Below are 72,089 nucleotides of genomic sequence, written 5' to 3'. Positions count from 1 at the left end.
TAAATAGTTAATGTAAATAAGTAATGCAAAAGACAGAAATAAAAAAGGTAGTATGTAAACACGAGGAATTCTTCAGATGCTGGAAATTCAAGCAACACACATCAAATTTGCTGATGAATGCAGCAGGCCAGGAAGCATCTCTAGGAAGAGGTACAGTCGACGTTTCGGGCCAAGACCCTTCGTCAGGACTCATAAGAAGGTAGGTAGTGTCCATTTAGAAATTGGATGGCAGAGGGGAAGAAGCTGTTCCTGAATCGCTGAGTGTGTGCCTTCAGACTTCTGTATCTCCGACCTGATGGTAACAGTGAGAAGATGGCATGTCCTGGGTAGTGGGCATCCTTAATGATGGAGACTACCTTCCTAAGGCACCTCTCCTTGAAGTATTTTATTGCTTGTTAATTTGTGAGTAATATTACTTTATGTGTTGTGTGTGAGTTACATGTACTGTATTGTGCACCGTGGTCTGGAGGAAGGTGTTTCATTTGGTGATATACAGTGAAATAACAATAAACTTGAAATTGGACTATTTGAAATGTTGAATGTAGAAGGAAGAAGATATTTTTCACAATGGTATCACACTCAGAATAGTGGGGAAGTGTCTATGGAAGTTGGGTGTTAGTGGGTTTCAGACAAAAGGGGACCTACCATACCTTTTATCTGCCCTTCATGTCTTAAACTCCTTTAAAAAGTGTTCTCCTGGGAGGATGAGGCAATCATGGCTGACAAGGGAAGTCAATGACAGTGTAAAAGGAAAATAGAGGGCATTGACTAGAGAGATCAAGTCAACCAGCAGGGCTGTAGCTGAGGCAGCAGAGAAAGGATCAGCATGGGTGTAGACCAAGTATGTCCAGAGGGGCAGATAGTCGGACAGTGTATACATCTTTTGCAAACCCTTCAGTAGTTGCTTAGACACCTGAAGAGCAGACTGTCTGTTGGATGGAAGTGACCAACAACTCTGATAGTGTCATGGTCCGGATCAGGGTCCTTTTAAATTTAGCATGTTTATGTTACGATCTGGACCGTTGATTCCCTGCTTTCCCGTGTCCCGTGACTTTGGTGATTAGAGGCAATTAACACTCAGCTGAACCAGTAGTTTATAGTCTCCAGCTTTCAGCCGTTCGGGGCGGGAGCAGCTGCAAAGACATGGCATGCCAATGTCATCTGACCGGAGCAAGCCTTGTCTCTGCCCGAAGCGAGTGCCGGCAATTCACCTTCCCTCACTGGAGCAACCCTGTCCAGTTACCTCGCCAAAGCGAGCCTGCAAAGTTTCCTCACCGAGGTGGTCCGTCAGTTAACCCGCCAGAGGGAATCAAGAACCGCTGTCTACTGTTCCCGAGCCGAGTCGAGAGGTCGCCACTACCCGGAGGCTCCAAGTTAAGTCCTGGCTCCGGGAGCATTCAAGCAGCAAGTCAAGTCCTGTCCCTGGCGGCATTCAAGCTCCAAGCCAAGTCCTGGCTCCAGTGGCATTCAAGCACCAAGTCAAGTCCTGGCCCTGGCGGCTTCCCAGTTCTGAGTCAAGTCCTGGCCCTGGCGGTCTGTGATTCCCGTCCTACCCCCTTGTCTGAATCCCTTCTCTGCCCCTCTCGTCTCTAGCCCTTGTCTGCAGCCTCCGCCTACACTTCGGTCTAGTTCCATCATCGGAGCTAGATGGGTACTGTCTGGTGTTCATTCGTGTTGGTCTTGTCTTGTTTTGTCCTCGCCTCCGTGGGGTAAGTCAGGCCGTTTTGCCGTTGCTCCACGGGGGGGGGGGCGGGGGTCTTGTCTTGTCTGGTCCTCGCCTCCCTGGGGGTAAGTCTGGCCATCTTGCTGTTGCCCCACAGGGGGTCATGTTCTGTCTTGTCTTGTCCTCGCCTCCGTGGGGTAAGTCAGGCCATCTGGCCGTTGCCCCGCGGAGGGTCATGAGTCCCGGCCCTATGTCCTGTACCCAAGAAGGGGTCCCGCCTCTATGTTCTGTGTATGTGTTCATGGTTCCATGTACCTGCTCTCCCGAGACCGAGGCTCTGTTTTCCATGTTCCTCCTCTCCCTAGCCCATGTCATGTCCATGCCTGGTTCTGGGGTCCAAGCCAGAGGCAAGACCCAGGTACTGGGTCCTTGCCCAGTCTCTGGCTCGGAGTCCATACCCTAGCCTCTTCATGTCTCCTCTAGTTCTGGGATCCAATTCTGAGTCCTAGCCCAGACCCCTAGTCCCAGCCTAGTCGTAATCCTGAGTCCTTGTCCAGATCGCTACTCCTGCTCCTGCCTTGCTCTCCTGGTATCGAACAATAAACTAAATCTAAGTAACCTCACAGGATGTGTCTTGCATTTGGGTCCACCCTTGCTCCCAATGCCCCTGCCATTGTGACAGATAGAGGCAGATGCCAAGTTTTGAAGCTCACCAGTGTGAGGTGGTGCTTTAGCGCCGGTGGCCCACCACCTTGAGGGAGTCTTGATCATAACCGGGCCGAAACTCCCGAAGACAGGTGGCAGATCAACTGATGATCCCACTGGTGATAGCACAGGACAGTTACCATCTTAGTCCACATGTTTTTTCAATTCATAATTCTTGCAAAAAATAGTGGGAATTAAGAGGATTTGGAAGCTTTAAAAAACCAACAGAAGGCAATAAAAAAAGTCATATGGAGAAAAAAGATGAAATATGAAGGTAAGCTAACCAATAATATAAAAAAGGATACCTAAAATATGCAAAGATAGGTGAGAGTCGATAGCAGGCCACTGGAAAACGATGCTGGAGAGGTAGTAATAGGAGGACAAAGGAATGAGAGATGAACTTATCTGCACCTTCTGAAATCAGAGGTGCAAAGGGACTTGGGAGTCCTTGTGCAGGATTCCCGAAAGGTTAACTTGAGTCAATGATAAGGAATGCAAGGGCGTTATTAGCATTCACATTTCAAGAGGATTAGAATATTAGCAAGGATGTAATGCTGAGGCTTTATAAGGCATTGGTCAGACCGCACTTGAGGAATTGTAGACAGTTTTGGTCTCCTTATCTAAAAATGATGTGCTGGTATTAGGGAGGCTCGGAGGAGGCTCACAAGAATGATTCCAGGAATGAAAAGTTAAGGCACGAAGAGTGTTTGGTGGCTCTGGGCCTGCAGTCGCTGGAATTTAAAAGTAGTGAGTGGGTGGGGTGGGAAGAATCTCACTGAAACTTTAAAAAGTGGATGTAGAGAGGATGTTTCTTGTAGTGGGAGAGTCTAGGACCAGAGGGCACAGCCTCAGAATAGAGAAAAGCTGAGGAAGAATTTCTTTAGCCATTTGGTGGTGAATCAGTGGAATTAATTGCCATGTTTGGCTGTGGAGGCCAAGTCATTGGGTATATTTAACGTTGAGATTAGTCAGGGCATCAAAGGTCACGGGGAGAAGGCAGGAGAATGGGGTTGAGAGGGATAATAATTCAGCCATGATAGAACGGTGGAACAGACTTGAATAGTCTAATTCTGTTCTTATGTATTATGGTCTTAAGGTTTTATGTTCTCTCCTTGATGGTGAGTGTTTCCTCCAGGTGAACCGGTTCCCTCCCACAGTCCAAAGATGTGACAGTTAGTAGGTTAATTCCTCAGTGTAAATTGTTCTGTGATTAGGCTGGCGTTAAATACATGGGTTAGTGGGTGGCACAGCTCACTGGACCGGAAGGGCTGGTTCCGTGCTGTATCTCTAAATAAAATAAATAAAGAAAAGTACTTGAGTGAAAAACTAATTTTGGAATAGGGTGTGAGAAGATTGTGCATAGATCATAAAAGCAGACTAGCTGAGGAAAGATATGCACAATTATGCTACAAATTCTGTTTACATTTGTGTAGACTACACAAATCATCAGAATAATGCTGTGGGTTTCAACAATTATGATAGTAAACCCGATAAACAAACGCTCATTTATCCATTATGAATTATTTAAGCACAGTTCAATTGGTCCTGCAAGTGAATTTAATTCACCATCTGCTGAAATCATGAAAGTCAGTCTATTTACTACATTCTTCAGTAAAAAAGACACAATCATGTCTCCATAGAGAGAGTAACTACCTGCAGATGGCAGAAGCATCTTAGTGGTTATTATCCTTGGGTGACCTCTCTTTATGAAGATCCTGCCTGAATCATTTGTATTAGTATTTGGAGGGGAGGGTCAGTATGGGAAGAACAAGAAAATTTCTACCTAGCTTTCATAATCTAGCTCTGTGATTGGTTGAGCTTGCTCTAATCTTACTCTGCTGCTGACGGTACCATAAAACAATAAGAGGTAGGAGCAGAATTAGGCCATTCATCCCATCAAGTCTGTTCCGCCATTCCATCATGGTTGCTTTATTACCCCTCTCATTCCCATTCTCCCAGAAATGTCAGTTCTATCACCTGACTAGTCTGAATAGCATGTACTCAAACTAATCATAACCTGCTAAATTTGCGGGTAATATCGGAGATGAAATTGGGCTCAAAAGGAATGAAGGGAGCTTTCAAGTTCCAAAACGTACAACCACATTGGCTGGATGGATTCCTCATATGCCATATGGCTGGTGACAGGTAACTTGTCGCATTAGAAGGACATTAGGACGTCCCATTTCGATCAGGGGACAGGAAGGAATTGAAACGTGCGGAGGGGGCTAAAGGAGAAAATCAAGGTGGCTAAAGGGGACCACAGGAGAGAGCTGGAGACCAAGTTTGTGCAGGGTGGTGCATGGGAGGTGTGGAAAGATAAGAAAAGCAACACTGTCTTCAATCAGACTAGCTGTAGAGCCTCAGAATGCAGCTGTGAATGGGCTAATGAGTTAAACCATTCCTTCAATAGGTTTAACAATTGACCTCCTGTTCACACCCCCTCAGCACACCAGTATAGATGCAGAGGCACCTAATACTCCCTCAACACCAATGCCTCCCCCCTCCAATTCAACAGGTAGATGAACAACACAGGCTACCACTGTCTACATCCTTTCCTTGCCCTGCACCTACCATCCTCACCTCCACATGCCAACTGCTATCATCCCAATCTTCACCTCCCCCAGCCCCACCTTCCACTAACTCCCCAGTCACCATGGACTCATCTTCACTGCTGAGCAGGTGAGAAGGGCTCTTGGGAAATTCAGACATGGCAAAGCATTGGGATCGGATGGTGTGAACCCCAAGGTCCTGATGGAGTGTACTGAGCAGTTGTGTGAAGGTCTCCAGCACATTTTCCATCTGAGTCTCAGCCTGGAAAGGGTCCCGACTGTGTGGAAAACATCATGTGTTGTCCCAGTACCAAGAAGGGCCAACCCAAAGTCTTGAATGACTACCGTCCAGTGACCCTAACCTCACACATTATGAAGACCCTAGAGAAGCTGATCCTGGCTCACTTCCGACCCGTGGTCAGATCAGCCCTCGATCCCGTGCAGTTTGCCTACCGGGGCACATTGGAGTTGACAATGCTGTCATCTACCTGCTGAACAGAGCCTACTCCCATTTGGATAAGCAAGGCAGCATAGTGAGGATCATGGTTTTTGATTTCTCAAGTGCTTTCAATACCATACAGTCCTCATTGCTGGGGGGAGAAGCTCCATTCAATACAAATTAGCACTTCCATTGTATCCTGGATAATGGACTACCTGACTGGCAGACCGCAGTATGTGCGGCTTCAGAGCTGTGTGTTAGACATGGCTATAAGCAGCACTGGGGCCCCACAGAGGATTGTATTGGCTAATTTCCTGTTTACCCTGTATACCTTGGACTTTAGATACAACACTGAGCCATGTCATCTGCAGAAATTCTCTGATGACTCAGTGATAGTTGGGTGTATAAAGAGAGGATGGGAGGATGAATACAGGGCCCTGGTGGAGGACTTTATTAAATGGTGCAAGCTAAATCATCTGCGGCTCAACATCAGTAAGACAAAGGAGATGGTGATGGACTTTAGGAAAACTAAGCCTGCATAGCACCCGGTTACTATTGATGGTGAGGACTTGGATGTGGTGAGGACATACAAGTACCTGGGGTTGCACCTTCATGACAAACTTCAGTGCAGCACCAACACTGAGGATGTGTACAAGAAGGGCCAGAGTCGCCTCTACTTCCTGAGGAAACTGAGGTCCTTTGGAGTATGTAGGCCTCTCCTTCACATGTTCTACCAGTCTGTTGTCAATGAAGTATCTACCTTTCTATATAATCTGTCTATCTATCTATTCCTTTGGTACAATCTTCTATAAGGTGGTGTGCTGGGGCAATGGCATCAACACAGGAGATGACAATAAACTGATTAGAAAGGCTGGCTCTGTTATAGGAGTCAAACAGGACCCACTGGAGGCTATGGTTGCACCAAGGACCCTACGGAAAATCCTGGCAATTCTAGACAATGTTCCTCTCCCTCTGTATGCCACCTTGGCTGAACAGAGGAGCACTTTTAGTAATAGACAAAGACAACTGTGCTGCTCCAAAGAGCAGTAGATGAGGTCATTCTTACCCTCCACCATTAGGCTCCATAATGAGAAAACCGAGAGCCAGGGAAGTGATGGCCCCCTCCAGTTAGACTCTTTGAGATAACTTATTTGTTATTCTTTCTGCTTCTCTTCTAATATTTATATCTGTGCACTTGTAATACTACCGTGACACTGTAATTTCCTTTGGGATCAATGAAGTATCTACCTATCTATATAATCTGTCTATCTATCTATTCCTTTAGAACAGAGATGAGGAGATTCCTTCATTCTGAGGTGGTGAATCTGTGGAATTCCTTGCACACAGATAGTTGTGGAGGTCAAATCATTAAGTACATTTAAAGTGTAGGTTCAGTGTTCTTGATGAGCAAGGGTGTCAAAGGGTAAGGAGAAAAGGCAGGAGAATGGGCTTGAGAGAGATAATAAACCAGCCATGATGGAATGGCACAGTACATGTGATGGGCTGAATGGCCTGCTTCTGCTCCTATGCCTTAAGGTCTTATTGTCTTGCCCATGCTCAATAAATGACTGCCGAAGGATGCAACCAGATTGATCACAAGGTCATCAACATCGAATGTGCTTCCATGACAGAAATACCTCAATATTTTAGCTAAAGTTTACCTCATTATCTTGCATACTGAAGGCAACGTTGGTCTGCATTTCACACACTTGATGTAAATCCATTTAGTACAAATGTGTTCTTACTTTCATTGAGAAAGCATTCCTACAAATATGTATAGGGACAAACTAGAGCAGGGGAAAATAGTTACTCGAATCTCATCAGATCAGAAAGAGATTAAGTATATCAGGAAAGATTAAAATCACTGCAGCTTGTTTCCCTAAGTAGAAACTAAAAAGTGTACTGATGCAAGAGTTGAGATCAATGTTCCCTCTAATTTTTTTTTACAGCTGTGTGGACCAAACATTTCCATGAAATTTTTACATGGCCTGAAAACAGTGAGACATTTTAAATATTTTCTTTTGTAATATGCACATCAAGCTAACACAAGCCACAACTCTCAAAACAAGGAAATGATGTCAGGCAGTCAAAACAACTGATTGGCAAAAGTAAAATGTTTTGACTAGACGGCATCTGTGTTTATTAACAATGAGCTCATCATCATCATTATTATGTGCCGTGTCATATGGTGTGGGTGATCATGGTGATGACCATGATTGTTCTTGGCAAATTTTCTACAGAAGTGGTGAGATAATAAATGTATTTTGAAACTTTGAAACCAGAGCACCCAGGGGTAACCCACATGGTCAATGTACAAACTTCTTACAGACAGTGACAGGATTGGAACCCAGGTTATTGGCACTGTAAGGGCATTACATTCACCGCTATGCTATCTTAGGTTTATAGATAGCAGTTAAACCAGACAAATGTTTCTCATACATTGAGTTTTGGGTAAGAGTTTGGTGATGGGCCAAAGCGGTCAGTTACAGGTATAGACAGAATCATAAACATTTGCAGCACAATAACACACACAAAATGCTGGAGGAACTCTGCAGACCAGGCAGCATCAATGGAAAAGAGTACAGTTGACATTTTGGCCCAAGACCAGTCCTCAGCCCACAATGTTGACTGTACTCTTTTGCACTGAGGCTGACTGACCTGCTGACCTCCTGCAGCATTTGTGTGCATCACCTAGATTTCCAGCATCTGCAGGTTTTGTCTTGTTGACAACACAATAAAATGCCTTTTGGTTCATTGTCTCCATGCTGGATCAAAAAAGGAACTAACAAAGTTAATTCTACTTCTCAGACCACTTCATAACTATGTGCCATGTTGTATGACGTGGGCGATTATGGTCTTGACCATGATTGTTCTTGGCAAATTTTTCTAAAGAAATGGTTTGCCATTGCCTTCCTCTGGGCAATGTCTTTACAAGATGGGTGACCCCAGCCACTACCGGTACTCTTCAAGAGATCGTCTGTCTGGTGTCAGTGGTCACATAACCAGGACTTGTGATATGCACCAGCTGCTTATCCGACCATCCACCACCTGCTCCTATGGCTTCATGTGAACCTGATCTGGGGGCTAAGCAAGTTATACACCTTGCCCAAGGGTGGCCTGCAGGCTAGAGGAGGGACGGAACCCCTTACACCACCTTTGGTAGAGACGTATCTCCACCCCGCCACCCATAACAGTGAGCTGCCTACTTCCATTCTGTATTTATTGTTACAATTTGTAACAGTGTAGCAGCTTGAAACACTGACAATGTAAATTCATTGAAGCTCTGAAGTGTTTCAGAGTAAAGATTGTGGTATGTTTATATTTAGAAAATCTATGGATTATATTCATTTCACAATTATATTAACATAGATGTCATAATTATATTAGAATAATTTCAAAATTATATTAGCACTATATAAAAGGAAATTCCAGCTGTGTGGCAACAAAGGCTATGTGCATAGGAGTATTTCAGTTATTCAGTGGTCATACATGCGCACAGCTTAGAGGAACAGTGGTTGAAATTATGAAGGGGTCTGACAAGCCAGGTATGGAGAAGGTGTTTCCAAGTATAAGGGAGGTCAAAATTAATGCTACACATGCAAAATATTCACCAAGAATTTAAAGAGAACATTTTTGCCCAGAATAATTGAGTTACTATATCGGTTTCATTCAAGGGGAACAGATCCATTTCAGGAGGAGTTAAATAAGCACAACGTAGAAAAAGTAGGATTTGTTGATGGGATGAAAAGAAGATATGTGCAGAATAGTTCTGGACTAGAATAAAATCCAGCACTGAATATTAGACGGAATAGTCCTTTAGTCAAAGACAGTGGGTGGCAGGGGGCACAGGAGTTGGTGCTGATCTTGACCTTGACCTCGGATGCTGTCTGTATGGAGTTTGTGCATTCTGTCTGGGATGGTGTGGGGTTTCTCTGATGCTCCAGTTTGTTTCACATTCAAAAACATTCTGGTAGCTAATTGGCTACTAATGAAGGGCCTCAGCCCAGAATGTCAACTGCTTATTCCCCTCCATGGATGCCACCTGACCCACTGAGCTCCCCCAGCATTTTGTGTGTGTTGCTCAAGATTTCCAGCATCTCTTGTGTCTATGCTCTCCAATCCTTATTTGTCTTGTACGAGAAGGCTTTTGGAATCAATAATCAAAAACAAATAGGATACCCATAGGGAACTATACTAAATGACAGGCAACAAAATATCGGAGCAGGAAAGTTCTGTCCAACGCTGCAATAACAGCATCTGCAGACTCTCTTTTGTTTATGGTCAGCTTTGTAATTTTGGCTGCTCCAAATATTACATCCATAGCAAATGATTTGATATGTGCTAATGCCTTTCACCTCTCCAGGATACTATGAAACCTATTCAGCTTTATCTGTTATTCTCATAAAATTCTGTTTTTAAGACCCCCAGTTATCTCCCCTGATTACAACTTTTGAATAAAATCACTTGTTATTGCTGCACCTTCCTGTCTAATTTTACAATGTCTCCAGTGTTTACCATTCCTCAACCCAGAATCTAAAGAAAATCACAAATTACTTATTTCAGCTATAAACTCATAAGACCATAAGACATAGGAGCAGAATTAGGCCATTCAGCCCATTGAATTTGCTCAGCCATTCCATCATGGCAGAGTTATTATCCCTCTCAACCTAACTCTCTTACCTTCTCCCTTTCACTCCATCATGATTACTAATCAAGAACGTATCAACCATTGTTTTAAAAATACACAATGTCTTGACATCCACAGTTGTCTGTGGCACTGAATCCCACAGATTTATCACCCTCTGGCTAAAGAAATTCCTCTTCATCTCTATTCTAAGGGGATGTCCTTGTATTCTGAGGCTGTGCTCACTAGTGCTAGACTATCCCCCTCACTATAAGAAACGTTCCCTCCACCTCCACTGTATCTAGGCCTTTCAATATTCAATAGGTTTCCATGAGATTGTTCCCCGCCCCCCCCTCCCCCGCCATCGTTCTAAACTCCAATGAATACTGGCTCATATTAATCAAACGCTCCTCATACATTAGCCCTTTCGTTCCTAGCATCATTCTCGTGAACCTCCTCCTGTCCCTCTCCAATGCCAGCACAACCTGTCTTAGGAATGGAGCCCGTATCCAATGCCTCATTAAGCCTCAGCATTACATTCTTGTTTTGACTATGCAAATTACTTAAATATGACAAGTGGGTAGAAGGGGCCTTTAAGCAATAATAAGCAAACGGAGAGAAAAAGCTAATTACCAGAATATTTTAAAATACTCTTGACCCCAACACTTAATTACTCTGGGATGTGTCTTAAAATAAACTTCCCAGCACATGCACACAAACTCAGTAAAATCATTGCTCTCTCAGGTTTACAATTTCGTGTTTGGAATCTTGATGTACTTTTGCATGTAATCTATGTCTCTCTGTAGGGCCTAGGGTTTGAACTCTGCTATATTCTTGCACTTTGCATCATCTCCCCTTCTCAGCAATGTAATTGAACCAAGTAAGATCATAAAAGCAGGATTATGCCATTCAGCCCTTCGAGAAGCTCAACTATATAACGGAAACCAAATAGCAGTGTCCCTCTATTAATTCTCCTCCCCATTCCCACACAGTCTCCTCTACTGTCAGACCGAGGCAAGCTAGAGGACCAACTCCTTGTATTCCACCTGGGTGGTCTGCAAATGAGTCTGCTCCACCATTTGATCATGGCTGATTTATTATCAATCTCAACCCCATTCTTCTGCCTTCACCCCATAACCGTTGATGCACTTACCAATCAAAAACCTATCAACATCCTCCTTAAATATACCCAATGGCTTGGCCTCCACAACCGTCTGTGTCAATGACTTCCACAGATCCATCGCCCTCTGGCTGAAGAAATTCCTTCACATTTCTGTTTTCAAGGAATGACTTTCTATTCTGATGCTGTGCTCTCTAACCATTGGAAATATCTTGTCCATGTCCACTCCAAACAGGCCTTTCAATATTCAGTAGGTTTCAATGATATTGCCCCCTCATTCTTCTATGCTCCATCAAGTACAGGCCCAGAGCCATCAAACATTCTTCATATGTTAACCCTTTCATTCCTGTGATCATTCTCATAAATCTCTTTCAATGCCAACACATTCTTTCTTTGATAAAGAGTCCAAAATTGCTCAAAATTCTCCAAATGCAGTCTGACCACTGTCTTATAAAGCCTCAGCATTAAATCCTTGCTTTTATACTCTAGTCCTCTCGAAATGAACGCTAAGTGAAATGTCTCTTTTTCTCTCTCTGCTCCTGACCTCCCAGTTCTTTTTACATTCACCCTGCCCTATCACCCCGTCTCCTTCCACTCTTTCACTCACTCCATCTGCTCATCATCTGCACACTCCCCCCACCAGTGAATCTTCTCCCTCATTATTCACTCTGCCTTGCCTACTTCTCTCTCTCTCTCTCTCTCTCTCTTCTATCCACGCTACAATTTCATCCTATCATCTTCAACCCCTTTGTCACTTCCACCTATCACCTACCAGCTCCTGTCCCTGTTTCTATTGTCGCCTTCTTCATCTGACTATCACCTCTACTCACCGGGATCCACCTGTCTCCTTCAGACCTTGGTCCACCTCCTTCCCTCCACATTTTTGTACTGACTATCTCCCTCTCTTTCAGATGAAGGTTCATAACATGAAATGTCCACTGTACTTTTCACTCCTTAGATGCTGGCTGAGGTGTTGAGTTTCTCCAGCATTACTCCAATTCCCAGTGTAAAACCATAAGACCATAGGATATAGGAGCAGAATTAGACTGTTAGGCCCATTGAGTCTGCTCCACCATTCCACCATGTCTGATTTATTATTCCCCTCAGCCCCAATCTCCTGTCCTCTATCTGTAACCCAGACTAATGAAGAACCTATCAACTTCCGCTTTAAATATACTCAATGACTTGGCCTCCAATGCTATCTGTGGCAATGAATTCCACAGATTCACCATCACCTGGTTAAAGAAATTCCTCCTTATCTCTGTTCTAAAGGGACATCCTTCTATTCTGACACTCTGCCCTTGAATCTACTATAGGAAGCATCCACTGCTTAAGGTTGTTATTGTCGGGGGTGGTAATGGGGTCAAGCTCCCACAACCTATTGAATGCTCCCAATGGCGTGCGTCTCAACTAGCCTCTGACAACCAAGTCCAGCTCCAGGCCTTCACATGCGGTTTAGCTATTACGCCTTGTGGAACCATTCCTACTGACAGGAGATGGGGCAAAAGTGGGTTACTGGCACCTTAAAACCAGTCGCTTTGGGCAGCTGGGGCTCATCAGCTGTGGTTGGCAGCTCATCTGGAAGAAGGAAAGCTCTGATCTCGAACCTCCGCTGGCTTGCGGCTATATCCACTCATAGGGAAGGTTTTGAGAGTAAACCCCAAGGGACAAATCCAGAGCTGGACTCCGTAAGGCAGTCCAACATTGAGGTCAACACTGACTGGCAACTCCTGCAATGCCGCTGGTGCCAAACTGTATCGGTCTCTGCCATTCCTTTGGGTTCATTAGTTGTGTGGAGAGGGGGAGTTTGCTACACAGGCAACAGCTTGCTCTCCATATTGTATTGCCCAGGCTTGCATATCCAGACAGCTAGGATGCAACATCCATGATCCTGACCTACGAAGGCCAACTTACATCCATTCCATCTAGCCCTTTCAATATTTGATAGATTTCAATGAGATCCCATTCACATTTTTCTAAACTCTAGCTTGTGTAGGCCCAACAAACACTCCTCATAGGTTAACTCTTTCATTCCCAAAAAAATTGTTGTGGACCTCCTCTGGACCCTCTCCAACACCAGCACATCCTTTCTTAGATAAGATGACCACAATACTCCAGGTGCATTCAGACCAATGCCTTACTATGCCTCAGCATTACATCCTTGCTTTTATATTCTAGTCCTCTTCAAATGAATGCTCACATTTCATTTGCCTTCTTTACCACCCACTCAATCTGCAAGTTAACCTTTTGGAAATCTTGCACAAGGACTTACAAGTCCTTTTGCTCCTCTGATTTTCAAATTTTCTCCCCATTTCATAAATAGTGAAGCCTTTATTCCTTATACCAAAGTGTATGACATGTACTTTTGTGCAGGAGAACAAACCTAGCTATGGACTACAGCCTCAGAATAGAGGGACATCAATTTAGAACAGAGATGAAGAGGAATTTCTTTAGCCAGAGAGTGGTGAATCTGTTCAATTTGTTGCCATAGGCAGCTGTAGAGGCCAAGTCATTGGGTTTATTTAACGTAGAGGCCGATAGCTTCTTGATTAGTCAGGGCATGGAAGATTTTGGGGAGAGGACAGTAGATTGGGGCTGAGAAGGAAACGGGTCAGCCATTGATGAAATGGTGGCGCAACTCGGTGGGCCAAATGGTGTAATTCTGCTCCTATATCTTATGGTCTTATATATAAGCTCCACCATGGATGGTCCCAAGCCCAGCTGCAAAAAGAGACGCACTGGGCATGGGGCTAGCATCCCCATACAGAAATGCCAACAGCAGCTCTAGAGACCTCATCTCCTGGAGTGGAAGAATACACCAAGAAAATATGCTCAGCTGGGAAAGCATGAAAGAGTATTCTGGTGAGCTGCTGTTGACAGCCTATGCCCCAGTAGGGGAGATGGGCTTAAGAAGAGTAGACTAAATATAGCCCATAGCTTAGGAAATGTTTGTGGAGAGAAATTCAGAGGAGAATCAATATTTCATATGGCTGACATTTAATTAAAGCACTAATGAAACTTTTTTGCCTCCTGACCGTTTATAGAAGAATCTGTGTTTCTTGCCTTGATATTATTGTCACCTTAGAGCCTACAAAGCTGGAGGAGGTGGAGTTATCCTCATCCACGGGGACTGCCAAAACAAAGAGAGAAAACATCAAGCGGTAATGTTTAAGGTGTGATAACCAGAGACTTTTTCTCAGGGCTGAAAAAGGCTAGCAGAAGGAGACATAATGATTGAGGATAGTATTTGGGGACGTCATGGGTAAGCAGTAGAGGTAGATACATTCGAAGCATTTAAGACTCTCTTAAATGGGCACGTGAATGGTGGATAAATGGAAGGTTATGTAGGAGGGAAGGGCTGGATTGACCTTAGAGTGGGTTAAAAGGTCGGTATTACATCATGGGCCGAAAAACATTACTGTGTTGTAATGTTCTATGTTCAATGTTTTTACGTTCTATGAAATGTCAACATTTCAGGAATAATCTTTATTTCCCATAACTAAGTTAATTCGGGGAGACCATAAAAATCGGTCTCAGAGACGGGATAGAAAGTAACCTCATCATCTTCCTACGTCGAATATAGAACACACGATTTTAACGGCGATCCCACAATACGCGTGAGTAACACCCTGCTGTTGATTAATTATTGCAATCAGTTTAAAACGACATATCTGCCTTGTATATTCATCTATCACTTTAGTACAGCACATCTTAGATACGTGCAATCAGGTGAAGAAGGGCGATCGTCCCCCATATTTCAGTTTAAGGAAATGTGGTTTAAATGAACAGAACTATCTGGCATAAGGGGTGTTGACTGGATTGGATTAGAAAAAAAAAGTAGTGAGATGAATTTAGACAGGTATGCCTCTTTTCCAGAGCGTACTATGCGATAGAGGAAATTGCGGATCGGCGGGGGACTTCTGGCCGTTGCATTCGGGTTATTGCCGGGATGACCATGGAATGCTGCAGTCTGGCGCTTCTGATTAGAAGCCTTTTCACAAGGAGCACCACATGAGGGTTCATACCATCACCCTTCCCGTGGTATACAATCCCAGTCACACCGTGCCTTGAGGGGGGCTTTCTTCTGCAGTTGGTTGCACGACGTTCAGTCCCGGAGACTACAATGGAAAACAAGGTAGACTCATTAATCTCCTCCACGAGTGCCTCTTTTGAACAAATCTACCTTGGCTTCTTTGAAAAGTTTTTTTTAAATTTCAGCCGACTTTTTAAAAATTGCGGTTCCCCGAACTCCCACCCCTCGCCCATCCAATTGAGTTGAAAGTAACGTGTTTTCGTCTAGCTTTGAAACTTCCCAATTCATTTACATTTGTGATCACTCTTATCTCTTTAATACCGCACTTTTCGTGGTTAAGTAGCGACTATGGCTAGAAAATAGCCCATTTATGAGAGCCACCTTTGTGTTTTTGATAAAGTTTTAGAAGTGATGCTAGAGTCGACGTTACAGTGAAATGTTGACGTTGGCAACACGCTGTTACGGTATTATATCCAGACACAAATTGTATTGATTTTTAAAATCTGTTACAAACATCTTTAATGTCATTGTATTAAAGCTAGCTGCCCTTCCTGGTAGTGTTTGTGTGAATATATCACTGGCCGCCGATTTACTCAGTCTAAAAGTAATTGCTCCAGTCAAAGTTATCGATTATATTTATTACCTCGCTGCACATGGTCATTAATTTTTTTTAAAAAACCGCCTCCTAGCTTACATGTGAACATTAGTGTTCTGTTGCCCAGCACCAATTTGTCCCATTCACATTTACTAGAATGAAACGCAAGTAAGCATTATTTGCTGAAAACTCTGAATCAGAAACGCGTTTAATATCACTGGGCTATATAGTGAAATTTATTGTTTTGCGGCAGCAGCACAATGCAATACAATAAAAATAAATTACTGTAAGATATATATATATTCCCAGTAATTGGTGCGAAAAGAGAGCAAAACTTTCATCTGCTTTACGACTTCGGACTGGAAAGACGCAATTACCGATAGGAATTAGAATTTTCCTTCACTATGAAGCCATTTAGACAGTAGCATAAACTTTCGGCATCAGCTATAACGCATTGTCTATTAAGACTTTGATTCAACCGATGATCAAGTGTTTCATTCCCGCTGCATTCCTGTTAACGGATAGCTTAAGTTGCCAGTCAACCGCTTGATCTTACTGTAACTATCAAAATTGTAGACAAAATAATGGCAGGACACTTAGAATCAATATTCTAAAACGAACTTCATCTTTGCTCCAAAGTCATGCCTCGTGAATTGGTTCATTAAATATGGTAAACGTTCTTTTTTATTTCCATCCACAGAAATGTGGGGCGGAGGGACGGGCAGTCAAGCAGTATCTGTGAAAACAGAAACTGGTCTGTGTTTAGTGTCAGCGACTTTTTCTCGGAACTCGGGGAGGAGTGAAGGGTTTCCAGTTGTCAACGCAAACGCGGGAGCGGTGACCACAAATCACCATATGGAGATAGGTTCAGATAGATCAGAAGATAAGGTGCAGGAGCACTAATCACCAGAGAGGCATTTAAAATAAACGAGAAGAGAATTCAATGTTCTCCAAACCCAGCTTCTCTAAATTCAAGTAAACAATCTCATCGTTTCTCATCATCAGGCTCATGTTGTTTTCTCGCCCTTCTCCGAGGCTCGTCACCTTGGATCCCTGAGATCCCGAGAGAGATGCCGTCTGCAGCTTAGCTCCTGGTAGGTCACTCAGGGCGGTAAGGTCGATGAAGAGGTTCCAGACGAAGAGTGATCCAATCCAGACCTCAACGGTGGAGCTGGCGGAAAAAGACGATACATCACACCGGCAGTGAAGGTGGAAGAAGGTTGCAGCAGTGAGGTTCGTCGGTCGTCTTACACTCCAAGCCAGTGGTTCCTAACCCCGACCTGTCAATGCCGATCTGTGGGGTGACTGCCCGTACATCAGCCTCCCCACGGTAAACACCGTCTCACTGGTGTTCCCTATTCAGGGAATAACACCTGACGACTGGAGCAAACGCAAGGCTACGCTTTCTCGCCACATTACAAGTGGTCATGGCTAGTTTGCTCCGGTAATAACAGTCTGTAATCCAAAGAAACACTACATATGATGAAAAAAATGAACTAGTCTTAAATGGACGCCAGTAAAAATTGTTACTCTTCTAAACTGGACATTTTGATTCTACGTTGAATTTTTCTAAAGCTATCTCCCTGTAACCAAATTTTTACGTTCTGATTTATTATCGTTTTCCAAAGCCAAGAGATTGGGAAATAGAGTGTTCAGTAGCAGAGACGGCATTAGATATTTTTTTTTAAATTGGACCTTGAGGTCACAAGGAAAAGTTCTACACATTTGGTGAACGATTATGAATCGTTTGCATTCATGAACTCAGGAGGCGGAACCATTAAGTATATTCATAAATTAGGCAGATTTTTGGTCGTATTGAAATCGTCGTTATGGGGGCCACACTGGAAAGTGGAGCGAACATCAAGGTCAGATCGGCCAATACTTTCATGGATAGAAGCGCAGGCTTGACGGGCCCTTGTGCCCCAATCCCGTTCTTGGATACTAGAATTGAAGCGAACTCAAATCAGCGAGATTGCGGTGCTACTCCTGTCCGTGCAAAACAACGCATAATTATATATATATTTTTAAAATCTCAAATTTACGTGTAATAGGTGACTTCGACAGTCCGTAACAATCAAAGGCCCATATTCACTTATTTCCATTTAGCAAGTCCCGCAACCCGAACCGGTACATCAAGATATTATCCACAATTCAGAACCAAACGCCCCCGTTCAGCAAGGAACGAAACGTTCTCTCCCAGCTTCTCATTTCATCCCACTGCTCCACCCGTCTACCTTGCTGCTCATCTGGTTTCGCCTATCACCTTCCAGCTTGTACCCCTTTCCATCCCTTCCCGCCTTCTTATTCTGGCTTCTTCCCCCTTCGCCCTCCCCGGCGTGCACGGCTTCATTCGCCTCAGCGCTGAACTGACTCCCCAACCTGTGGACTCAGCAACACACATCAAAGTTGCTGGTGAACGCAGCAGGCCAGGCAGCATCTGTAGGAAGAGGTGCAGTCGACGTTTCAGGCCGAGACCCTTCGTCAGGACCGTGTGGACTCAGCAACTCGTGTTCCATGCACTATCTACTTTGTATTATCTGGACGATTTGTCCTCCTCTGCATCTTGGATATTTGCCGGTCATTGTTGTGGGTTCTCCCCCCCCCCCCCGATTCTACTCTATTTTTTGTTTTCGTGTGGATGCCTGCAAGAAAACGGATCTCAAGGTTATATAAGGTATAATACTCGGAATTTTGACATTTCCAGTACTGTACTGATAAAGGATCTCGGTTCGAAACGGCGACTCTTTATTCCTTTCCATAGATGCTGCCCGACCTACTGAGTTCCTCCAGCATTTTGTGTGTGTTGATCATGAATAAAACTTAGACTAACATTGCTCCGCTATTAGCGATACTACGCCCCTTCATCAACCACACGAATCATCAATCAGAAATATCTACACTGGCTGTTGTTTCCAGTTGCTCTGTATGTGTAACTATAACGCTGTTATAGATTGGATTTGTGTTTTGTCTGCAATACCTGTGTAGTTCCATGCAGTGCAAACGGAAAACATTGAACAGCTAAGGACCAGGGTTCAGTATGTTTTCCGCTGAGCACAGCTTCCCCAAGGGGCGCCGACGCTGGAAAGCGGTATTCACCATCAAGCGCCCCCACCACCAAGGCACTACTCTCTAGTCGCTGCTACCATCAGGAAGGAGGGACAGAAGCCTCACATCACAAACCCCCAGGTTCAGGATCAGCTATTGCCTCTCAACCATTAGGCTCCTGAACCGAAGTGGATAATCTCACTCAAGCCAAAGCAGAGCTGATTTTGCAACCTCTGGACCCACTTTCAAGGACTCTACAACTGATGTTCTCAGTATTATTTGTAATTTATCTATCTATTATTGTTACTTCGTCTTTTCCCCCTTTTTTTTGCATTTGCACCATTTGTTATCTGTTGCACATTGGTTCTTTGTCCGCCTTTGCGTGTAATATTTTCGTTGATTCTATTGTGTTTTTGTGTATTTGTATTAAATGTGACTGCCCGCAAGAAAATGAATCTCGGGGTTATTGATGACATATATATACTTTGAACTTGATGGGAAGCTGCATTTGAACTTCACAGATTGTCCTTCTATTGTTAGAACAAGTCAGAATAATGAACTAAGAATGCCCATTCGCCAGATATATATATAAAAAACTACGGTCAGCTGAGATGGGACATGGTTGGATTCTGGAACCGCATTGACGCATTAGAAAAACCAAATATTTTATCGAAAACAACATTTCATAATTTACTGGCATAATTTACATATTACTATTTAACTATTTATTATTTATGGTGCAACTGTAACGAAAACCAATTTCCCCCGGGATCAATAAAGTATGACTATGACTATGAAATGGACCACTTAATTTGCAACCATCTTGCTATGAAAATATTATAGAAACGCATTTCTTCTTTTCCTAACTTTAAAAACGAATGTCCTTTACAACTCCGGAAAGCCCAGATGATAAGGTTTTTAGATTAGATGTTTGGCGATCGGAGAAAAGCAGTCTGTACTCATGATTTTACCGACAATTACAAGCAGCTAATTCGAGGGGAAAGAATGCGACAAGGAACGACACCTTTAAGTAGATTGTCGTTGAAAGTTTAAAATGTCTAATCGGGTGCCTAGAATGAGCTGCCTGGGGTGGTGGTAGAGGCAGACCCATTAAAGACTTTTAAGACACGTTTAGAAGAGAGATTGAAGGATTTGGTCGTTGTGCAGGCAGAAGGGATGAGTTCAGTTGGCCATTTGATGACTAATTTAATTGGGTTGGCACAACACCGTGGGCCGAAGGGCGCGGTCCTGTGCTGTACTGTTCTATGTCAGGTGGATAACTGAATTCTAACGGCAAAACAGCATCGAAGCAAGCTTGGGGACCAAGTGGCGGAAGTCACATTCCAAGTATAAATCAGTGGGAGTACTGTATTTTTAATGGCTTACACTTCATAACTAGCTGGCCACTGACATTTACCTTCTTCAGACTCAGTTGCGTTAGGTGAAACCTATGCATCCTTTGTCATTACTTTGGATTCATTCGGTATCGGTTGCTGATGTAGCAAGGCGAATGGACATTAAGTGAAACTATTTAGATAAGTGCATATCTGGACAGAAAAGACATGCTTCTGCGGTTTCATAATAAAAATTTCCTTCTTTTTCCCCCTCTTTATAGAACGTCATGTGGAATATAGAGATATATTGTAAAGTGGCTTTTTGGTTCAAGGAATATCTGCCTCACAACCGACAGCTTTCACTGATAGATTGTTCGGAGCAAACGATGTAATGTATTATAATTCAGATATTCTTGACAGGAAATGCGAGATGTGCTTTATTTTTTATATTTAGATATACAGTGTGGAGTAGGCCCTTGCGGCCTTTCGAGCCGCGCAGCCAGCAACCCAACTATTTAACCTTAGCCTAATCACAGGGCAATTTACGGTACGTCTTTGGACTGTGGGAGGAAACTGGAGCACCCGAGGGAAATCTACACATTCCACAGGGAGGACTTACAGAGGACGCCGGGGTTGAACTCCGGCGCCCCCAGCAATAACAGTATCCCGCTGACTGCTACGCTACCATGGTGAAGAAACTGTTGCATTTAGTAATGAGCGTTTATATAAACGATCCCATCCACAGATTTTGTATCATGCAAAAAATGCCAGAACAAATGGCTGAAGGAATCATTGGTTGTAGATTCCCTGCACCCTTGCATCGATATCCATCTGGAAGTCAAAGGACTTATATATTCCAGGTGTCAGCTCAGCCTGACCACTTCACTACAATTTATATCAATGGAATATCCAAAAGTAAGGTTGCTTCATCCTTAAAATTTTGCGTTTCCGAAATGCGCCATGAACCACCCTCTGCAGCAAAGTGTTCATGTGTATATATTTATTTATAATAAATATAACTAGACAAATAAAGGACAGCTCTTGCGTACATTGTTCAGTGCAGTTTCTGACTTCCTCCATCAGCTAAGTTTAAAGTATTATCGAACGTCCAGGCCACCAGGACCATCATGTCTGTGCCGGTTTTTCGGAAAGGATTACAAATCAGCAGCAATCCCTTGCTTTTCTCCCGCAAACCTGTAATGTTCCCCATTCAAGTATTTATCCAGTTCCCTTTTGGAAATTGCCAGTAAATCGGCGGCAACGCTAGTTGTTTTGTGCAGGGCATTTCAGATCACACCACACAGATGCAACATCTCCCCAACGTTCTCGATATGTACCGCTCAATTACAAACGGGAGCATCCGACGTCAGACTTCATACCAGTGAAGTATATGTTAGCATTCTGTACCAAACCCGGGAAGAAAATACATCGCCGATAGATGTTCTACTAATTCATTTGTATTTTCTTGAGATGGAAAAAGGCATACAAAAATAGATGTTTAAAAAATCACTGACTACAAGTTCCTACTTAGTTCGAGTAAGACATTGAGGACGATATACATTAAATGTCTTTGAAGGTAGCGGCAGAACTGAAATGGAAACTAATTTACATATTTACATTAATTATATCATAGATAGTTTCAACCTGAAATACTAGGTATATTACTCTACAAATAAAATTAGTCCTAGGTCCAACCGAAGGGAGTCCAACATTATAAAGCATCTCTCTGCAAGGGTTGTTACCCCAGCGATGTTCACCACTATTGGGCAGCTCTCCTTTTCTCCGCCTTGCTTGGATTTTTCACCAGGGCCTCTCGCTTTTTGGAACCAGTACGGAATAACCGGACAATTTCGTGATCTTTGCTGTCCAGCACCCTCGGCAAGAAAAGGGAAGATTTTTGAGTTCTTCGGGTTTTGAAGCCTCTCCTTGGTCGCCCCTTGCCGTTGATGGACACATACCAGAGTCTCTCAGCGCTGTTTCTGCGGCTTGATCCCGATAGGGTTGGAATGGTCCTGTAAGATCTGGACGCGTACGTGTTATATCCCAACTCATGAATTCTCTCTACAAACTCACACTCTGGAGTGTAGACTTCCTGTAGACGGCAGAGAAACACACAATATATTCAATTATAGAAATTATGTGGACTCTTTTAATAGAACGATTGTCTTTCTAGCATGACCTCCCTTCCCATCATTAAATTGGTATTGTTAATCTTCATCTTCAGAGACAGATTGGTTTATTGTGATAAATGCAAGGATTTAATTAAATTCCTTACTGGCCTGGAGAGTGAAGAGTGTACATGGTATTACAGTGGGGCCAGTGACCTGGGCTCAATCCTCACTGTTGTCTGTTAGGAGTTTGTACATTCTCCCTGTGACTATGTGGGTTTCCACCCACAGTCCAAAGGGGTTAATAGCTAGTTGCTCATATGTGTGTAATTGGGCTCGCTGGGTCAGAAGCACCCTTTACCGTGTTGTAAGTCTCTAAGTATAAGCAATAGTAAACATGGCGTCGAGCGCAGAACGACAGAAAGCTTTATTATACAAAGCAACACACATAAAAGTTGCTGGTGAACGCAGCAGGCCAGGCAGCATCTCTAGGAAGAGGTACAGTCGACGTTTCAGGCCGAGACCCTTCGTCAGGACTAACTGAAGGAAGAGTGAGTAAGAGATCTGCAACTTTCAAATCCTTACTCACACTTCCTTCAGTTAGTCCTGATGAAGGGTCTCGGCCTGAAACGTCGACTGCACCTCTTCCTAGAGATGCTGCCTGGCCTGCTGCGTTCACCAGCAACTTTTATGTGTGTTGCTTGAATTTCCAGCATCTGCAGAATTCCTGTTGTTTGCGTTTATACAAAGCATCCTTGATTTCCTTTTTGTCTTTCATATTGTTATGTTTGACAGTTTTACAATCTTTTGGACCACGTTTGTGTGACATTATGTTGTCTTACTATCACATAGCAGTGGTTCATACTCTTGCACAGATAATCAATTAATGAAAAGTGACATCTCGGTGCGGAATTAATTGGTAAGCACAAAGTCCGTTAATGCTAGAAGCCAATATTGGTCCCAAATATGATAACTTAAAATTTAACCTATTTGTAAAATACAGATTGAGAAATACAAACGCAAGGTTGTCTACACTGTATAGCTCCACTTGGAGGAACTAAAGGTAACTTTCCAGCTGAGTGAAATAAAGCAATAGCGGAAAGCGCGGCCAGCACTTAGTCATGTACTCATCTCGGGGCGGTTAGGTAATTAAACATGCCCAAGTGAGAAGGTGTGAGGCCAATGTTATATCAAGTCTACTTAATCAAATTCATTAAGGGATAATGAGATTATCTTTTTAAGTTATAATATCTCCTGAAGTTATTTTTCACATGAATTCGAATCGAATTACGAAAGTTGCATCCATTCGTTTTCTCTCAACTGGCCACACGTAGAGTCGATTAATGACAATCACGGCAAAGATTTTGAAGCTAGCGTGCTAATTATGTAGGTGTAGAGAACATTGCTTCTCTTTCCCACCCTCAGAGTTACTAACCTCGACCTTCTAAAACAGACGTAGTTTGTTACAGTAATTACGCATTGAATGCATGTTCGCATTTCAAAAGCACTTATCGTACAAGGGCCAGAAAATTAGTCGGAAGTGGTGATTAATAATTGCCCTCTTACTAAAAAGGGAATGTAATACACATCAGATTATCAAACTCTGATTGGAACCTCCACTTTCCTCAGCTCTATGTCTGCAAGTATATCAGCCGATCAAGGCTAGAAGTGCATTGATTCAAACAGTGGGGTATATTGAACAGGCTGCCGCGGGGACGGTAGCAATCTGATCACAGATAAGGACGATGCAGCGTGAGAACCCTTTTTGTGTACAATTCCTCTTTAACCAGATAAAGGGATTTCAAACGATGTACTATCATGAAAAGAACGAACGGGGGAGTGGGAAGAGAAGATTAAACGGGAGTGAAGTGTGTTCACACTTTTACGTCAAATCTTGGACGTAAAAAAGGCAGAAATGAGAACTCCGAGAAAACAGATAAACCAGCAACCGGAAACAAAATTTCAAATAGTATATTAATGTCAACATAGCACGATTAAAAAACGCGTTTGTATTAAAATTCGCGCAATTCATTTCTCGCACTAGTTCGGTTGCTGTGAATGGTTTAACGCCAACATCTTAGCGCATGGGGTTTTGTGACTAACCCGCGGGCGGTTAGCCTGCTCACGGTTTGGGAATAGTCTTATAGATAATTAACGGTGAAATAGTTGGCCTGAAACTCTTGATGCCGCGATTTTCCACAATGAATGAGCATAGACTTCAAACGGATTCACCACTTGTGCGGCCTGTGGTTTGAGCCTCGCCACATGAATCCCGCGGTGGGAGATCTGGCACCCTGTTTTTCTAGGGGTGGGAGGGGCAGGGAGGGGGGCTGGGGATGATGATGACTGGTCAATTGCGGCTGCAAATGCGTTTGAGGCTTCAGAAGAGAGAAAAAAATGTTCAAAAATTCTCTTTGCACTGTTCACATGAAAGCATGCAATTACAACTCCTTCACCGTCCTCTTAGGTCAATGGCGTAAAGAACGGTGAAGGTGATACATGTCTCATGTTGTTGCATGCTTTATCCCAAGTTGCCCCCTAACTCTAACGGAGAGCGAGTGAGGTGGGAGAAGCTGTAGGGAACTGTTACCAAGGAGGACCACCAGTTTTTCCCCTACTTGGTGGAGAGCCTTCTCTCACCACGTCTCTGCACCGCTCCGAGGCTCGAGTTAGTTTTCGGGAAATCGTTCCAAACGCCTCTATCTCCCGAACTGTGCCTCAGATTCGCTTGATACCACCCGTGGGGTATCCTTCATCAAGTGTTTTAAAGCACCCTCGGGATCTCTGGAACCAGCAAATAAGTTGAACAGCATGTCTGTTTTTACAACCTCGCCGAATTTCACCCTTTGTAATGGAAGAGAAGGAACAGGGTGGTAAAACAACACGGGAACGGTAATGAGAAAAGCCCGGGTCTCCGACCAGAGGGAAATGTATTTTGTCAGCTCCATCAATAGTCGTGGTCGTTATTTATGTGTATTACTTATGTTAGTAGACGTCAGATCCTTAAATAATAACAAAATAAACAGGTGCATTTCCTCCGCATAGAAAAGTTGGTCTGTAAAATATTGCCTTATTTTATGACATTTTAGTAACTCGCTGGCAATATCTATTCAGAGAATGAAAGCGAAGCCTTGAAGGACCCTACTTTAATATCTCGAACTAATACAGCATGATAGCCACGTATCAATTTTAATATATACGTAATAATAGAAATAACTTACCGAGGCGTATAGGCGTCCTCTTTTGTTCATGGCCAGATATCTACCCGAAAACAAGCCTTTGATCGCCACCACTCCCACGTCGACAGCAGTTATTTCCAAGATACCTGAAAGAAATAATATAAGGATCAATGAAAGAAGATAGGTGGTTTTAATATTTGAAAGGTCTAGGTAGAGTGAACGCGGAGAGGATGTTTCCTATAACGGGAGAGTCTAGGAACAGAGAGCACGGCCTCAGAATAGAGGGACGTCCATCTAGAACGGATATGAGATGCAATTTGTTTAGCTATAGGGTGCTGAATCTGTGGAATTCACTGCCACAGACAACTGTGGGTGTCAAGTCATTGGGTATATTTAAAGCGGAGGTTGGTAGGTTCTTGATTAGTAAGAATTTAGAACATAGACCAGGACAGCACTGGAACAGGCCCTTCGTTACACATTGTGCCGAGCAGATTACGTTAGTTAGGGCGTCAAATGTTACGAGGAGAAGGCAGGAGACTGGAGTTGAGACGGATAATAAATCAACCATGATGAAATGGCGGATCAGAGTAGATGGGCCGAATGGCTCAAATCTGCTCCTATGTCTTATGTTCTTATGTTCTAACATGCCCCGATAAGTCAGCCGAGGAATGCAGGTAAAGGGGCGGGATATGATTTAACAGTCATAATATTCCAAATAAAACATTCTGCTAAAATGACAGGAAATCTTATCCATGAATAAGAAAGTCAGCTAATCTTCGTGAAAATGGTTCAAGGCCAAACAAAATATTATAACAATTCAGAAAACGTTGATTGACACTGAACTATATAAATCCTGTAAGAATCTACTTTCCTCCCGCCAAGTGCATTTTCATCACATACCAGACGCTAGTTCCAATCGCCAGTGTTTTAAGGGGTTTCTATTTATGTTGCTCTTATATACGAATTATTCTGTCAGATGCCAAGGAGTCGCCAGATTCTTCATTTAGCCGCGTTTTCCTGTCTATAAATCTTCCTATCCCCTTTCAGTTGAGATAATCAAAACTCAGATGGTACAAGTGATTGTAAGATGCTAGTAGTTCACCCTACATGTGTATCAGTTGTTTTCGGCGTACTTCTAAACATTATTCTTAGGGAACAAGATGATTAACAGATTTCTGTGTGTCCCACCACACCAATGCGCCATTGGTACTAAGTCTGACATTGTGATGCTGCCTATTCATCCACTAATTCCAATTAATCCCAATTGAGGCTATACAGCAGTTCATTACTCTTAATGGGATGTCAGAAAAGCGCATGGTACAAAAGGTTGGGAGAAGAGTAACAATTTAAACCGCTTTGTGGTCTTAAGAAAACAAATTTGAGTCTAGCTTCTAGGCTAGCGCAACGAATTAGGATTGCATTTTGTCACTGAGCTTTCAAGGGAAATGACGCGTGTTAAGGATAAATCCGTGCAAATGCAGCTAAAGGGGTGGCTTCTTCAGAAATGGTTCAACAAAGTGACAGTCTGCTGGAGTTGGCCATTGTTGGGGAAAATAAACTACTTATCCCCGCAGATTGATTTCCTTAAAGAAGTTTAGGAACTCCGGACATGGAACTAAGCAGAGAGGTGGGTCGCGGAAACGATTTTGCTGATAAACATTGCCTTTAGCACCCAGGCCCGAAGTGTCACACTCTGGAGTAGTTCCGTTGTGGTAAATCGAGGGATTCACAAGATCTTCCTCAAATAAATGATCTTACACGTCAAAACATGGCGAGGATTCGTATTCTTGTTAAATATTGGGCGTTTAGAATACCCCACATGCCCTTGGGCTGATGAACATAAGCAGCCGCTATAAATGCGTATTGGAAAACAGAATCGTTAAATGCAAAGGGAGCAAAGTTTAGATTGTACCATGTTGGCAGTCGTAAACTGGAGTTGTCCACTCATCGTTTTGTTTTCACAGGAAGGAGGAAGTTCATTATAAACCCAATGAGAGCGCATTGACAGTGGTGCCTTTAAAATGCCCCAAGGATGCAAAAGACTGCAAAAGACTAGACATTGAAACTACGAAGAAATACTAGCCAAAAAGTAGCAACACTACAAAAAAAATCACATAGTTCATTAAGTAAGATCTATTGTACTGCAATTTAAATCTGTTTAATCTATAATGTGTCTCTGTGTAAAATCCAGAAGGATTTTTTATTCAGAAATTGCTACGCAATAGGCATCTTTAAATACAGTGTTATGCATTGAAATTACACGTAAAGTGGCTTGTATTTCACAAGTCTGAATAAACGTTTGAAGTTTCCGAATATTTCGCCTGAATGCAGTTATGATATTAATGTTGCAACATGCACGCGCACACGGTCACCACTTCACTCGCTCCGCTTGCTGGGTTAGTTCGGAAATTAAAAGGAAGATCTGCTACTCACTGAAGATGCTGTTTTTTTCCAGCGTGCCGTTGATCTTCCCATTGAGATGGATCTGCAGATGGTACTTGGTGGCACAGTAGAGCCTCCTCCGCCTGGGTGCTCCTCCGAGATGTTCATAGACCCCTCCGCGCCCCCCGGCATCCCTCCGCAGTCTGGACTCGCAGGCTGGGGATGGCGCGCACGGGACCTTAGGAGCCACGGTCAGCGCCCGGGGCGACAGCGACTGCTGTTTCGTGAAATCCAGGAAACTCAGCAACAAGCAGACAGTTATAAACATTGTGGCATGGTCAAAACACTCTCCGGTACAATCCGATGCGGATCAAGGTCTGGATTAGCTAGGTCAGGGGGTCCCATTAAAGAATGTTCCAAACGGGCCAACAGTTCGCGGGGCGCGTCGTTCTACTCGATGAAACATGGTAATACATCTGCCTTGATGTGTTGAATCAATAGTTAGTGGTCTGAGCCATCCTAATCCCAAAACGTCCGGGTTTTGTCTGAAGAACGGTGTCTGCTCCCGCGAGTCCTACTCTCCAAATAGCGCACGGCAGACTGACAGAAAAGCCACTGAATTTCACTTAAGACACTATCGTGAGATTTCGTCGCAACCCCGGTGATCGACGGCGCATAGAAATAAAAGAACTTTTCTCCGAACAATAGCTGAACTCCGACCAATTGATACAAAGGGGAAGGAGGCAAGGTATCAGTCTTGTGTGAACTCAGAGAGTGCGGCGTGGATAAGATTACAACATTACACACAGTGGCTTATTGCGGAAAACCGCATCACAAAGAAACCAGCAACGCATCTGAAGGCAGATTTTCCTTACAGCCCTTCTTAAAAGTCCAAAAGACCAATTATACATAAGAAAAAAATATACACTGAGGGTTGGAGTGAATATTCCCCAGGGCATGCCAGATCTCCCCGCTACTATCAATACAAACTAACAATACGTGACAACTTGGATGACTGATGCTAAAATGAAGCAACTTTAGAAAAAGTCTCTTTAAAAAGATGTCCACACACAAAAAAACTGCATACGAATGGAATCTCCTACGTTGCAGAATGTTTAAGGGGGCACTTTCACTGAGACGCCACTAATTCACACCTTGTGAAGTTTAACGCGACGTTTTAAACAAAAGCATTTTTTTAACGTTTTTCTCAAAAGTCCTACATGTGTGTGCAGAGTTTTAACTGTTGTGTTTCGCTCTCCATTTGCTGATCTGGTGCACTGATGCCTCTGGGCTCGGGGCTAATTAAAATAATGGTTCTGTTTCTTTTGCAGAAGCGACTCAAAACCAGCAAGCTGTTTTACTGGAAGATTCACTGTAGTCACTGGAAACTAACTTCCTTTTTAGTTACTGTCTGCCAACACTATTTCCTACTGATTTAAAGCTGCTGACATTATAAGCATCTCATTGGGAGTCACCAGCACGCAAATGAACAATTTCTTTATCTGCCGAAGCATAGAAACACTTCCCTGGACAAAATTGCTTGCTGGATATATCACCCCCTGAACAATACTTTTTGAAAGTGTCCGTTAACGTATGTCAATGTCAGGAAATCGATTGTGCAGTGCCCTCGAGTTATGGAGTGATGCTCTCATTGGGATCTCAACTGTGGCCGCTCATTTAAAAGCCAGCGGATATTTTGATGGTACTGTCGATGGAATCAGAATCTGAATTCCGAGTTCCGAACCGGCGTGTGCCACTAGCCTTTCTCCCGGACAGTTGTTTCACAACTTTTATTTTAGATGCTGGACGTGAGCTATGAAGTGAAGTTCTACTGGCCAGCATGCAGTCCTGGAGAAAGGATGGTCTAAGAGGCAGAGAGATGGGGCGACGGTGGGTGTGTGGAGAATGTGGGTCCCTGGAAATACAAGCCACTGATTAACCCTCACTCAACATCAGCGAGACAGATTATCTGGCGACCGTCCCAATCCTCCTCGTTCACTGCAAATTGGCTGCTGAGTTACCACAGCTCCGGGACGTCCAACAACTCTTCTATTAATCGAGAACTCTTTGGGATGCCCCGAAAGGGACGTGGGTGGCGCTATATCAATACAATTCCTTATCCTGATTTCCTGAACGAACAGCATTGTGGAGTTGACGATCGTTTGCTTTACTTATCTGAATCCTTGCCAGAATTTAACAAGTGCGTCTGCTTTCCATCGTTCAACCATCTACTATTTCGGAGTATGTAAATGTACCCAGGTTCAGGAGCTTGTCACCACCTAAACCAGGATGTGTTTGCTTAACAGTTGCCATTTGTTTCCAGTAATATGTCTTCAATCAGACCTCTTAACAGCAAAATTTAATCTTTGCTTAATATTACAATAAATTACAATCTGTCCAAACTAATCCTGTTTTAATACTGAACGTAAATTAATAGGTTGTTTAATGGGACGCCTACACGCAAGTGGCATTAGACAAAATTGCTTCCATCCTTACTATGTTATGGTGACCATTCTGATCATGGGTACCATCGTCTGAAAACCCCCCTGCCCTCGGCAGCTGCTGCTTTATTCAGATTATCGAGAGAGAGGGAGAAAGGGAGAGAGAGAGAGGGGGGGGGGGAGAGAGAGAGAGAGAGAGAGAGAGAGAGAGAGTTAGAGAGAGAAAGAGAGAGGGAGAGAGAAAGAAAGACAGAGAGTGAGACAAAGAAAGAGCGAGAAAGAGAGAGGGAAAGAACGAGAGCGAGAAAGAGCGAGATCGAGAGAGAGAGAGAGAGAGAGAGAGAGAGAGAGAGAGAGAGAGACTGTCCTCAGTCCACCCCTCTCTGTCCTCTACGCAAGCTACACCCATCCCACCCATCCATCGGGTTTGATATCTTCGTTCCACTTGGACACCGACTTTCTCTCTCCCCGAGCACACAAAACAAAACTGAAATTAAACTTATTTTAAAATCTACCCTCTTATAAGATCAAGTGGTTCACCCAGTCCCAGTCAGACATCAACAGTAAGCTCGCTGACGTATATTATAAGTTGTCTGATGACCATTTAAAGAAAATTTTGGCTTTTGATGTGGCCTGGTTGTGACTGAGGTTGGTACTTTAGATGTGGTCCGCTGTCTGTTTCTAGAAGCATTTTTAATTAGCCTTTAACCTCCCAGAAAGCATTTTGTGGCCCCTGAGCAACGATATGAGAACAGTTTTTGATTTATTTCTCTCTCTGTCTTTTTCTCCCTTGATCGTTTCTGTACTTTAGTCCAAGGACATATTTTTTTTCAGGGAACGATGAACACATCTTCGTTTTAACGGAGTCCATGTGGATGTTATCCACAACCGAGTCTAGGGTGGCCATATATATATATATATATATATATATATATATATATAATTTATATAATCACGTGACGGAAACTGTATCTCTGTGGATCTGGGATCCTGTTACAAGTGCATGCAATAGGCAGATGGGAGAAGGGAAATGCTTTATCTAACCAGAAGTTGCGAGTGCCAGCGGTGGTCCTGTCGGTACCAATTAAATCAGGAGTAATTTAGGTTTCCTGTGCGCTTGCTTCTCGTACTCATCTGTGCAGCGTTTGACTCCTTTAACACGCACCAGCGCTCGTTTAATTTAAAACCAGACTTCTCTTTGTATCATTTCTAAATACGCAACGCCGGCAGTACTTCAACCAGCAGTAAGCATTTCCACATATACATAGTTGTACTCCTGCCAGCATTCCCAAATCATATTTGTGAGCAGTTTTATGAATGAAAGAAAGATCGCTTCATTAAAACTTCCGAACAGGAAGCCGAGGCGCTCATGAACGCCCCCGGATTCACCGCACGCAGCACACCGCAATTAACAACCAGTTGACAATGCATGTAGCGCCTGCAAATAGGGTGAAAGCCAGGCCCTTATTGCCATAATTAGGAGGTTCGCATTTTAAAGGCGGATGCGAGGTCGTAAAACAAAGATTTCCCGGAAACGCAGCATTTTTAATCATAAAATATAGTGAGGGTGTAAAATATAGTTTAGGGATTCGCTATTCCCGATTTTCCGTAGGCTGAACATCCTGTTGGTAACTCTCGGTCAGTCAATGATTTACTGTTTTTAATGGATGTCTGAGGAATAAAAAGGGGAAGTTGCAATTTGTAGCCGCAGTAAGTAGGAGGGTGGGAGCGGCATGAGTGGAGGAGCCTCCCCCCTCCCCATTCCTCGCCAATTAAAAAGTCATTACTTGTTCAAACACAGTACATTCTACCGTCCCATAGAGCCCAATATTCAAAGGCAGTCATTAAGTGTTGCTTTCAATTCTGCTAGTAGTTTGTGAGCACAGCTACCGGTAAGAACTCCTTTTTTAAAAAAGAAAGATAAACCAGATTAACCCCGTAGTTCTGAAGAAGCCTTACCTTTCTGTAGAGCCACTTACTTCGTGCTTGTATCCCCCCACTTTTTTAAACCACACGATACAATATAGGAAAAAAATGAATTAACCCTTCACTTTTACGCGGTTGCAATTATCTTCGATTTACGAGTTAACGGGCAGATTAGTAATAATTGCCGATCGATTTTTCCATCGAAAATAACACCGGGACTGGTTAAAATAAGGGATATGTTGCGATGAATTTACGTTTACGTACGTTCTCTACTTGTTTTTTTCCTTGCTACACAATGATTGAAAGATTGAAACTCTCACGCTGTCATCATTTCACTCTACCGCTCAAGAATGTTTTTCCAGCTGGAATAATCTTATGGATGACATTAGGAACGTTGAAAGACACATTGCTGGAACATTTCCCAAGTTGAAATTCAGTGTGTTCCTATCATTCAGTTTAGTTATGTCACATCAGCTATGGAGTTTCCAACTCAATGCTCTTTCTAACAACCCTTTCCTTTTACAAAAGGGGAATATGGAACCATAGAGTCATAAAACACAGCACAGAAACAGGCCCTTCGGTCCATCTATTCCGTGCTGAACTATTATTTTGCCTAGCCCATCGACCCGTATCCGGAGCATAGCCATGTACTTATCAGGCTTCTCTTAAATGTCAACCTCCAACCCACATCCGCCACTTCTACCGGCAGTTCGTTCCACGCTCTTAACAACCTCATGTATCCCCTTAAACATTTCACCTTTCATCCTTAACCATGACCTCTAGTTCCAGTCTCACCCAGCCTCAATGGAACAAGCCTGCTTGTATTTACCCTATCAATACCCCCACATAATTTTGTATACCTCTACGTTGGAATTTTATTTAAATCACATTTTGTTTTATATATCTAAACACTGTTATAATAATACAAGATCACTTACTTTCTTAAAGAAAATTATTTAATGGTCGAGAGAGATCAAAGTAATCGATGAATGGACGTTTCCAGTCTCTAAGGGACACGTCAGAGGGCAGGGGAAAACGAGGCAGGTTTAACCCACGCAGAAATTGTTTTACTTCCAAATTGCATCGATAGAATACATGATCTACGATAATCACTCAGTGATAATAGACGGACTATTATCGAAGTTCAAAGTTCAACATAAATTTATTATCCAAGTACGTACATGCCACCATATGCTACATTTGAGGTTCATTTTCTTGCGGGCATTTGCAGTAGCTACAAAGAAATACAATGGAATCAATGAAAAAAAAACTACACACATAAACAAACAACCAATGTGCAAAAGAAGAGAAACTGTGCAAACACAACCCCCCCCCCGAAATAATAAACAATAAACAAACAAATATATATTTTCTCCAGTCCTGATAAAGAGTCTCGGTCCGAAACATAGAAACATAGAAACATAGAAAATAGGTGCAGGAGTAGGCCATTCGGCCCTTCGAGCCTGCACCGCCATTTATTATGATCATGGCTGATCATCCAACTCAGAACCCTGCCCCAGCCTTCCCTCCATACCCCCTGATCCCCGTAGCCACAAGGGCCATATCTAACTCCCTCTTAAATATAGCCAATGTACTGGCCTCAACTGCTTCCTGTGGCAGAGAATTCCACAGATTCACCACTCTCTGTGTGAAGAAGTTTTTCCTAATCTCGGTCCTAAAAGGCTTCCCCTTTATCCTCAAACTGTGACCCCTTGTTCTGGACTTCCCCAACATCGGGAACAATCTTCCTGCATCTAGCCTGTCCAATCCCTTTAGGATTTTATACGTTTCAATCAGATCCCCCCCTCAATCTTCTAAAATCTATGAGTACAAGCCCAGTTCATCCAGTCTTTCTTCATATGAAAGTCCTGCCATCCCAGGAATCAATCTGGTGAACCTTCTTTGTACTCCCTCTATGGCAAGGATGTCTTTCCTCAGATTAGGGGACCAAAACTGCACACAATACTCCAGGTGTGGTCTCACCAAGGCCTTGTACAACTGCAGTAGTACCTCCCTGCTCCTGTACTCGAATCCTCTCGCTATAAATGCCAGCATACCATTCGCCTTTTTCACTGCCTGCTGTACCTGCATGCCCACTTTCAATGACTGGTGTATAATGACACCCAGGTCTCGTTGCACCTCCCCTTTTCCTAATCGGCCACCATTCAGATAATAATCTGTTTTCCTATTTTTCCCACCAAAGTGGATAACTTCACATTTATCCACATTAAATTGCACCTGCCATGAATTTGCCTACTCACCCAACCTATCCAAGTCACTCTGCATCCTCTTAGCATCCTCCTCCCAGCTAACACTGCCACCCAGCTTCGTGTCATCCGCAAACTTGGAGATGCTGCATTTAATTCCCTCATCCAAGTCATTAATATATATTGTAAACAACTGCGGTCCCAGCACTGAGCCTTGTGGTACCCCACTAGAAACCGCCTGCCATTCTGAAAAGGTCCCGTTTATTCCCACTCTTTGCTTCCTGTCTGCTAACCAATTCTCCATCCACATCAATACCTTACCCCCAATACCATGTGCTTTAAGTTTGCACACTAATCTCCTGTGTGGGACCTTGTCAAAAGCCTTTTGAAAATCCAAATATACCACATCCACTGGTTCTCCCCTATCCACTCTACTAGTTACATCCTCAAAAAATTCAATGAGATTCGTCAGACATGATTTTCCTTTCACAAATCCATGCTGACTTTGTCCGATCATTTCACCGCTTTCCAAATGTGCTGTTATCACATCTTTGATAACTGACTCCAGCAGTTTCCCCACCACCGACGTTAGGCTAACCAGTCTATAATTCCCCGGTTTCTCTCTCCCTCCTTTTTTAAAAAGTGGGGTTACATTAGCCACCCTCCAATCCTCAGGAACTAGTCCAGAATCTAACGAGTTTTGAAAAATTATCACTAATGCATCCACTATTTCTTGGGCTACTTCCTTAAGCACTCTAGGATGCAGACCATCTGGCCCTGGGGATTTATCTGTCTTCAATCCCTTCAATTTACCTAACACCACTTCCCTACTAACAAGTATTTCGCTCAGTTCCTCCATCTCACTGGACCCTCTGTCCCCTACTATTTCTGGAAGATTATTTATGTCCTCCTTAGTGAAGACAGAACCAAAGTAATTATTCAATTGGTCTGCCATGTCCTTGCTCCCCATAATCAATTCACCTGTTTCTGTCTGTAGGGGACCTACATTTGTCTTTACCAGTCTTTTCCTTTTTACATACCTATAAAAGCTTTTACAGTCAGTTTTTATGTTCCCTGCCAGTTTTCTCTCATAATCTTTTTCCCCCTTCCTAATTAAGCCCTTTGTCCTCCTCTGCTGAACTCTGAATTTCTCCCAGTCCTCAGGTGAGCCACTTTCTCTGGCTAATTTGTATGCTTCTTCTTTGGAATTGATACTATCCCTAATTTCTCTTGTCAGCCACGGGTGCACTACCTTCCTTGATTTATTCTTTTGCCAAATTGGGATGAACAATTGTTGTAGTTCATCCATGCAACCTTTAAATGCTTGCCATTGCATATCCACCTTCAATGCTTTAAGTGTCATTTGCCAGTCTATCTTAGCTAATTCATGTCTCATACCTTCAAAGTTACCCCTCTTTAAGTTCAGAACCTTTGTTTCTGAATTAACTATGTCACTCTCCATCTTAATGAAGAATTCCACCATATTATGGTCACTCTTACCCAAGGGGCCTCTCACGACAAGATTGCTAATTAACCCTTCCTCATTGCTCAAAACCCAGTCCAGAATAGCCTGCTCTCTAGTTGGTTCCTCGACATGTTGGTTCAAAAAACCATCCCGCATACATTCCAAGAAATCCTCTTCCTCAGCACCTTTACCAATTTGGTTCACCCAATCTACTTGTAAATTGAAGTCACCCATTATAACTGCTGTTCCTTTATTGCACACATTTCTAACATCGACTGTACTTCTTCCACAGATGTTTTCCGGCCTGCTGAGTTCCTCCTGTATTTTGTGTGCGTTGCTTGGACTTCCAGCACCTGCAGATTTTCTCTTGTTTGTGATTAAATAAATAAATAAATGGTTAATTAACCAATTCCGAGAACATGAGCTGTGGAGTCCTTGAAAGTGAGCCCATAGGTTGTGGACTCAGTTCTGTGTTCAGGTGAGTGAAGTTATTCGCCCTGGTTCAGGAACCTGATGGCTGATGGGTCATACTATCACAGAGTGTATCTGATGAATAATTACAAAATCACTGATTCGGACTACCGAATAGTTTTACAACACATGACTGATGCGGACAATTAGGAACAAGCAACATGAATGCGCTGGCGCAGATGATCTTATTCCTACGGTATTAAATCACTGGTGCTGGCTTTCAGATACTCCGCATGCAAAACGGCCGCAGACTTCGAGATATAGACAACACAAACCATTTGGTCAGATTATCAGATACCTCTATCGCCATATCTGGGACAGATTGAATATAAAAATAGATAACATCCAGCCGGCATGACATCAGCAAAGTGGATTACTTGTGTACCAGATGCTGTCACTATTCCTCAATATTACATAATAAACCGATAGAGAATTAACCAGTTATAGCAACCAACACAGGAGATTCTGCAGATGCTGGAAATCCAGAGTAACACGTACAAAATGCTGGAGGAACCCAGCAGGTCAGGCAGGACGTCTGAAGAGGAATAAAGAGTCGCCGGTGCGAGACACTTCATCACCTCCTGATGAAGGCTCTCGGCCCGAAACGTTGACTCTTCATTCCTCTGCGCGGATGCTGTCTGACCTGATAGACTCCCACGGCATTTTGTGCATGTTGCTTTAGGCATAGCTATATCCTTTCCATATTTGGACGACAGAATTTTATTCTGCATTCATACTCAGTTTTAATACCGTCTGTTCCGTCCATTTTTTGTTATGCGTTGGAATATTTTCATACGTGGCAAAGCAGATCTGTTGGTCTGCAATAGCTTCAACGGCAGTGTGAGCAACCGCAAATATTGAATAGTTCCAGTTGATTGTATCAGTGCTCCGGTTTTCTGCTATTCTGGGAGGAATTGCCAATAATGCTGACTGACCTTTGAACCTTTTCTGCTGTACTTCTTTATCTCATGCCACAGTCTCTTTAGGTTGTTACTGATCTGAAGGCCTGGCCTGAGTTAGAGTCACTTTCTCAGACATCAGTGCCTTTCTCGTCCCTTGACAAATCACCGCCGAGTCTCCTTTGTCCCGTGACGCTTTGATCTCACCTGCCTGTCAGCACGAAGGACCGGGTACAGACACAACGTGACGCGAACAGCTTTCATTCCCATGTAGCACGACATTGGGGAAAAGTACATAGGTTGTATACGATGTGGAATTGCTGAATATTTGTTTTAATAGTATTAATATCTGGAATTAATAAGTGACTTTATTAAATATGTAATATAATATAAATAGATCAGACTCCTCCTAACCAAAGTGTGGATGGATCCCTTTAGCCAAACTATGACCTCATGTCCAGCTGTACCTTTGGGATCCAAGTTCTATATCAGTATGATGCCTGATAGAAGGTACTGTATGAATGGAAACCTTTTCTCCGCTGAAATTGGATAGGGTTTCTTATATGTTCAGCTTTCTTTTGCTTCTGACTTCAGGTTTCAACCGCTTCCACAACCTTTTCAGAAGGCATTAGAATACTCTACACTTTCCAACAGAATAATCTTTGTGATGACCTGTAACATTATCATTCAGTTGGGGACTATTCAGAGAACAGCTCTGGGCAGACCTGATTTCGACCAGAATGCATGAAGCATCTGACAGGAAAACATTTGCAAGAGAAAGTCTGCAAGATGCTGGAAATCCATAGCAACACACATAAACTGCTGGAGCAACTCAGGAGGCCAGGCAGCATCCATGGAAATGAATAAGCCGTCGATGTTTCGAGCCAAGACCCTTCTTCAGGACTGAGAAGAAAGGGGGGAAATGCCAGAATAAAAAGGGTGGGGTGGGGGAGGAGGGAAAGAGGTGAGTTTGAAGGTGATAGGTGAAGCCAAGCAGGTGGGAAAGTTCATGGGCTGGAGAAGAAGGAGTCATATAGGAGAGGAGAGTGGACCACAGGAGAAAGGGAAGGAGGAGCGGACCCAGGGGGAAGTAATAGGCAGGCGTGAAGAGGTAAAAGGTCAGAGTGGGTAATGGAGGGGGAGGGGGAGATGGATTTCTTTTAATCAGAAGGAGAAATCGATATTCATGTCATCAGACGGAATATAAGAAGTTGTTCCTCCACGTTGAGCATTGCCTCATCTTGGCGCAAGAGGAGGCCATGGACTGACATATCGGAACGGGAATGGGAATCGGGATTAAGATGCTTGTTTGGCCATTGGGAAGTTTTGTTTGTGGCGGATGGAGTGGAGGTGCTCAGCAAAACATTTATCTCAATATCTGAAACTAAACGGGCAAATTCTCATATCCATATCACAACGAGGCACTTAGTGACAACGTTATTAGTTAGCTCATGTACCTAATAAGGTGGCCACTGAATGTATGTTCGTGGTCTTCTGCTGCTGTAGCCCATTCTCTTCAGGGTTGACATGTTGTTAGCCCCCCTGTCAGTTTGAAGCAGTCTGGCCATTCTCCTCTGACCTCTCTCATTAACAAGGCACTTTCGCCCCACAGACCTGCCACTCACAAGCTGCTGTTTTTAAGTTTTTCACACTATTGTCTATAAAATACAGAGAATATTGTACATTAAAATCCCAGGAAAGCAGCAGTTTCTGAGATACTCAAACTATCCTGTCTGGCACTGACAATCATTCCACGCCCAAGTCATTTACATCATATTTCCTCCTCATTCTGATGTTGGCTTTGAACAACAACTGAACCCCTTGTCCATTGCTGCATGCTTTTATGCATTGAGTTACGAGGTGCTTTGCATCCTGGTTTGTGGTGCCTGAATTCTTCAGTCTGATATTCTGCTGTCAGCTGCTGATATCGCTATTGAACATAAACTCTGAACTCAATTCGGCAAGTGCATTCCAGATTACAACACTTTAATACTATTGAGCACATGTTCAAGGAGACATTGGATTGTATAGAGGCAGAGTGAGTTTAAAAGAAGTGAGTGGGTAGGGGGGAGGTAGCCCATACATTTTGCATGCTACAGTCCCTGAGGAGACATTGGATTGCGCATAATCTAGAACTAAAGTTCATGGCTCATCATGACTTTGGCGAGGAGAAGCATGAGCCGTAGGTAGATATTTATCCTTTCTTTCTGATTGCACATTTAAATGGGGATGCCAGGCAGGATAGTGGAATGCTCCTCTTGTAGGATGAGGGAAGGCAGGGAGACGTCCAGTGTCCCTGATGACTACACCTGCAAGAAGTGCATCCAGCTGCAGCTTCTAAAAGTCCGTGTTAAGGAGTTAGTGCTGGAATTGGATGAACTCTGAATCATTCGGGAGGCTGAGGGGTTGATGGATAGGATGTACAGGTAGGGAGTTACACCCGAGGTGCAGGACACAGGTAACTGGGTCATCAACAGGAGGGGGAAAAGGGACAGGCAGGCAGTGCAGAGTACCCTTGTGGCCGTTCCCTTCAACAACACTTTGGATACTGTTGGAGGGAGGAACGACCTAGCAGAGAAAAGCCACAGCGGGCAGCTCTCTGGCACTGAGCCTGGCTTTGTGGCTCAGAAGGGAAGGGGGAGAAGAGGTGCACTGTAGAGATAGGGAATTCATTGGTTATGGGAACAGAAAGGAGGTTCTGTGGATGAGAGCAAGATTCCTGGATGGCATGTTGCTTCCCAGTTGCAGGAGTCAGGGATATTTCAGACTGAGTCCACAGTGTTCTTAAGTGGGACAGCGAGCATCCAGAGGTGGTGGTCCACACCAGTACCAATGACGTGGGCAGGACAAGTGACGAGTTCCTGCAAAGTGAGTTCAGGGGGTTCAGTGCTGTTGAAGGACAGGACCTCCAGGGATGTGATGTCAGGTTTGCTACCTGTGCAAGAGAATCGTCAAGAAGGAAATCAGAGGGGCTAAAAGATCACATGAAGTTGTTCTAGCAGACAAGGTGAAGGAGAATTATAAGGGCTTCTATAGATATATTAAGAGCAAAAGGATAGCAAGGGACAAAATTGGTCCTCTGGAAGATCAGAGTGATCATCTATGCACGGAGCTGAAAGAGTGAGTGAGATGTTTTATATCTGTATTTACTCCGAAGATGGGCACAGAGTCTATAGAAATAAGGGAAAGCAACAGAGAGATCATGTACCCTACATAGATTACAGAGGAGGGGGTGTCTGCTGTCTTTAGATGAATTAGGATGGATAAATTCCCAGGCCTGACACGGTGTTCCCTTGGATCCTGTGGAAGAATAGTCCAGAAATTGCAGGGCCTCTGGCAAAGATATTTAAAACGTCTTTAGCCATGGATGAGATGGTGGAGGATTGGAGGACAGTTAATGTTGTTCCATTGTTTAACAAAAGCTCTAAGAATAAGACAGGAAATAATAGGCTGATGAGCCTGACATCAGTAATGGGTAAATTATTGGAAGGTATTTAAAGAAACTAGATTTATAAATATTTGGATAAACAGGAACTGATTAGGTATCGTCAACATGGCTTTGTGTGTGGTAGGCTGTATCAAACCTATTTTATACAGTTTTTTGAGGATGTTGCTAGGAAAACAGGTGAAGGCAAAGCAGTGGATATCATCTACATGAACCTTAGCAAGGCCTTTGACAGTGTCCCGCATGGGAGGTTGGTCACGAAGGTTCAGTTGCTTACTTTCAAGATGAGGTATTAAACTGGATGAAACATTGGCTTTGTGGGAGAAGCTAAAGGGTGGTAGTAGGTGGTTGCCTCTCTGACTGCAGACAAACTATAGTAGGGACCGGTGCTGGGTCTGTTGTTGTTTGCCATCTATGTCAGTGATCTGGATGATAATGTTGTAAATTTGATGACACCAGGATTGGAGTGTGATGGACAGGGAGGGAAACTATTGCAGCTTTCAGTGGGATCTGGACCAGCTGGAAAAATGGCAGATGTAATTTAATGCAGCCAAGTGTGAAGTGTTCCACTTTGCGAGGAAAAAGCCGGGTAGGAGTTACATGGTAGGGAACTGAGGAATGCAATTGAACAGAGGGGTCTGAGAATACAGATTCTGGCGTCACAGGTAGATAGGGTCGTAAAGAGAGCTGTTGGCCTATTGGCCTTCATAAATCAAATTATTGAGTACAGGAGTTGGGATGTTTTGCTGAAGCTGTATCAGACATTGGTGAGGCTTAACTAGGAGTATTGTGTCCAGTCCTCAGACTGAAAAGACAGGGTGTCAGGATCTGGGACGGCAGCTGATTTCGCTTGTTCTCCATGATGGTCACTCCTCTCTCCATGGCGTTGAGGCCATGAAGACTGCCTCGGCCTCTGGGCTCTGTGCCTGCTAATGTGATGAACTGATAAGCGAGACTTTGGGCCTACTCTGGGCTGCTCTGGGGTTCGGATCTGAGGACTCAATTTTGGTTCGAAAAGTTGTTGTTCGCTTCAATTGTTTGCATGATTTCTATTTTTTTTCTTTCTCTTGTGCATCAAGTATTCATCCTTTATTTTTTAAATTTTTTTTGTGTTAATTGGGCTCTTTCAGGTTTCTTGCTTTGTGGCTACCTGTGGGCGAGCAAATCTCAAGGTTGTATAATTTATACATTCTTTGATAATAAATGTACTTGAATCTTGAAGCTACCTATGGGAAAGAAGTCAGTAAGATTGAAAGAGTGCACAGAAATTTCACAAGGCTGTTGTTGGGACTTGAGGACCTGGGTTATAGGGAAAGGTTGAATAGGTTAGGACTTCTTTTCCTAGAACATAAGAAGAGTGAGGGGAGATATCAATAGAGGTATACAAAATCATGAGGGTGAGAGTGTGGACGAGCTGCCAGCAGAAACAGTGGATGTGGTTTTGATTTCAGCATTTAAGAGAAATTTGGATGGGTACATGGATGGGAAGGGTATGGACGTCTATGCTGCGGGTGTGGGTCAATGGGACTAGGCAGAATAATGGTTTGGCACGGACTAGATAGGACAAAGGGCCTGTTTCTGTACAGTAGTGTTTTATGACTCTATGCCTCTCTGTCTGCATGTTTTTATGCACTGAGTTGCTGCCACATGATTGGTTATTTAGTTAGTTGCTTTAACATGCAGGAGTAGCTAGTAAAGTGGCCACTAAGTGTATAAAGAACAATTTAGTTTTGAATACAGTGCATTTAAAGGAGAAAAAAGCATAAAAGAAAAACAGTAAAATAATAATGTCTTCACAACAATCTGCTTCACTGAGGAAAGTTATGCTTACATTAAAGAATTTTTTTTTTAACCAGAGGGTGGTAAATCTACGGAATTTGTTGCCACGGGCGGCAGTGGAGGCCAAGTCATTGGGTGTATTTAAGGCAGAGATTGATAGGCATCTGAGTAGCCAGGGCATCAAAGGTTATGGTGAGAAGGCGGGGCAGTGGGACTAAATGGAAGAATGGATCAGCTCATGATAAAATGGCGGAGCAGACTCGATGGGCCGAATGGCCGACTTCTGCTCCTTTGTCTTATGGTCTTATGGTCTTATTTTCAGCTGGTTGGTCATCATTTCAGAAACTCAATTGTGACAATCAGCTGATTGATAAGTATATACAGGCCAAACATTTGGAGGACACATCACAAGTGAACAGTGCACTGGTGATATCTCCTCATATGATGATGAAACATTTGCAAATGGCTTGCCAAGGTCGGAGAACAACTCAACCAAACCAAAGCCATATTGCTTGTGTATCTGACATAGACTTTAGAAGCAAGTACATGTTTCTGTCACAGATTATGATTGCCAAGTGGAAAGCAGGGGAAAAAAGTTGCAGATGTGCTCAAAGCTTCCTTGAAGAAATGCAATAATCTCACTGACTCTTGGGAATCCCCAGCCTTTGTGGCTATTGAAGGTGAAGGTGGAGAATAAACAATTGAGACCAACTGAGTTCAAGAGCCACGAGGTAATGTCACAGTTCTAGAAACCTCTGGTTAGATCACACTTGGAATATGGTGTTCAGTTCCGGCTGCTTCATTATAGGAAAGATGTAGAATCTTTAGACAGGCTGCGGAGGAAATTTACCAGGAAGATGCTTGGTTAGAGAGCGTGCCTAATGAGGCTCTCCACTTGGCATTCGGTCACCTGGACAAAAGTCATGTCTAAGTAAGGCTGTTTTTATTGATTACAGCTCAGCGTTCAACACCATTATATCTTCAGTTCTAATCAACAAGCTCCAAAACCTCTGAGCCTCTGTACTTCTCTCTACAACTAGATCCTTGACTTCCTCAACTGGGTTCTACAGTCTGCGCGGATGTGCTCAAAGCTTCCTTGAAGAAATTCAATAATCCCACTGACTCCTGGGTATCCCCAGCCTTTGGAAATACATTAACATTTATTCCTCGCTGACAATCAACACTGGCACACCTCAAGGATACATCTTGGTCCACTGCTTTACTCTCTCTACACCCAGAATTGTGGGTAGGCACAGCTCAATTATCATCTATGAATTTGCTGATGACACAACTATTGCTGGCGGAGTTTCGGATGAAGACGAGGAGGCATACTAGTGCAAAATAGATTGGCTGATTGAGTGGAGTCACAACAACAACCTTGCACTCAACATCAGTAAAACCAAGGGATTGATTGTGGACTTCAGGAAGGGGAAGTCGAGGGACTACACACCAGTGTGAACATCTCTGAAGATTTACCCTGGGTGCAACACATTGATGCAGTTACAAAGAAGACATGACAGTGGATATATTTCATTAGGAGTTTGAGGAGATTTGATATGTCCCCAAAGACTCACAAGTTGCTACAGATGTAGCATGGAGAGCCCCCTAACTGGTTGCATCACCAACTGGTATGGAAGATCAGAAAAAGCTGCAGAATGTTGTACACTCAGACAACTCCATTATGGGCACTAGCCTCCTCAGCATCCAGGACACCTTTAAAAGCCAATGCCTCAGAAAGATGGCATCCATCACTAAGGACCCTCATCACCAAGGGCATGCCATCTATCACGCAGGAGATGCAGGAACCTGAAGACATACACAGTGTTTCAGTACACACACATCAAAGTTGCTGGTGAATGCAGCAGGCAAGGCAGCATCTCTAGGAAGAGGTACAGTCAACGTTTCGGGCCGAGACCCTTCATCAGGACTAACTGAAAGAAGAGATAGTAAGAGATTTGCAAGTGGGAGGGGGAGGGGGAGATCCAAAGTGATAGGAGAAGACAGGAGGGGGAGGGATGGAGCCAAGAGCTGGACAGGTGATTGGCAAAAGGGGATATGAGAGGATCATGGGACAGGAGACCCAGGGAGAAGGAAAAGGGGGAGGGGGGGAAAACCCAGAGGATGGGCAAGGGGTATAGTCAGAGGGACAGAGGGAGAAAAAGGAGAGAGAGAGAAAGAATGTGTGTATATAAATAAATAACGGATGGGGTACGAGGAGGAGGTGGGGCATTAGCGGAAGTTAGAGAAGTCAATGTTCATGCCATCAGGATTTCAGGAACTGCCTTTTCCCTCTGCCATCAGATTTCTGAATGGACAATGAACCGATGAACACCACCTTACTAACTTTTTCTCCTCTCTTTGCACTACTTATTTAACTAAATTTTTAATTTACAGACACACACACAAACACACACACACCCCCACACACACACCCCCACTTGCAGGCAAGAGCTGATGTTTGACTCCATTTAGCTGATTAAAGCTTCCATTGTTTGCCGATTAAAGCTAGGAGGGAGATTGAAATATCGAAGCAAATGTGGAAGGTGAGCGCCGGCTGCCTGCATTTTGATCGCTGGTGGAATCGCTCTGCCATGGAGAGGGGAGGCTGCCTTTTGATTGCTTGTGGGATTGCTTTTCTATGGAGAGGGAAACGCCTGCCTCTGGGCCCAGAGGACGTTACCCAGGTACCCAGGATTTCGGCATTTTGGATATGGACTTGGACTATAGATGTTTTTTCAGTCTTATAGTTTTTTATATTCTGCAGTTCTCATTTTTTGAGTGTGGGGGAGGGGATTTTGGGGGTCAATATGCCTTTTTTGTTTTAGTTTGTTTTTGTGCAGGGAAGAAGAATTTGAAGGTTTATGATCATACTGCTATTCTTTACTTTATTGGTTTAGCGGTTATATGGAGAAGAAGAATTTCAGAGTTGTATACTTTGATAATAAAATAAACCTTTGAACCTTTTTGAACCTTTAAAATAATAGGAGGCATAGACCAAATGGATAACCAGAGACTTCTTCGCTGGACAGAAATAGCTAATAGGAGAGGGGCATAATTTTAAGTTAATTAGGGGTGGGTGATATTGGGTTTTTTTTATTACATAGAGAATTGTGGGTGTGTGGAACATGTTGCTGAGGGGGTAGATGCAGATGCATTGTGGACATTTAAGAGATACTTAGGTAGGAACATGGATGATAGAAAAATAGACGGTTATGTAGGTAGGAAGGGTTGGGTTGACTTGAGAGTAGATTAAAAGGTTGGCACAACATCATGAGTTGAAGGGCCTGTACTGTGCTGTACTGTTCCAAGTTCTATGTTTATATTGAGAACTTTGAATGGCTGCATACAGACAGAAGGAAGGCAAGAGATTCATCCACCTGTGACATCACTACCTTCTGTCCCATCTTAAAGTTCCCACATTTGCCTCATCAGTGACCTCCAACCCTCAGAACTGAAGTGGAAGCATGATGTTCTCAATGCAAAGGGACTGCTGAAGGAAATGAAGCCGAGTTAGTTAGCAGGAGTGGCAGTACGCCTAAGCAAGTTCCTTCTTTTCTTGAATTGGCACTTTTCAATTTGGTTACAGGAGAGGACCTGGAATAATCTTATCTCATCAAAAGATCTGCTTTCTCAACAGTCGTGGTAAAACTATTTAGTTTTTTTGGCAAAAACAAAATGTATTGTTTGTCAGTTTTTGTATGTAGTTTTTCACTGAATCTATTGAATTTCTTTGTAATGAAATTTGTTGTTTTGCAGCAACAGTACAGTGCAATACATAAAAAAAATCCTATAAGCTACCGCAAGGAATACACGTAACAATTAAATTAAATAGAGCAAAACGAGAGCAAAAGATAGCGAGGTAGTGTTCATGGGTTGGTTCATTGTCTATTTAGAAATCTGATGGTACAGGGGAAGAAGCTGTCCCTAAAACATTGAGTGTGTGGCTCTTGTACCTCCTTGTTAATGGTAGCGATGAGTGGAGGGCATTTCCCAGGTGACGGGGGTCCTTAATGATGGATGCCACCTTTTTGAGGTATCACCTTTTGATGATGTTCTTGATGTCGGGAGGCTGGTGCCCATGATGGATCTGGCTGTGTTTGCAACCCTCTGCAGCTTATTTCGATCCTGTGCAGTGGCCCCTCCTTAGACAGTGATGCAACCAGTCAGAATGCTCTCCACGGTATAACAGTAGAAATTTGCTAGCGTTTTTGGTGACATACCAAATTGATTGATTGGAAATAACTATTGACAAGCAACCCATTCTTATTTCAGAACTGGACTTCAGAGAAAAGTGAGACGAACCGGAGATCAATAATTTGACTGTTGAAAACATGGTGTAAGTATTTCGATTGCACTGTGATAACAGCACAAGTAAATAAAGCAGCACAAGTCATTGTTGACAACCATCCCTTTTCAGGTTTTTCTCACCAGAGAAGTTACTGTCCACATTGGTTTAGCATTCAGTTGCAGACTGCTTTTCTGGATTGTTCCACCTCAGACTTTTGATTAATTTATACCTTCTTATGTTTGTGTTGTTAGAGCATATTCTGGATTTGGGATGTTTAGCAAAATATTAACCAGCAACTAACTTCAGTATCCAGACTTTAGATCTGAACAAGGACTGTAGATTAAATTAAAAATTTAAATTGTGAAGAGCTGTTAATTGAAAACAAATACAATGCAGATTAGCATTCCTTTTGCTGTCTGGAGCGTTTGGTGCGAAGGAAGCGCGAAAGTTATATGTAGTTCAAAGGAAGTGTTGTAGATACTTTGTAAATATAGAATTGTCCTTTGATCTGCATCATATAAAAAATAACATGTCTTGTTGGGTCGAGCAGGCCTCTTCCTCCGAAAGTGTCTCAATATGATGCCTTCTGCATTTCATTTTGTCAAATAACAAACTGTTTCATATCTACCAGCTGTGTTTCTCCAGTGACTATGTTCACGCTACAACAGGGCGACGTGTAGCACTAATCTCTAATCGTAAACTAATACGCACTCATGATAGGTAGACACAACTGATGCCTTTTAAAGTTATTCCCCTTCAACCATCAGGCTGCTGAATCAGTGTGGACAACTTCACTCACCTCAATATTAAACTGATTCCAAAATCTACAAACACACTTTTAAGGAACTTACAATTTGTGTTCTCGGAATTATTTATTTATTTATTTATTTATTTATAATAATAAATTTTTTTTGCATTTGCAGTTTCTCTTCTGTTGCACATTGTTTGCTTGTCAGTCTTTGTATGCAGTTTTTAATTGATTCTGCTGTGTTTCTTTGTTCCACTATGAATGCCTGCAAGGAAATGAATCTCATGGTAGTATATTCAAAGATTCGAAGATTCAAAGTACATTTATTATCAAAGTATGTATACAGAATACAACTCTGAGATTTGTCCTCCTGCAGGCAGCCACAAACCTAAGAAACACCATGGAACTCATTTAAGAGAACATCAAAAACCCAATGCATGAAAAAAGAACAAATCGTGCAAACAGCAAAAAACGAGCGGACAACACATGGAATATCAAACATCAAACCAGGAGTCCAGTGGTATTTAGTTTAGTTCAGTTCAGCGCCGTGCCGCTAGCCTACTGCAGGCTGCAGGGCAGAGCACTCTTCACTGAAGTGCCCAGTCCGTCTCGATTGTCCCAATCAAACCGCTCTGAAACAGCCAAACAAGAGTAACCAGAATCCAGGAACAGATGCAACATGAACCATAAAGTTTCCCCAAAACATATATGTAATAATAAATTTACTTTGAACTTTGGACATTGATGCCATAAACTGAATTCCAGAGAGTTCCAAATACAGGTTTGAAGGTCTAAGCACCAACTGTTAGTAGGAGGCATGGTGTAAGTGTGCATCTAAATAACTTCTTTAATGAAAACTCCTTGAAGAAAACCAGATGAAGAAATCCCCAAATGAAAATGATGAGAAGTAATAATGGCAAAGATATGCTCAAATTGACAACGGTTTAGGCTCTATTGTGCTGTCTGCTAGATCCTATCCAATTGATTCCACACTTTACTTACAAACTTGCATCCCCTATCTTCCTTATTTCCGTCTCCAGTCAGAGTAGATTTTATTTCCTTAGTCTCTGTAGTTAACTGATTTAGAATTGAAACCATTCATGCTGCAATTACTGAATCCTTTCACTGTGTATAATTTTCATAAGTATAGTGACCACAACTGGGCATAACACTGTCTTACACTATTAGACAACATGCACTGAATGATTCAATTCATGTAGCAGAACATTCCTAGGAGCATTTAACCATTACCATATGCTATGATATTTCCATTAGTTGGTCAACTATAACACAAAGATTCTAATCATCTTGTCCATTTTAGCAACATCACATACAGTCTTACATTTGCCAATGTTAGAAATTGCCATTTATCACCACACATTTTAAGTCTGTACTACTTTAATGACTTGATAATTATTCCTAAATATGACCTTCCATATTTAACTCATTTTAGACATTTCAATTTGAGTACTCTCATCAGGATTATTTATAAATGTACTGTAAAATGAAGATGTTCTCAGTCTGATCCATTGGCATTTCCAGCGATTGCAATAACCCCATTAATGCTGGAAAATTGTTTTATTTATTTTTGTTTATACAGTATGTGATGTCCATAACGTAATAAATTTGTACGTTCTCCCCGTGACTGCATGGGTTTCCTCCGGGTGCTCTGGTTTCCTCCCACAGTTAAAGACATGACAGTTGGTAGGCAATTGGTCATTGTAAACTGTCCTGTGGATAGTCTTTATCCCTCCATAGATGCTGCCTGGCCCACTGAGTTCCTCCAGCACTATTGTGTGTCGTTCCAGATTTTCAGCATCTGCAGTTGCTAGTGTCTCCTTCAAACGAAGGCCTAAATATAGTCCAGAAGTTATCAAGAAGTGAAAAAAAATCAAAATATATGTTCTGCTTTATAATTCTACAGATGCACTGTACTATGTATACCCACACAAACTTACACGGACCATTCTACATCAAACTTCACCACCAAGTTCATTCATCTTTCCTCTGTGCTTTTATGTAGACGTTAAACAAATATATTCTAATAGGCACAACTTGTGTAGATGAATTTCACATTCTAACCTTTCTTTGTTTCGAAATATCTCTTTAACTGCCAATTGGAATTATACTGAATACTTTATAGTCTGAAACTCTTAATTCAAGTATCAGACACAAAAAAGAATGTCATTCATGTCATACCCTTTCATGATCTCTGGATCTTTATATTTTTTTTCTACCCATGCTGCTCATGGTCTGTTTGTTCCACTCCCATTAGGGAGGAGTCTATGTACCATCCATGTCAGGACCACCAGACTCGAAAACAGATACATTCCCCAAAAAATAAGGCTGATCAAGACTTCTACTCATTAACCCACCCCTCCATAATCCCCACCACCACTATTTTATCATTTCCTGTCAGAGTCACCTCATAAGATGACCCTTCTGTGCCTATGGTCACTTCATGGGCGTACAATCAATCTACACATATGTTATATTGTGTACTTATATTTATTGTGGTTTTTTTTATTATTGTGTCCTTTATCTTATTGTGTTTTTTCCCCCTGTGCTGCATTGGATCCAGACAACAATTATATCACTCTCCTTTACACTTGCATACTGGAAATGGCTTTGTACAATCTTGAGTCTTGAATCTTAAAAATGTTCAGTGAATTTCAAATACGGTCCCAAATGTTTCTATAAAAGGTTTACAAACATCTCTGCTTTTGAACTCTTGAACTGCACTCCAGTAACTTGCCTTTAAAGCAACCCGTGTACCTGATTTCCTGCAAATGCGTGCATTCTTTACACAGAATAGGTCCAGTATAAACCAAACAACAGCAGTCAAAATACTTTGACAATGTTTCAACGGACTTTGTAAGAAAACAAATAAGGATGATGGGGCAATTCATTCATTATATCTGACGAAAGACATCTGGAAAAACAGTACATGTTTTGCATTGTTTCAAAGCCTGATAAGACTCATCGAGCTTGCAGAGTGTGGAGTGATCCAGGCTAAGTTAAGCAGGAAACAGAGACATCGTGAAGAAATAGAGGAGACCATGTACTGTAGTGAAATAAATTAGATCTTATTCTGATTGGAAACAGTAGTTCACATGAGATAAAAGTAAAGGCTAGCAAAATGTTATACTTTATACTTCATACTTTATTGTCGCCAAACAATTGGTACTAGAACGTACAATCATCACAGCGATATTTGATTCTGCGCTTCCTGCTCCCTGGATTACAAATCGATAGTAAATATTAAAAATTTAATTTATAAATCATAAACAGAAAATAAAAAAATGGGAAGTAAGGTAGTGCAAAAAAACTGAGAGGCAGGTCCGGATATTTGGAGGGTACGAAAGTATTGGAAAAATGTCAGAGAAGTTTTTTTGCAGAGTGCTGGGTGCATGGAATGTGCTTCCAGGGCTGGTGGTGGAGGCTGATATATTAGGGACATTTAAGAGACTCTTGGATGGCTACATGGGTGATAGAATGATGGAGGGGTATGTGGGAAGGAGGGATTGATCTTAGCGTAGGTTAAAAGGTTGGAACAACATCATGGGCCAAAGGGCTTGTAAAGTTCAGAACTGTTCTATGTCCTACATTCTAAAAAGGTCTCACATAACATTTTATATTTTATGGGAAAATATTAATAAAGCTATGCATTGAGTGGAGTTGTTCTTCAAAGGGAAGGATGATCAAGAAGCCATGAAATTCTGAATCTGGTCCTTGCTGCTGGCTTCAATAGACTGAGATTTTCTCAAGTTTGGACCAACCGTATAGCACAAAACCTGCACAATTTAATGAAACAAGTTCATGCTATTTAAGTTCCTATTGAGAAATGTTCCAGGATCATTTCGCGAGCAGCATTACAATCAGAAACTAATATTAACCAAATGCCCAACAAGAAAATAAAATTAGTGGGCTACAAATTGTGCTTGGATCAACATCTGCAGAAATTCACATATATGTGAAGAAAAGATTGGTGGATCCATCAGTGGTTGGCAGCTAATATCTGGGAAAGATGAAGGCACTAAGTATATGTATTTTGTCCTGTTCACCTCTTGTGGCTGAAGCAATCTGATACAATTTGTACAGCATATGCAATGCAGGCATGGCAGCATTATTAGTTAACAGCATGCAACTTAATCAGCTGCATCCGTTTTATATTAGCACAGTGTTTTGATGTTAGTTATTATACCTAATCCAGGTTGCCCGCCAGCAGTTGTGACAACAGGAAGATGTATTTGCCTGCTGCGTTTAAAGCAACATGGTTCAGTGTAATAGCAGAGAATATATGCAGTATACGACCTGAAATCCTTGCTCTTCACAGACATTCATAAAACAAGAGAAAAAACCCAGCGAATGACAGAAACATGTTAGAACCCCAATGCCCCCCCATGCACAAGCAGCAGCAAAAGTATCAACTCTCCCCACACTTGCTCCAGCAAAAGGATCAGCCCCCACCATCACCCACCGTGCAAGCAATAGCAAGCCTCCAGAGACCCGGTCTAGAGTCCGTCAAAAACTGCTGTCCATCCCAACACTTCGACATCTCAACAGGCTGCCTCTCTCGCTAACGACGGAGAGAGAGATATCACACCTGCCACAGCGAGGGGGAGGCCAACAGTTTGCTGCTTCGATGTCACGGTCTGCAGCGTCACTTATTCAAGTGCCACTCCACAATCGAGTTGATGACTTACCCGTCAGTACTGCTCTCCGATGTCGGTTCCCTGGGAAACAAACTGAGTTACCCTTGTCTGCAACTGACCCAGCATGAGATGAGCAACTGCTGCATGCTCGTTCTTGCAGAAGCATGGCTACAGGATAACAATATTTTGTTCATCATAGCTATATGTGCTGTATGTGACTATATGTACTCTGCTTTGTAACTTGGATGCAGGGGAATGATGTTTCATTTAGCTGTATACATGTGCATGGTTGAATGATGATGAACTTGAATTTGAAAACCCCGTTATGATCTTTCACTTTATTGTTTATCTGTACTGCACTCTTTCGGTAGCTTTTACACTCAATTATGCATTGTTATCATTTACATGCTATATCAATACAGTGTCTAAAGATTTGATGTGTATAAATAGTATGTAAGACAAGCAATGAACTGTATCTTAGTACGTGTGACAATAATAGACCAAAACCAACACAAAATTTTAATATAAAGCTACATAAGGATCAGTGAGAAAAGCTCAGTTTCAGAGGTCTGTTTTTTCATTGTCTAAAGGAAGAAAGGGAAAGACATGTTTATGGTAGGAATTCCAGAGTTTTGGCATTGGTAGTTATGAGCACATTGTGGGCATGGACATATTGAGAAGCAATAATGATAATTTTATAACCAAACCATTGGCCTATTTAGAATCCAAAGTATATCAGCAGCCAAGTGGGTGATATGTGAATGTAATGGTGTGAGTTAAAAACTTGGACCTGTGTTTTGTATGAACTCATAATCAGAATAGAAACAGGTTTATAATCAAGAACACATGACATGAAATTTGTTGTTTTGTGACAGCAGTACATATAAATTACAATAATTTACAATAAGAATATATATATAAAAAATTTTGTGCAGATGGGGCTCATCAGCTGTAGTTGGCAGCTCATCTAGGAGAAGGAAAACTTTGATCTCAAGCCTCGGCTGCTTTGTGGCTATACTAACTCATGGAGAAGGCTTCAGGAGTAAACTCCGAGGAAAAATCCAGAGCTGGAGTCCCTAAGGCAGTCCTCCATTGAGTTCAATGCTAACTGGCAACTCCTGCAACGCTGCTGGTGCCAAACCTAATTAGTCTCTGTTGTTCCTTTGGATTCATCAGCTGCGTGGAGATACCACTCAACTATTTAATCTATCTCATTCCTTTACAGCTCCTCATCATCGTCTGAGATTCTGCCAACAGTTGAGTCATTGGTGAATTTACAGATGGTGTTTGAGCTTTGCTCATTTACATAGGGAAGAATAAGTGAGACTAGGAATGTGTCATAATATTCACCACTCTCGATTACAGAACCAAAAGTAGCATTGTAAGGAAAATGCTTTGAATTACACTCAGTGGCCAATTTATTATGAACCTCATGTAACTAAGGTAGCCTCTGAATGTATGTTCATGGTCGCATGCTGCTGTTGCCCACCAATCCAAGGTTCAATGTTGTGCATTCAGAGATGCTCTTCTGCACACCACTCATGTAACGCATGGTTACGTGAGTTACTCTTGCCTTCCTGTCAGCTTGAACCAGTCTCCTCTGACCTCTCTCATTAACAAGACTTTCTTTCTTCCCACAGAATATTGGTCAAAAGATGTTTTTTTTTGTTTTGCACCGTTCTCAGTAAATGCTAGAGACTGTTTTGCACAAAAATCCCAGGAGATCAGAGGTTTTTGAGGTATTCAAACCATCCCATCTGGCACCAACAATAATTCCACTGTCAAAGTCACTTAGATCACATTTCTGCCTCATTCTGATGTTGGCTGAATAACAACTGAACTTCTTGACCCAGTCTACATGCTTTTATGTGACAAGAGACCTAGGCGAGGTTGGTAAACACAGGAGTTGGAGTATCTGAGACTAGATTTGATGCATGATATGACACTGAGACAAGGACAGGGTTCTAAACTAGATGCTAGACGATAATCCAAAGTAGAACTGACAATTGAGCTCTGAAATGAACCTCAGTTCAGGCGCTCTATAAATATTAAAATCCTGGTGCCAAAACATGGCCGCCAATTAGCGGGGCGGACCAGCAATCCATATTAAGGTGAGTTGGAACGTTTAAACCCCAGAAGCTGGCATGGTCAGGTGCATACTGTAACACTTTTATGCACTGAGTTGCAATGAAGTAATCTGTTCTTTCCTCCACTCATAGTGACTAGAATTAACACTTGAGAGGAATTGCACAAGCAAGTATTTGTAAATGGTTGCTGCCAAGGGCACCTTGTCAAGAAGGAAGCTCTGATTTCAAGGTTCAGTTCAGTTTCATAACTAATGGGGCTTGCTATCTTCGACAGATACGGGGAGTAACTTCTTCACTCACAGTATAGTGAGCATTTGGAATTCTCTGCAGTGGATGGCTGAGGACATTCAGTCATTGACTTAAAGAGAGACTGAATTGAAATTGAGTTTCTGTTTTACTCTAAAGTGTGCAGCATGGCTGAATGATACTCCTCACTACTCAGACTTTTCCCATCCAACAGTTAAGGAAGTCCTGTTTCATTTCTTCACTACTACTAGTAGTCAACAACAAGTTTGTTTTCATGTGCACAAGTACATGTATGCACGGGTATGAAAAAAACGTACTTGCAGAAGGATCACAAGAACATAGCATTCATAAAAAAGTCTAAATTAAACATAAATTGTGCAGAAGTATACAAAAGAGACGATGATTAAAATTAGGTTGGCGGTTACTACTGTATTAGGTTGGCAGTTACTACTGTGGCCAGATTTTTTTCTGTGAAGATATTAATGCGTCAAATGCTTGTTAGTCTGAATTTTGCTGGCATGGGCTCACCTGCCAGAATTTCTGCTCACTAAGTCTGTGCAAATGCCTTTCTGAAGTGCCCTGAATTTCAGTGACGAGCCTTGAACTTTTGCTTTGGCCTCAAACAATATAATGGAGAGGCTCTTTCCCTAAATCTCTCTTGACAGCTTTGGTAGCTTGCAAAGCCTTGCCTTCAATTTTGCAGAAAGATTTTCCCGATTTTTCATGTTTGGCTTTTTGCTAACGGGAACAGTGAGCTACTGAAAGCAGTAGTATCACAATGTTCACTTCTTAAACAAAATCTAGAGCATAATAATCACAATTCTGTTCCATATTCACTTTCATGGTTATGTTTTAAAAATTCTCAAACAAATGAATGAGTTATATCATATATTCCCAAACTTAATACAATTTGTTTTAGTCTGAAAGCAAGGGGTAAAAAGCTAGATCTAATTTTCAGCATTGAAGTGTTTCAGCTTGGAGACTTCAAGAATAATAAATTAATGAGAGAGTTATACAGAACCAAAATGGGTCCTTTGGGCTCACCTCATCTATGCACGACAGTGATGCTTGTATATACTTATCCATGTTTCATCTGATACACGAAGGATAAAAGAAAGGCAAAGGAGGATATCCGACTGCTGGAGAGGTAGTAATGGGATACAATGAAATGGTGGTTGAACTGGATAAGTATTGTGCTTCAGTCTTCACAGTGGAAGGCACTAGCAGTAAGGTGGAAGATCCAGGTGTCTAGGGTCATGAAGTGTGTGAAGTTACCATAAATAGAGAGATGGTTTTTGGGAAACTGAAAGGTAGGTCACCTGGACCAGATGGTGTACACCCCAGAATTCTGAAAGAGGTTGCTGAAGAGACTGAGGAGGCATTAGTAATGAACTTTCAAGAATCACTAGATTCTGGAATGGTTCCAGAAGACTAGAAAAATGCAAATGTTGCTCCACTCTTCAAGAAGGGAGAGAGGCAGAAGAAGGGAAACTATAAGCCAGTTAGTCTGACCTCAGTAGTTGGGGAGATGTTGGAGTCGATTGTTAAGGATGAGGTCTCAGGGTACTTGGAGGCAGATGATGAAATAGGCCGTAGTGAGCATGGTTTCGTAAAAGAAAAATCTTGCCTGACAAATCTGTTGAAATTCTTTGAAGAAGTAACAAGCAGAATAGACAAAGGAGAATTGGTTGATGTTGTGTAGTTTTTTAGTAGTAGTTTCCCTTCTTCTGCCTCTCTCCCTTCTTGAAGAGTGAAGCAACATTTGCAATTTTCCAGTCTTCCAGAACCATTCCAGAATCTAGTGATTCTTAAAAGATCATTACTAATGCCTCCACAATCTCTTCAGCCACCTCTTTCAGAAACCTGGATTTTCAGAAGGCCTTTGACAAGGTACCAAACATGAGGCTGCTTAACAAGCTATGAGCCCATGGTATTACTAACATGAATAGTCATAGTCATAGTCATACTTTATTGATCCCGGGGCAAATTGGTTTTCTTTACAGTGGCTGAAAGGCAGGAGGCAAGGAGTGGGAATAAAGAGTGCCTTTCTGGTTTGCTGCCGGTGACTAGTGGTGTTCCACAAGGGTCTATGTTGGGACCAATTCTGTTATATTATAGGTCAATGATTTGGATGATAGAATTGATGGTTTTGTTACAAAGTTTGCAGACACTATGAGGAGAGGTGGAGGGGCAGGTAGTTCTGAGGAAGTAGAGAGACTACAGACAGACTTAGATTAGGAGAATGGGTAAAGAATGGAATACAATGTCAGGAGGTGTATGGCATGCACTTTGGTACAAGAAATGAAAGGGTTGACAATTTTCTAAATGGAGAGAAAATATAAAGAACTGAGGTGCAAAGGGACTTGGGAGTCCTTGTGCAGGATTCCTTAAAGGTTAATTTGCAGTTGAGACTGTGATGAGGAAGGCAAATGCAATGTTAGCATCCAATTCAAGAGGACTAGAATATAAAAGCAAGGATGTAACATTGAACCTTTATAAAGCATTGGTGAGGCCTCACTTGGAGTACTGTGAGCAGTTTTGGGCCCCTTATCTTAGAAAGGATGTGCTGAATCTGGAAGTGGTTTAAAGAAGGTGCATGAAAATGATTCCAGGATTGAATAGCTTGTCATATGAAGAGCATTTGATGGCTCTGGGCTTGTATTCCCTAGAATTCAGTAGAATGAGGGGTGACCTCATTGAAACCTGTTGAATGGTGAAAGGCTTTGATAAAGTGGATGTGGAGCGGATGTTTCTTAAGGTGGGAGAGTCTAAGGCCTCAGAATAGAGGGCTGTCCCTTTAGAATAGAGAGGAGGTGGATTTTCTTTAGCCAGAGAGTGGTGAATCTGTGGAATTTTTGCCACAGGCAGCCATGGAGGCCAAGTCTTTGATGCGTATATTTAAGGCAGAGGTTGATAGATTCTTGATTGGTGTGGGTATGAAGGGATACAAAGAGAAGGCAGGACATTGGAGCTGAGAGGAAAATTGGATAAGCCATGATGCAATGGCAGAGCAGACTTGATGGGCCAAATGGCCTAATTCTTCTCCTACATCTTAGGTCTTCTGGTCTAATCCATGTACCTCTGTTGGACTCTGTGTCTTTCTTACCGAAGTATCTTTCTAAATGTATTTTCAAGTTGTAATTCTATCTGTTTCTACCACTTCCTTAGGTAGTTTATTATGGAGTCACAGATACATTGAAAAGTACAACACATAATGAGGACCTTCAGCCCATCTAGTCCATGTCGAGCCAATTAAAGTATATTGACCTGCACCAGGACCAGAGGCCTTCATGCCACTACCATCCATGTACCTATCTAAACTTCTCTTAAACATTGAAATCAAACTTGTATGCACCACCTGTGCTGGCAGCTCATTCCACACTCGACCCTCCGAGTGAAGAAATTTCCCCTCATGTTCCCCTTAAACTTTTCATCTTTCACCCTTAACCTATGACCTCTGGTTGTAGTCCCACCCAACCTCAGTGGAAAAAGCCTGCTTGCATTTACCCTATCAATACCTCTCTTAATTTTGTATATCTCTATCAAATCTTTCTCAATCTTCTTCATTCCAAGGAATAAAGTCCCAACCTATTCAATCTTCCCTTCTAACTGAGATCCTCCAGAGCTGGAGACATCCTTGTAAATTTTCTCTGAACGCTTTCAACCTTATTTACATCTTTCCTATAGGCAGGTGACCAAAATTGCACACAATACTGCAAATTAGGCCTTACCAATGTCTTATACAACTTCAACGCAACATCCCACACCTATAATTCCTTACAATCACCCCAGAAGTGAAAAAGTTATGCTTCAGATCTCCTATAAATGTTTTCCCTCTCACCTTAAACCTGTGCCCTCTAATTCTAGACTTCCCTGCCCTGAAAGGAAGACTCTGGCTATCTAGTCCTCTTTTTTTTTAAGATCAACCCTCAGTTTCTTATATGTTAGTGAGAATAAACTTGGCCTATCCAATCGCTTTTCACTGCAACTCTCCTATCCATTGAATATCTCTGCACACTTTCTAACACTAGCACATCCTTCCCATACTCTGGCAACTGTACACAAACCTTCAAGTGCAGCCTAACTAATGTTTTGTGCAAATGCAGCGTAACACCCCAGCTCTTATACACAACGCCTCAGCCGACAAAGGAACGTATACCAAACACCTTCTCACTAGCCTATGCATCTGTGTTGCTACTTTCATGGAACTATGAACTGGCATCCCAAGACCCTGCCATTTACCTCCTATGTCATTCTAGAATTTATCTTTCCAAGGTGCATTGCCTAGCTGCTAAAAGTAGCCAGATAGGACTCACTTAGATGGGCTTCTTGGTTGGCATGGATAGGTCAAAACAAAGAACTTGATTCCATAATGGGACACAGATGACTGGATTATATTCCATCTTCTCCTGCTCTGCTTAACCCATTGGCTAATCTATGCCTCACTATATCCTTAGGCAACCTTCTTCGCTACCTTTGAATTCATCAATCTTCATGTCGTCTGTAAACTTACTAATCAGACCATCTACATTTTCATCCAAATGATTTATATATACTACAAACAACAAAGGTTCCAGTACTGAACCCTGTGGTATACCACTTGCTATAGAATTCCAGTCAAAAAAACGCCCGTCGACCACTGCCCTTTGCCTCCTATCACCAAGCAGCTTCTAACTCGTACCTCAGAATGGAGACAGAACATGCCAAATATGATGACAGATATAATATTAATGGTAAGACTCTTAGCAGTGTGGAGGATCAGAGGGATCTTGGGGTCCGAATCCATAGGATGCTCAAAGCAGCAGCGCTGGTTGACGCTGTGGTTAAGAAGGCATACGGTGTATCGGCCTTCATGAACAATGAAATTGAATTTAGGAGCCGAGAGATAATGTTGCAGCTATATAGGACCCTGGTTAGACCCCACTTGGAGTACTGTGCTCAGTTCTGTTCACCTCACTACAGGAAGGATGTGGAAGCCATAGAAAGGGTGCAGAGGAGATTTACAAGGATGTTGCCTGGATTGGGGAGCATGCCTTATGAGAATAGGTTGAGTGAACTCGGACTTTTCTCTTTGGAGCGAAGGAGGATGAGATGTGACCTGATAGAGGTGTATATAAGATGATGAGAGGCATTGATCATATGGATAGTCAGAGGCTTTTTCCCAGGGCTGAAATGGTTGCCACAAGAGGACACAGGTTTAAGGTGCTGGGGATTAGGTACAGAGGTGATGTCAGGGGCAAGTTTTTCACTCAGAGAGTGGTGAGTGTGTGGAATGGGCTGCTGGCAACGGTGGTGGAGGGCAGATATGGAAGGGTCTTTTAAGAGACTTTTGGACATGGAGTTTAGAAAAATAGGGGGCTATGGGGAAGTCTAGTCATTCGGCACAACTTTGTGGGCCGAAGGGCCTGCATTGTGCTGTAGGTTTTCTATGTTTTCTATGTTTCTATGTTTCTATAAATAGTTAGACCAGATCGTTAGCATTCCTGGCTCATTCCCATCAACAGTCCTTAACTACTGAAGTTATTCATAGAAGGGATTACACGGTGCATGTGCTGAATTTCACTGGAAATGCTTATTGGTTAAGCCTAGCTGCAATCTCATCGGTTACAAATACCTATTAGATCTGTAGAGCAATCTGCTTTCAAAATGAGGTTAGATGTTTTAGTAGTGGGAGTTTATGTGCGGAATGCATCTTTAAAAGGTTTATAACAAATTCCCTCAGGCTAGCTGTTGGGAAAGTGTCTTTAATTTAACATGCTCATAATGTATGTAATTTTCTCTATCAGAGGATTTTACAAGCTATTTGTTGACTGGAGCTTAAATTCAGCAAAAAATTACCATAATGCATTGTTGTTATCCAGATTTGTCTAAAATATATCCAGTTAATTAAAAATATTCTATATCTAGAAGTGCTTTGGTCTTTAGTTTTTTTAAATTCTCTACAGACATTTACAGTTTATATTTTAAGAGAACTCATGCAAGTAATCTCTCTCATCCCACTCTGTGTTATTTACTTGTCAATCATCAGTTGAATTTGATATTAATTTCTTGTTGTTAGAAACAATAATGTACACTTCACAGCAAGAATTCAGTACAGATGTTTACCATCTATAAAAGTGATAGATATTTCCAAGAGTATGAAGGATTGTAAAAATATAGGAATAATTATGATGACATTGTGGAAATGGTAGATGTTAGATTATGAATTACCCAGGATTCCAGCCTGAAACGTCGACCGATCTTTTCCACGGATGCTGCCCGACCTGCTGAGTTCCTCCAGCATGTTGTGAGTGTTGCTTTGACCCCAGCATCTGCAGATTATTTTGTGTTTATGAGGTAGTAATACAAACTACCCTGTTGTTAAGGCAAAGCTGACTGTAGTCTGAACCATCCCTTCAAAATCACAACAAGAACAATTATTTGTACAGTATCAACATCCCAAGGCACTCCACAAGAGTTTTATGGTTTCAAACAAATAAAGACAAGTTACCGAAGAAGATACTTGGGACAGATCTCAGAGAGAGGTTTAAGGATCATATTTAAGAAACAGGAGTTTAAGGCATAGGAAGTTTCGGGGATGGAAATTTCTGAATTTAATTTCCCAATAGCAGAAGGCACAGCCAACAAAGATGGATTAATTATACTCAAAATTCATAATTAGTAGTGCCCTGGTATCTTAGGTGCTACAGATCTAGAGAAAGCTACAGGAATAGGGAGCACTAAGGCGATGCGTGACAATTAAAAGCAGTCCAGAAAAAGGGTTCCAGCCCAAAACGTTGACTGTTTATTCATTTCCATAGTCACTGCCTGACCTGCTGAGTTCCTCCAGCATTTTGTTTGTGTGTCGCTTTGGATTTCCAGTATCTGCAGAGTGTCCCGTTCTTTTAATGAACATCAATGCATTGCTTATCTGTTGGGCTTACAGGTTAGCAAGGGCAGGATGAATGCTGTGATTGAACACAGCAGACTTGTGGGTGACTTGCAAAGAGTAGAATGAGCAACACACACAAAATGCTGGAGGAACTCAGCAGGCCAGGCAGCATCCATGGAAAAAAGCACAGCTGACGTTTCGGGCTGAGACCATTCAGCAGGACCGGAGAAAAAAAAGCTGAGGAGTAGAGTTGAAGGGTGGGGGGAGGGAGGAGAGAAACACCAGGTGATAGGTGAAATTTGGAGGGGGAGGGATGAAGCAAAGAGCTAGGAAGTTGATTGGTGAAAGAGACAGAAGACCATGGAAGAAAAGAAAAGGGGGGGGGGTGGGGAGCACCAGAGGGAGATGATGGGCAGGCAAGGAGATAACATGAGAGAGGGACAAGGGGATGGGAAATGGTGAAGGGGTGGGGGTTTGTGGAGTCTGAGAAATCGATGTTCATGCCATCAGGTTGGAGGCTACCCAAGCAGAATATAATATTGTTCCTCCAACCCAAAGGTGGCCTTATCATGACAGTGGAGGAGGCCATGGGTGGACATATCGGAATGGGAATGGGAAGTGGAATTAAAATGGCTGGCCACTGGGAGATCCGCTTGTTCTAGCAGATGGAGCTTAGATGCTTGGCGAAGTGTTCTCCCAATCTACGTTGGGTCTCACCGATATACAGGAAGCCACATCAGGAGCACCAAACACAGTATATGACCTCAACAGACTCACGGGTGAAGTGTTGCCTCACCTGGAAGGATTATTTGGGGCCCTGAATGGTAGTGAGGGAGGAGGTGTAGGGGCAAGTGTAGCACTTGTTCTGCTTGCAAGGACAAAGAGTAGAATGAGTGTATTTGGTCAACAGTGCATAGGACTAGTTACATTTAGAGGTACAGTGATTTGGTTAAAGGTTGTAGCTAAAAATGAAGCAGCTACAAGCAGCTAGGAGCAAAGTGAAACGATGTTTGAAGACATTGAAATTTGTGGTCTTGAAGACAGCCTAGCTAAATGGTCTGAAACCCATCATAAAGACAACTAAAGAACGAAGGCTGTGAACAGCCTGGTTCAGTTTTAATCATTTGCTAGAGAGAGAGAGCTCCAGGGAAAGGAGTTTGTGATGAGGACCAAAATTGATGGTTGAGAACTCTAAATATAGAACTTGAAGAAATTGATGCTTTTCTAGTACTGGAAGCTGGAAAAGCTGCCTGACAGGATGTAATGATCAACAACAGGTACTTACTTAAGTGAATTTGGGCCCTCCGGTGCTCTATGGCTGGGCAGGGTGGAGTAGATATTGAATCAATATATTTTCAGTGGTACTATAAATGGTATACTCCAGTCAACAAATAGGTAGTTCATTGAAAGCAGCATCACAGGAAAGGTTGGTGAAGGAGGTGTTTGGCACAATGGCTTTTATCATTGAATATAGGAGTTGGGATGTTATGTTGGAGTTGTATAGTCATACTTTATTGATCCCGGGGGAAATTGGTTTTCGTTACACTTGCACCATAAATAATTAATTTAAGTCATTGGTGAGGCTGCACTTGGAGTACTGTGTTTAGTTCTTATCGTCCTGTTATAGGAAAGACAGCATTAAACTAGAATGAGTTCAGAGAAGATTTATGAGGATGCTGCCAAGACTCTTAAGACCTGAGCTGTAGGGAAAGTTGGGCAGGCTAGGACTTTATTCCTTGGGATATAGGATATTGAAGGGTGACCTTATAAATGTGTATAACATCGTGAGGGAGGTGTAGATAGGGTGAACACATATAGATTTTATCACAGGGTCATCATTATGTGCCATGTAATATGATGTGGTCGATCATGGTCTATCCATGACCATGATAGTTCTTGGCAAATTTTTCTAAAGAAGTGGTTTGCTATTGCCTTCTTCTGGGCAGTGTTTTTACAAGATGGGTGACCCCAGCCATACTCTTCAGACATTGTCTGCCTGGAATCAATGTTTGAGTAACAAGAGTTTGAGGTATGCATCAGCTGCTCATACAACCATCTACCACCTGCTCCCATGGCTTCACGTGACCCTGATCACGGGAGACTGGGGACAAAAGCTGGTGATACACTTTGCCCAATGGCGACCTGCAGGTTAGTGGAGGGAAGAAGCACCTTACACCTCCTTCGGTAGAGACGTATCTCCACCCCGCCACTCAGGGTATAGGAACTAAAAACTAGAGAACATAGGTTGTAGTGAGAGGTGAAAGATTTCAAAAGGACCTGAGGAGCAACTTCTTCACGTAGAGTGGGATGTGTATGTGGAATGAGCCTTCAGAGGAAGTAGTTGATGCAGATACAAAAACATCACTGAAGACATTTGGATAAGTACAGTGGACACATGAATAGGAGGTGTTTAGAGGGATGGGGGCCAAACACAGGCAAATAGGGTTAGTGTGGTGGGAACCATGGTTGGCTTTCTATAGATTCAAAATTCAAGATTGCTTATTGTCATTCTTCAAAACACGAGTGTTATGGAGAAATAATTGCTGTTCCGGATCTGATGCAGCACACAAAATACAATAAGCATAAAGAACACAATAAAAAACAAAAAAATACAGTAAATATTCATCTAAAACCAATCCTATAAAACACAATGTACAAGTAACTGTTAAATATGCAGACTGATTGAATGTACATAAAGAGACAATAGATGAGGTGTATGTAGTGGTGGTGAGGTTGGTTAATGGGTGGAGGTTTGAGAAAGGATAACTATAATAGCAATAGGTACTCTCATAGAAACATAGAAAGTACTCCTGTTAGTCCTTCCACGTTACCTTCCTTTCCAGATGGCGGCTTCAAAGCTGAAAGGTGATTACCTCAGATTTACACCCCAAGGATAGGCCTTTCAGTCCAATTTCTTTAGGTCTGAGACTTCACACTTAAAATGCTGGAGGAACTCAACAGGCCAGGCAGCATCTATGGCAAGGAATAAACAGTCGACGTTTCAGGCCGAGATTAGATCTGAGTTTACTTTCTGCTGGGGCCTTGTTCCATCTTGTTTTCACTGGCTCTGTCAGCATACCCTCCCTTCCTCTCTCCCTCTCAACTGATCTAATTTCCCCTTGTGCATCCAGTCACTTTGCCTCAGGCTCTCTGTGTGGAAACACATTCCACATTCTAACCACTCTCTGGGTAAAGATATTTCCACTGAATTCCTTACTGGTCTTATTGGTGATTATATTATATTTATGCTCCTGACTCAACCACAAAGAGAAACATTTTTATCTTCCATCGTAATTTGAAAGAACATTTTTTTTGGGCCATGTCAAACTTTCTGTTTTCCATTAAACAAAGACCTTGTATGGGAATACGTCCCTCACAAAAACGTGGGAAATTTAAACGATATCATAAAGTTAGGAGCTGAAACTTGGTCCTCTGAATTGCAACTCTACACTGCACCATGCAGGTTATTGGGCCAAAGTTCTTAAAATTGTGCATATTCCCTAAATTCAGAAATCAGAGGTACAAAGAGACTTGGGAGCTCTTGTGCAGAATTCCTTAAAGTTAACTTGCAGGCTGAGTTGGTGGTAAGAAAGGCAAATGCAATGCTAATATTCATTTCAATGGGGGCTAGAATATAAATGCAAGGATGTAAAGCTGGGATTTTATAAGGTATTGGATTTAGGCCCCATATCTAAGAGAGGATGTGCTACTGTTGGAGAGGGTCCAGAGGAGACACAAGAATGATCCTGGGAATTAAAGGGTTAATATATGAGGAGCATTTGATGGCTCTGGGCCTGTACTCACGGAGTACAGTAGAATGAGGAGGGGGGATTTCATTGAAACCTATCGAATATTGGAGAGGATGTTTCCTACAGACTTGGACCAGGGGGCAGCCTCAGAATACAAGGATGTCCCTTTAGAACAAAAGAGGAGGAATTTCTTTAGCCAGAGCCTGTGGATTTCACTGCTATAAATGGCTTTGAGGTCAAGTTATTGGATATATTTAAAGTAGAGGTACATAGGTTCTTGATTAGTAAGACTGTCAAAAGTTCCAGGAAGAAGGCAGGAGAATGGGGTTGAGAGGGCTGATAAATCAGCCATGATGGATGGTGCAGTAGACTCGTTAGGCTAAATAGCCAAATTTTGCACCTCTGCCTTATAGTGTTATATTGTAGGCCCTGTGACTAAAATTCTAGAGCAATTTTTGCAAATCCTATCATTCTGCATGAAAGCTTGGGAGATTTTTGCCCGATTAAATTTGTGGAGAGGAGTCAGAAATACTTCATCTTAATTACCAGAATAATTTCCACTCTGTTTATAGGATATGGAACCAAGAGCGCATTTCTTACAGAGCCAGAAGAGCGAATCCCAAATCAACCATAACAAACAATATGATTATTTGTGATTTAATCTACCACAAGAATAACATCATCACAAAGTTCTGTTTAAACATATTCATGCACAATTTCCCCCAGAGGTTTCAATGATTTAATTTTCATCAGTAACTTTTATGGCTTTACAAATTACCTTGTTCTATAGCCCATTATTCAAGTTAACTAATAAATATTTTTTTCATTATTGCTCCATACCATGAAATTGTAAAAATAATCAATATCCTTTTTGGTAATGTTTTTAAATTGTATTGTTTAAAATAGCATAAACAATTATGAATTGAATCTAGTCTATGTAATTTTGTAGAAGTTATGAGGGCATGAATTCCTTGCCTTGATTCATTTGCCAATCAGAACTAGAGCGCCATGTTCGTATAATGCTAATACAGCTTGGGGCATTCAAGAGCTCCAAGTTTAATTCCAGCGTCCTCTGTAAGGAGTTTGTCTGCTCTTCCCATGAAAGTGTGGGTTTCCTTCCTGTTCCCTGCTTTTCTCCCACAGTCCAAAGATGTACTGGGTAGTAAGTTAACTGATCATTGTAAATTGTCCTGTGATTAGGCTAGTGTTAACTAGATGGGTTGTAGCGTGGTGCAGCTCGTTGGGCCGGAAGGGGCTGTTGCGTGCAGTATCTCTCTAAAAAAATAAATAACAATTTGTGAGGATTAATTGTGTATCTAATAAATTTGGTAATGCACTCATACAGATAAGGATTTTATGAAATAAGAGAACAAGTATATTGAGAAAGAAGAAAAAGGTCTGTGCAATGTGTGTGTGAGCATCAAAAGTAAAGATCCAATTGACTTGTTGTTTTGTGATAAAAATTCTATTCTCATATCATAAGACAATCAGACTATAAGACACGGGAGCAGAATTAGGCCATTCGACCCAATGATATCAGTGGTAATTAACAATTTAAAATCTGACGCAATCTTTGAATGATGGTAGAGCCGTTTTTCTCATAAAGTTCCAATATTCTGTTTTCTTTCTACGTGGAGCTGGCTTGGACTTTCAATTGTTGACTGTAATAAGGTTTATTGAATTGAGATGGCATCCATTCTTTGACCCTTACTTCTTCTGTGTCAAGCAACTTTTACATAGAAACATAGAAAATAGGTGCAGGAGTAGGCCATTCGGCCCTTCGAGCCTGCACCGCCATTTATTATGATCATGGCTGATCATCCAACTCAGAGCCCCGCCCCAGCCTTCCCTCCATACCCCCTGATCCCCATAGCCACAAGGGCCATATCTAACTCCCTCTTAAATACAGCCAATGAACTGGCCTCAACTGTTTCCTGTGGCAGAGAATTCCACAGATTCACCACTCTCTGTGTGAAGAAGTTTTTCCTAATCTCGGTCCTAAAAGGCTTCCCCTCTATCCTCAAACTGTGACCCCTTATTCTGGACTTCCCCAACATTGGGAACAATCTTCCTGCATCTAGCCTGTCCAATCCCTTTAGGATTTTATACGTTTCAATCAGATCCCCCCTCATTCTTCTAAATTCCAACGAGTACAAGCCTAGTTCATCCAGTCTTTCTTCATATGAAAGTCCTGCCATCCCAGGAATCAATCTGGTGAACCTTCTTTGTACTCCCTCTATGGCAAGGATGTCTTTCCTCAGATTAGGGGACCAAAACTGCACACAATACTCCAGGTGTGGTCTCACCAAGGCCTTGTACAACTGCAGTAGTACCTCCCTGCTCCTGTACTCGAATCCTCTCGCTATAAATGCCAGCATACCATTCACCTTTTTCACAGCCTGCTGTACCTGCATGCCCACTTTCAATGACTGGTGTATAATGACACCCAGGTCTCGTTGCACCTCCCCTTTTCCTAATCGGCACCATTCAGATAATAATCTGTTTTCCTATTTTTGCCACCAAAGTGGATAACTTCACATTTATCCACATTAAATTGCATCTGCCATGAATTTGCCCACTCACCCAACCTATCCAAGTCACTCTGCATCCTCTTAGCATCTTCCTCACAGCTAACACTGCCACCCAGCTTTGTGTCATCCGCAAACTTGGAAATGCTGCATTTAATTCCCTCATCCAAGTCATTAATATATATTGTAAACAACTGGGGTCCCAGCACTGAGCCTTGCGGTACCCCACTAGTCACTGCCTGCCATTCTGAAAAGGTCCCGTTTATTCCCACTCTTTGCTTCCTGTCTGCTAACCAATTCTCCATCCACATCAATACCTTACCCCCAATACCATGTGCTTTAAGTTTGCACACTAATCTCCTGTGTGGGACCTTGTCAAAAGCCTTTTTGAAAATCCTAATATACCACATCCACTGGTTCTCCCCTATCCACTCTACTAGTTACATCCTCAAAAAATCCTATGAGATTCGTCAGACATGATTTTCCTTTCACAAATCCATGCTGACTTTGTCCGATGATTTCACCGCTTTCCAAATGTGCTGTTATCACATCTTTGATAACTGACTCCAGCAGTTTCCCCACCACTGACGTTAGGCTAACTGGTCTATAATTCCCCGGTTTCTCTCTCCCTCCTTTTTTAAGAAGTGGGGTTACATCAGCCACCCTCCAATCCTCAGGAACTAGTCCAGAATCTAACGAGTTTTGAAAAATTATCACTAATGCATCCACTATTTCTTGGGCTACTTTTATGGCCAGTCAGTTAATAAGGTGAAATTAAATATATCATTCTCCTCTTCTGACACCATAATGGTGCACTCAAGGGTATTTTCTAAAATTGTCACTAATGTGAAAGGCACATTTGTGAAGGAAACATCAATATATGTCTAGGAACTTTGTGCAGAGTGTAGAAACTGCTGTGGATGCCTTTCAGGATAAGACTATGAACCGTATGACTACATGATCAATTGGAATATGAAGCAGTATTTATTCTGTGTCCAATTGATGAAGAACACTAAACTCAAAGAAATAAAGAAAGATTAGCTTTATGTGTCACACGCACATTGAAACTTTGAAACATGGAGTGAAATGCATCATTTTGTGTCAACGACCAACGCAGAAGATTGTGCTAGGGGAGCTTGCAAGTGTTGCCATATTTCTGGTGCCAACATAGCATGCTAGCAATTCATGAACCCTAAATGTATGTCTTTGGAAAGTGGGAGGAAACTGGAACAGAAATCAAATCCTGATCGCTGTAGCTGTAACCTATTGCACTTACTGCCATGCGACCGTGCAACCAGATGAAAAAGACCATCACTATTTCTGTCTAATCAGAGAAGAGATGAGTATAGTAGCTATGACATATTGGAACTGGATTGGAAAACATTGATGCGATCACAAAGAAGGCATGCCACTGACTATTCTTCATTAGGAGTTTGAGGATTTCTGTTATGTCACCAAAGTCTAGCAAATTTCTATAGATGCACTGTGAAGAGCATTCTGACTGGCTGCATCATTGCCTGGTGCGGGGAATCCAATGTGCAGGATCACAAGACACTGCAGCGGATTGTAGACTTAACCAGCTCCATCATGGGCACAACACTTAGGACTATCAAGGACATCTTCAAAAGGCAGTGTTTCAAGAAAGCAGCATCTATCATTAAGGTCACTCATCATCTGGGGCATGCTCTCTTCTAATTACAATGATCAGGAACAAGAAACAGGAGCCTGAAGACCCACACACACAACAGTTCAGGTACAGCTTCCTCCCTTTTGCCATCAGATTTCCAAAACAGTCCAAACCCTACCTTGCTAATTTTCTTTTGTATTATCTATCTGACTCAAAGTTCAAAGTAAATTTATTATCAAAGTACATATATGTCACGATATACCACCCTGAGATTCATTCGTGGGCATACTCATTAAATCCAGAATAAAATAATAACTATAATAGCGTCAATTAAATACTGCCCTAACTTGGACATTCAATCAGTATGTATAGACAGATAGATATTTAACAGTATATCTATCTATCCATCTATCTATTTATTTATTGTTACTTATAGTAATTTTTATGTCTTGCACTATACTGCTGCCAGAAAGCTACAAATTTCACAATATATGCTAGCGATAATAAATCCGATTCCAATTCTGATTCAGAATTCTATAACAAGAATGGGTGAGAAATGAATGCTACATGGACAAAGGAATAACATTGGGTGTACGTTATAGACCCCCTAATGCTGATAGTGATTTTAGTAAACAGCTCTATCAGAATATTAGAAAAGCAAGTTCAAGGGTGATGTTATAGTTATAGGAGTCTTTAATTTCCTGATCATTGAGTGGCAGAACCCAGTGACTAATGGATTATACAGAAGTGAATTAGTTGTGTTATTGAATTTGTGAAAAGTGAATTTGTTGTGTTTTTTGATCCAGTATGTAATTGCATTATATAAACTTTATTGCAAAGAAAACACAACGGTGCCTCTACTTCCACGGAGGTTTGGCATGTCATTGAAAACCTTAGCAAACTTCTATAGATGTGTGGTGGAAAGTGTGCTGACTGGCTGCATTATAGCCTAGTATGGGAACACCAATGCCTTTGAAAGGAAAATCCTGGAAATGGTAGTGGATTCAGCCCAGTATATCACGGGTAAAACCTTCCCACTCGTCAAGCACATCTACACGAGATGTTGCCATTGAAAAGCAGGATCTACCATCAAAGATCCTCACCACCCAGGCCATGCTCTGTTCTGTTCATTTCTTTGTGCAGGAGGAGGAATTTGGGTGTTGATGTGCCTGTTCCATTGTTGGTCGTTTCGCTTTTGTGGGGAGGTGGGGTTCCGGGTCGATGATCATGCTGCTTTTCTTTCCTTTCTTGGTTTCATGGCTACCCGGAGAATTGAAGAATTTCAGAGTTGTATACTTTTATAATAAAATGAACCTTTGAGCCTTTGCTCATTTTTCACTGCTGCTAAGAGGTAGAAGGTATAGGTGTCTCAGGACTCGAACCACCATGTTCAAGCTCTTGAGCAAAAGGGGATAGCTACACTCATTAAAGGACTCTGTTATATTATTATTTCATGCTCATTATTTATTGCTATTTATTTATATCTGCATTTGCACAATTTGTTTACAGTTAACAGTTCCTGATGCTTACAGCGACTGTTCTATAGATTTGCTAAGTATGCCCACACAAAAAGTATCTCAGGGTTGTATGTGGTGACATGTATGTACTCTGACAATAAATTTTACTTCGAACTTTGTTCTTTGAACTTTAAATGCACCAACAAGGAGGGAGGCCTGTCAAGGTTTTATATTCTGTAACAATCAGGATAGAATTTTGGGGACGGAAATTGTTGAGCCTTTAGCAACTAGCGATCATAACATTGTTAGTCTCAAAAGTTTTTGGGAGAGGATATCAGTAAAAACCAAAGCCATTAAGTTCAATATCAGAAAGGCAATGTTTGTGTAGATGTGGCAAAAACTTCAGAAGGTAAACAGGAAGGAACTGCTTGATGTTGAGTCAGTTGAGGAACAATGAGGTCGATGTAAAGAGGTAATACTCGCAGTGCAGGAAATGTTTATACCCAAGGGTAGGAGAAGCAATAAAAACCATAGATTATCTACATGGATAAATAAAAATATACCTAAAAATTATTGAAGACAGCTAAACATAGTAATAACATTAACCATAGGCCATATGTAAATATGAGAGCTGTAGTCAAGAGGAAAATTGAGATTGCCAGAAGGATATTGCTGATAATGCTAGAATTGACCCCAACAGATTTCTTTCAATACTTTGGCAGTAAAAGAAAAGTCAAGGAGGAAGTTAAGTGTATTAGGAATAATAGTGGGGTGATAAATAATCCAGAGAAGGACATAGCAGATACCCTTAACTCATATTTTGCTAAGTATTCACCACTGAAGATGTTGACAATATGCTAGTAAGTGTGGAGAAAAATAAGTGACTTAGAGATCTTAGAAAGTGAAGTCTTGCTTCAGCCGAAAAGTCTGAAAGTTCATAAACCTCGAGGGCCAGATATCCTAGGGTACTTAAAGAGATCTCTGATTTTATATACAAACTTCTGGCATGTATTTTGCAAAGTCAGTGAAGACTGGTGAAATCCCAAAGGACTGGAAATGGGCGAATGTTGTCCCAGTATATAAGAAGGGTGACTGCACTGACCCTGGTTAACTATAGACCAGTAAGCTTAATGCGTATCGCAGGCAAGATAATGGAAACGATAATAAAGAATGAGTTATAAAAGCAGCTGATAAGAACAGGCATGTTAGCAGAAAGCCAGCATGGGTTCTGAAAGGTGAAATGATGTTTTACTAATATGCTGGAGTTCTATGAAGAGGCAACTAAAATTTATAGTAACAGTAGAGCAGTTGATATCATTTACTTGGACTTTCAGAAGGCTTCTGCCAAGGTACTCCACAAAAGGTTAATAATCTAATTACAGGAGATAGGAATTCAGGGTAAAGTGTGCGAATGGGTGCAGAAT

The 72,089-nt window shown here is 42.2% G+C and overlaps 1 protein-coding gene and 1 long non-coding RNA gene across 3 annotated transcripts in view; both read right to left on the bottom strand.

Annotated features, from left to right (window-relative positions):
- Positions 1-21,866: 21,866 nt before the first annotated feature.
- Positions 21,867-52,266, bottom strand: fgf3 (fibroblast growth factor 3). Its single transcript, XM_063063089.1, has 5 exons — positions 52,152-52,266; positions 40,016-40,120; positions 27,828-28,124; positions 25,437-25,540; positions 21,867-22,199 (listed from the first exon to the last, which is right to left on the bottom strand). Exons 1-5 carry the CDS (start codon positions 52,264-52,266, stop codon positions 21,867-21,869), a joined length of 954 nt encoding a protein of 317 aa, XP_062919159.1.
- Positions 52,267-66,243: 13,977 nt separating this feature from the next.
- Positions 66,244-72,089, bottom strand: part of LOC134354231 (uncharacterized) — a 298,502-nt gene continuing 292,656 nt past the window's right edge. For both annotated transcript variants that reach the window (XR_010019737.1, XR_010019738.1), the window contains exon 3: positions 66,244-66,328. This is a non-coding gene — a long non-coding RNA (uncharacterized LOC134354231). The remainder of the gene's footprint in view (positions 66,329-72,089) is intronic.

This window comes from Mobula hypostoma, chromosome 11 (genome assembly GCF_963921235.1).
Source record: "Mobula hypostoma chromosome 11, sMobHyp1.1, whole genome shotgun sequence".
Taxonomy (NCBI): domain Eukaryota; kingdom Metazoa; phylum Chordata; class Chondrichthyes; order Myliobatiformes; family Myliobatidae; genus Mobula; species Mobula hypostoma.
This window is presented reverse-complemented; position numbering and strand designations above follow the sequence as displayed.

Bases quoted from the DNA above. Each gene is read 5' to 3' on its own strand.
- fgf3 (XM_063063089.1), bottom strand. From the start codon at position 52,266: ATGCTTCTGCAAGAACGAGCATGCAGCAGTTGCTCATCTCATGCTGGG. The intron at 28,125-40,015 runs GTACTGGTGTGG...ATTGTACCGGAG, and splicing joins TTGTCCTGCCCACGTCATTG to AGTGTTTTGACCATGCCACA. The intron at 25,541-27,827 runs GTGAGTAGCAGA...TATTTCTTTCAG, and splicing joins GGAAAAAAACAGCATCTTCA to GTATCTTGGAAATAACTGCT.